Source organism: Ascochyta rabiei, chromosome 3, assembly GCF_004011695.2.
Source record: "Ascochyta rabiei chromosome 3, complete sequence".
Taxonomy (NCBI): Eukaryota; Fungi; Ascomycota; class Dothideomycetes; order Pleosporales; family Didymellaceae; genus Ascochyta; species Ascochyta rabiei.
In genome coordinates this window covers 115,965-185,416 of record NC_082407.1, presented here as the reverse complement: position 1 = coordinate 185,416, position 69,452 = coordinate 115,965, and the positions used below count along the sequence as shown (strand labels likewise).

The following is a 69,452-nucleotide window of genomic DNA, read 5'->3' as shown; positions in this document are numbered from 1 at the left end:
TACTTATAAGAGTAAAGGCTTTATATCTATATACTTTTAGATATGCCTTGTTTAGTTTCCTACTTTATATATTTAGGCTAGCTAGTTAAGCTATATAGGTAAAGAACATATTATAGGGCGTTTTCTAGTTATTTAATAACCTTAGTATTTAGTTGTGTAGGTATACTGCTGCCCTTATAATCTCTAGCTATATTTCCTATAGTAGGTTTACATCTAATCTTATAGTGCGTGCCTTATCTTTTATTACACCCCCTAAGTATTTAGCACCTCTGTTCTGTGCTTAGGTGTCTAGTGTAGAAGGCTTAAGCCTAATTAATTATGCAGCGCACTATCTTAATACTTCTAGTTTTATTATAGTAATTTTACTATTACACTTAATTACCTTAACCTAGATCTTGTATTATTTTAACAGGAATTGTGTAAGAGTGTCTAGGAAGTAGATTAATTATCTTTTCTAGTTAATTATCTTTAAAATAGAAGTCCTAGAGGAAGCTAGATTGCCTGTTAATAGTAAGCAATTAGCTCTTTTTCTTAGTAAAGCTTCCTTCTTTATATAAGTAGAAGTTAATTACTATACGTTCTCCTAGTCCTTTAGTACTTATTTGTAGTATTTAACTAATTTACCTCTTAGTCTTAGCTTGTCTGTAAGTATTACATTAGACTGTAGTAATACCCCTAACTCTTACCCCCTAAGATTATTAGATAAGGTGTTTAATAGTAGCAGCTCTAGAGTGCCCTATTTGCTTGTGCTATAGCAGAGTAGTAGTAGTCTTAGGTATTTAGCTTTGTGTTAATTATATTACAAATGCTGTCTATAGCTGTTCTCTAAGTACCTATTATCTATGTTGTTTATCTAAGGATATAATAGCTATGTTGTCTACTTATCTAAGCTAAGTTAGATCTCCTTTTGTGTGCTACTAGTGTTCCAGTATAAGTATCAAAGCATCTTGTTAGCAGGCACATTAGGAAGAATACTTATCATTATCGTTGTTAAGGGTTAAAGAGACGAGTAATACAGTAGTTAAATTCCATAAGTAAGGGTTACTAGTTGTTGTCGTAGGTGTCCTGCCTTAACAGTTCCTGTTAAGGTCTCTTATACCCCTCTGCTAGCCAGATTACGTACACTAGCTAAGCATCCTAGTTCTTACTAAGGAAGTTACTGTGTGCACCAGCATAAACCTCCCCCCCCTAAGAGCTTAGCCCTATTAAGCAAATAAACTAAGTTAAAACTAAACTCTAAACTAATCACTAACCCCCCTTATTACTCTGCTCGTTCCTTTCCCTTGCTGCCTCCCTGTTTCTGCAATCTTGTTAAGGCCCTAGTTTCCTAAGTAGGTTATTAACTAGAGTCTCCTAATAGCTTAGGGGTAGGAAAGTCTGGTACGTGTCTTAATAAACCCTAGTCTAAGGCACTGCCTAATTCGTATGTCATCTAGGTAGTAGCCTCTGTTGCCTTAACAGTTAGACTGTTAAATAACTTATTAAGAGCACCCCCCTGTGTATGCTGTCTGTTCTATAACTCCTATCCTTTCTTTTATTCTAGTACTACTCCTTTGTTAGTAAAGAAGGATTAATTAGGGATACCTAACTCTTTATTAGCTCTAAAGCAATGCTTCTTAGACATCTTTACCTACTGCTAATGCCTCTTTACTATAGCAACGTTGTTATCCCTGCTCTTCTAAAGAAACTTTATAAGCTCCTTGTTATTAAGACTAAAAATGCAGAGTATCTCTTGCTAGACTAGATAAGAGTTGTACTAAGCCTAGCAATAGATAGCTTTAGAAATCTAGGAAGAGAAAGTTAGTGCTATATCTGCTAGGAAAGCATAGGGAGCACTACTATACTTATTTAAATAACCTAACAGTAATAAGGGTTCTAGCATAAGCATCTAATAAGAACTGGCAATGTCCTTATAAAATCCCATCTCTAGAATCTTTATAGTTTCTCTGTCCTCTGTAACCAGCACGTACTAAGGGAGTATAGTTCTGCGCCTTATTATAGATAGTCTAGTAGACCTATATAGCAGTGCTAGGTAGAAGATCCTAACATCCCTATACTTACAAGGATACTTCTTCTACTTAGCACCTACTACGTCTTGTGCTAACTTAGGGTAGTTATCTATATCTACCTACCCCTTAATATAACTATTACGTTGTTTAATTCTATTATCTTTCCTCTAAGCTAAGTATTCTAGAACTAAATTGTAGAAGCCTTCTAGAGCAATAGTGTAGTTGTCTGTATCTTTATTGTTAAAGGATACTAAGCCCTATATTATGTCTATTCCTCTACCTAACTCTATAGTGTTGTAGAGGTTGCAATCTATATACTTAAAGAACGTCTAATCCCTAGGCTTAGGGTATTTAGTGTAGTATAGGTAGGAGATTAAGTTAGTTTATTAACAGAGTACTGCATAGTAAAGCTAGTACTGCAGATTGCCCCTTACTAGCTGTTAGATAACAGAGTAGTATATAATCTTACACTACTCTAGGTTAATTTTGCTATACTTTATATAAGTATAATAGTTATATATGTTAAAGTATTTGTCTACTATTTTCTAGAGTTCTAGATTGTTTTAAAATATAGAGGCAAACACAGAGACTACAATAGTGCCCTTCTGGTTTAGACTGTCTGCCTTAGCTTAAAAATGTTAAGATAGGTGCTTAGAGATAAAGTTACTCTAGTTAAGGTTAAGTACTGTGGGAACTAGGCAGAATTAATAGGACTGTAGACTATCTATCGTGTTTAGTGCACAGAGCTGTTCTTAAAACAGGATCCTAGTTTTTAGGTTACTTTTCTACTTTCTCTAGCTAGTCTTATTCTTGTGCATTAGTATAAGCAGGTTAGATATTATAGTAGTGTTAAGAGTATAGAGTAGTAAGCTAAGTTTACTAGCAGTGTACTAGGAATAGGGAAAGTAAACTTATAACAGGTTAACTGTATAGTAGGTAATTGTTCTTCTACTAGCACCTTCCTCCTTTTAAGTTTCTCCTCCCTTACAGCACTCTTAGACCTATGCATCTAGGAGCTTTGCACGCTCTAGATCCTTAAGGAGCTTCTAACTAATCTTTCTACAGAGGAGAATAAAGGCAGATTAGCTATTAGTGCATTTGCACTTAGCGCTATCCTAGATATTATTTATTATGTCTTTACTAATCTCTACGTCTTCCTGTATAGACTGAACGTCTAATATTAATAGGTAGTTAACTTTAGGGCTTATAACGTCTTAAAATAATCTAAATTCTAATAGCCTAATTAACAATTGTTCCCTAGTCTAATAGTCCTCTAGCACTAAAGTGACGGAGCTAAATTGCGTTCCCCTAGACTGTTAGTGCTCTTAAATTGCATCTATTGTGCGGCGCTGCTTTCCTGTTTTATTAACACCTAACTTAAAGGCTATCTAGTTAAGGTTATTAGGTGTTGCAGACGACAGGTCCCTTTAGTGTTCTTGTTTAATGCTTTTAATAACATCCTTAGGGAATTTGTTACCTGTTAGGAATAGCTTTGTATTAGTCTATGGCCTTGTTAGAGTAAGGGATAATCCTCCTAGGGAAACACTTAATTAGCCTGCGGTCCTTATACTTGTTGCTGGCTTAGTAAGTAACTATAACCTAGATAGTAATGCTAAAGAGGCTAGTGTCTAAACTCTGTTAAGAATATACTCTAGCGCCGCTTATATTAGTATAAGGAAGTTCTTAGAGCTAAACCTTATAGCATTTAATACTGCCTACTCCTAAGTAATCCTTTCTTTTAGCAAGTAGGGTGTCCTAACACCTTTTAGGTTAAAGATTAGTACTAGTAGTTAGGTCTTCTACAGTGTAAGTGCTTACATCTACTATTAGTATATTTTTAAAGTTAGGTCCCTAGTTAGGAACACGTTCTACTCTGTTGCTTTTAGCTTTAGTACGCCTTTACCTAGTGCTTTTACTTTTACTATAAGTAGGTAGGTCTTGTTATTTAGGTGCGTAATAAAGTTTATTATTTCCTACTAGAGTATAGTAAGGGCTTAGTAGACTGTATTCTAGTTACTTAAGTTATAGAACTTGTCCCTCCTCTTTTATAGTATAGATAGGCGTTAGTAAATTACTAAGTTAATAAACTTAGTAAGGTTGTTAGCGTCTACTTAGTAGATATAGTATGTAATTAAGTTAAGTATTATATGCTCTATAGTAGACTGTAGGCAGTATAGTGTTCCTACGTTTACTAGAATGTTTTTACTATTCTTATTTTTACAGATGTACTTTATAGCTTATGCTATTTCTGTTATCTTCCTCTAGTTGTAGTCTGTTGCTAATTAGATTGCTAGGTATTAACTATTAAAGTTGCTTATGCCTCTATATTATGCAGCTAGGTTTAGGGTTTACTAGATAATGTCTAATATTAAGTGTTTTATAGCTGCTAATTTGTTAAACTTAGTAACTGCTGCACTTATCTAGAAGTTAAGCCTTTCCCTTTGCGCCTATAGCTCTCCTTAAGTAATCTCTATTATAAACTAGCTAACTGTAGACCCCTCTATGTATAGCATTAGGATATTAGCAACCTTAGTAATGTTCTTACTCTTAATAGCCTTTAAGACTAATAACTACCGCACTACCCCTTCTTCTAGTTCTAGCTCTTTCTGTGCAATTGCCCTTTGCTATAACATTAAGAACTTTATATGTAGTTAAGTAGATATAAAGAAGTTATAAGCTAATGTTGTAAGGGAGAGAGTTAGAAGTAACAGGGTGGCTCTGCTTTAAGAGTGTCCTAGGCAGCTGTAGGCCTGCTTTTCTTCTGCACTTTTACTTGCTGTTTATGTTTTTTACTTACTATTTATAGTTTTACTTACTTACTTTTACTTGCTATAATTATTAATTGTTTATAAACAGTTGTTTTAGTTATAAGCTGTTAGCTTGCACCTTTCTCTGTACTTAGTAAGTGCCTAGGCTAAGTTATTTTTACTAGCGTTAAGTTTTAGCTAATTAGGAGTTAACTAGTAAGACCTGGCAACTGCTAATTAGCTTGTGGCTTTGGCAGTTAGGATGTTACCCCCCTATCTTCAGTAGTCCGTCCTATAGACTGCACTGCTATTCCTTATTATTAGAGTCTAAATTAGACAAGTTATTATATATTTTGTATTACAGTCTTTTGTACTATATAAGAGGTTAAGAGTAGATTTTAATACTTAGTAAATTGCGACTAGCAGGTGTTCTTTCCTTACCTGCTGGAATAGGGGTGCGCAAATTCTTAGCAGCCTTATTTTGTCTGCTCTGTAGAAACATATCCTTATAGTTTTAATTCTAGGTATCTTCTCTCTATACCTTTATAAGTCCCCTCTCTTCTAACTAAATATCCTCTAGTAAACGCTTATAGAACTTCTTTATTCTCTACCCTAGTACTGTATGTAGCATGCTGGTTCTGTTAAGGTCTTTAAGTAAATAGGTGCCTCTGTCTAGCTACGTTCTATTAAGTAACACTTAGTATAGCCTAAGCTACTTCTTTCTTAACTTCTTATCCCTAGACATGTTAATTTGTCCCACTAAGTCCTATAGTAGAACCAGGTCTCTAGGGTTAATCTGCTTATGCTAAACTTTGTTGTTATTGTCCTAATATTCCTTTTTTAACGCTCTTAGTTAATTAGTTATGCTAACTGCATCTTTTAGGAACTAATCCTAGAGATCCAACTGCATAGCCCTAATTGCGAGTAGTTAAGCCCTGTTCTTAACCTTCTAGAATAGTAGTGTTTGCTATGTTAGTAGTAACAGTTTAATTAGAAGAACTAGGTTCTAGCTAGTAATAAGTTAATATGCTAAGTATCCTATAGATTGTATAGAGATCCTGTTAGCTAAGAGCACTATTAGGAGGTTGTCTACCTATAACCCCTTAAGCTTTACAAGTGCGTTAATAATAGGTTTATATCTACCCTCTACTTTTCCTATTACTTAAGGGTTATATGTGGATGCCTGTACCCTCTTAATCCTGTAGATTAAAGTAAGCCTCTTAACTACTTTAGTAAAGTCTAGTCTGCTGTTAACTATAAGTCTTCTTGTAGTACTCTACCTATAGACAATGTCTTTGTATAGGAACTTTGCTACTGTTAATAACTTATTATTATAAAGCGCCCTTGCCTCTATCTACCTACTTAAGTATTCTCTAGCTGTAACCAGGTACTAGAAGCCTCTGCTTATTAGCATGTGCACAACGTTAATAGTAACTAATTCCTACAGTGTATAGGAGTAGGTACTAGTTAGCATATCCTTTATAATCTTAGTTACTCTAAGTTAGCACTCCTTACACGTAGAGATTTTCCTCTTAACACTCCTATACATGTTAAGCTAGTAGTACTGTTAAGAGACTATAGAGAATACTGCGTTTATGCCTCTATAACTAATAGTTTAGTAGATATCCTATATAACTGCTGTTTAGATATCTACATTATTAACTACACGCCTAATAGCAATATTCCTTAATATTTTTTAGAATAAGTAGCTGTCCCTCTTAAAGAAGTTTATAGCTTTCTTCTTCTAAGCCCTATACTCTTTCCTGCTTAACCTAACTAGGGTCTTTAGGGAGTGTAGAAAAACAGCAATATCCTCTAATTCCTAGGAGTATTCCTTTCTTAGAATCTAGGTAGTCCTTGTGTTAACCTGGTTACCTAACTCTACGTTTGCTATTAGGTTTTTAATAAACTCTTTAACGTTAGATTTAGGTTTGTCTAGGTTCTCCTATCTCTCTAGCTTTAGGTATCTTAATAGTGCGTCTACAACTATATTTATCTTTCCTAGTACATAGCGTATTTTAAAGTTCTAGAGTAGAATTGCAGCAAGCATTCTGTTTAGAACTAAGCCTAGAAGGTCTAATAACAACCTGTTTAGCTAGGTAATTAATATTTAAGTATTAGTCTTAATAATAAAGTGTATACTATATAGCTACATCCTAAACTTCTTAAGTACCTAAATAACTGCCTTGCATTTAAGCTTTGTTAAGTGCTACCTACTTTCTGCGTTAGACTAGACAGTGCTTTTAAATCTGCATAGGTGTTATTTTCTGTCTAGGCCTATTTGTTTAAGGCATGCTCCTGCGCCTTTATTACTTGCATTAACTAAGAGAAATACTAAACTAGGATTTTTATAAGATATTGTTATAAGCGTAGGTGCGTTAATAATATGCTCCTTTAGGAGTAACATTAAGCTCTATTCTGCGTTGCCCTATTACTATACTGCGTTATTCTTTAATAACTAGAATAGTAGCTTTGCTTTTAAGGCGAACAAGGGTATCTAGATGTAGTAGTAAACTATAATTCCTATAAACATCTAGACCTCCTTTAGGTTCTAACACTCTAGCTAATTTGCAGTTTTGTTAACTTTCTTTTGTGCTAGATATTGTCCTTCTGCTAAAACTTTATAGCTAACTACCCCTAATTAATCGTGTCCCTAGTAGCATTTAAGTCCTAACACTATACCTCTAGCTCTTTCTATGTCTATAAGGACCCTGTCTAGTTGCTAGATGTGCTTAAGCATATATCGCCTAACACTAGGTAAAGCCTCCTTACTATTATAATCTGTCTTTTGACTACTGCTAGTAATATTATTAAGAAAAGGAATTGTATCTAGCTAGTAATCCTTAAGAATCTTTGTTATAATTCTTTAGAAGACAGCTACTAAGTTAGTAGCCCCTTAAACTAGGGTATATAATTATAAAAGGCTAATTAGTGTTATAACTGCTGTTATGTCTCTGCTGTCTTTGTGCAGTATTATCTAGTTATAACTAGAGAAGAAGTCTATAAGTAATATAATTTTACAGCTAGTAAACCTCTTAGAGAACTTGTCTATAGTTAGAGGGGTTCCTATATCTTAAATAGAGACCCTGTTTATATGTTAAGCGTTGTTAATAAACTAGAATCTACTGTCTTTCTTAGACACTAAATGCTATAGGTTTCTGTATTAGCTGTTGTTTGCTTAAGTATTCCTTATTCTAATCTTTTATTTAACATCTTAATGAGTTCTCCTTCTAGACTTCTTATAATAGGGAAGGTCTTAACTTACTAAGCTTTGTATAGGATTGTCCTAATCTAGTATAGAGGAGAAACCTCCTTCTAAATCTGCCTAGATTTAGAAAAAGTGAAAGCTATAGCTGCTTCTCTGTTTAGGATTATTTCCTTAAAGAGTGCTATCTCTACTAGGAATAGAGTATTGCCAAACTTCTAATCTTTTATTCTCTAGGGAGTGACCCTTTTTCCTCTTAGGAATAGGGTATATTGCCTTTTAAATAAGTAATTAAAAGGCCTAATATTATATAGCCTTAAACTAAGTATTAGCTGCTGTTGTTTATATGCAACTCTTTTCTAGTCTTCCTAACTAAGTTCTATAGGTTTATTAGGTTATAGATTATTAATAGGTTAAACTTTTACCCTTACTTATTTATAGAGTGTGTTAACTTCTTAGTTTTTAAGTATTTTATGCTAACCTCTTGTCCTTAATAATTATAAGTTTATTTAGGATAGTAAGATAAGGAAGTCCTTATCTGCATGTACCTGCCTAGGGTCCCCTCCCTTAGAGATCTATTAGAGGCTGCTAGCATTGTTCTATGTAAAGATAAAACTACTTAGGCCTTTTAAGATTCCTAAATCTATAGTTGTACGTAGGAAGTAGTAGTTTACTTCTACTAAGTAACAGAACTTTAGTGTTATTAGGTCTTTACTAGTATTAGAACATCCCAGCCTAATTAAGGAGTTCCCCTAACTTTTCCCTTATCCTAGTTATGCTTAACTAGGGTAGATTAATAAGGAGATAGGTCTAATACAATAAAGGTAGCGTTCCTTCTACTGTTATTAGATATAATATAGCACGTAGTTCTTCTAAAAACGTTGTACTGTATAGCTAGTCTTACTAACAAGCACTATAGTGTTCTAAGGATAACTAATCTTGTTAGGTTCCTTATAAGTCTGAAGTGCGTTAAGGTTGTAACTTCTTTAATCTAGACTAGGACATTCTACAACGTTCCAACAAATAGATCTATGCTACTATTAGCCATAATAACGGCCTGCTCTTTTCCTATTAGGTATGTTATTTCTTTGTACACTATTCCTAGCGCTTAAGAAGCACTAAACCTTATTAAATTTATCTAAGCTTCTGTGTTAATTAAGCAGCTAACTATATATAACCTAACGTAAGCCTAGTATGTTAGTAAATCTTAGTACACTAGCTTCTCTAACCTAGTAGTTTCTATAGTTTTTACTAGCTTATTTAGAGGATCTTTATTATCTTATGTATCGCTGTGTGCTTCTACCTAGTAGCTCCTGCAAGCATTCCTCTCTAATCTAACGTTAAAGCATTAAGCCCTACTGCTCTTAATTGCAGGGTAATTTTCGCTAAACTTAGCGCTAGTGCAGACCTTTATAATTTCTAGCTAATTAGTAGTTAACTAGTAAGACCTGTTAACTCCTGATTGGCTTAAACCCCTAGCCCCTAGGATTGCCACGTTGACGCTCCTGCTAACTATTAGGTTAGAGTCTAACTCCTTTATAAGCTTCTGGAACATTACTTAGATATAACCTTAGGAGACTAAGTCTCTAATAATAATATCTTGTACTTCTTAACAAAGAATTGCAGTTAGAATCCTGTTTTTAGATAGTTTAAGTAAGTCTGCTATTCTATTATCTAAGCTAGTTATTAAATACTTCCTCTTTTACTAATTTAATAGTAGAATAGTTTCTAATACCCTCTCTTATAATAGTAGTTTAATAATAGCATACAGCTAACTATAAGGCTAACTAGCAAAAGGTATTATTTACTTACTCTCTATTAGCAAAGGGCTTAACGCTAACAAGTCTTTAATATCTACTACTAACCTATCTCTAGCATTATTGTATACTTACTTAACTGTAGCTTATTAAAATATTAAAGGTCTTTCTTTCCTAACTGCAGCTCTCTAAGCTCTTTCTAGGACAGCATTAACTTAGCAGTTGCGTGCCTTATCTAACCTAGTTACTGCGTTTAAGGAGGAGCTATCTTTAACGTTATATGCCCCTTGTATAATATCCCTATTATTAATATAATTAAGACTATAAACTTTATAATAGTCCTTGTTAAGGATTTAGAAGTTCTAAAAAGATTGTAATAACTTATAGTCTAGCTTGTAATTATCTATTATAGTTAGTGCGCTAACACTCCTAATAATCTTTCCCTGTACGTCTAGGCCTGGCCTAGATCCATACATTACCCCTCTAGGCCTAGAGTCTACACCTTTAAATAGATCAGGCTTAACTGCAGAGGCTGGCTAGTCTAGGACATCCTGTAAAACTTTAAAGTACTCTTAAATCTTCTGTTTTAACTAATTAAGTTAATAAGTAGGTAGGACAGATCCTTAGATAGGTTTAATTTAATAGTAAGTAGGACTAAAGTAGTATCTGTGTTAACTATCTTAGTTAAGTTAAAAACTACACTACCCTATACAGGTAAGTGCTCTGTATAATTCACACTTATAGGCTTAGTAGTTTAGTTCTCTATATATGTTACAGGAGTTATTATACTCTCTTCCTTAGGAGTAGTTTACCCCTTATCTTAGATTAACGTTCCTAGGTGCGTTAGTACTGTAAGAGCTATTGTTCCTTTCCTAGGTAGCACTAGCTCTAGTTACTTAGGAAATAAAGTAAGCGTAATTAGTAGGAGACTAAAGGATCTCTCTTATCTAATTGTTAGAGTTTATAAGGGTGCTAACCTCTACTAGGGATAGCTTCTATCCGCCTATTGCCTAGATAAGCTCTTTAACGTCTTTATTAACACTAGGAGGTAGAGGTGTTTTGCTCTTACTACCCTAACTAGCTAGTTAATCCTTAGCCTAGGTAACAATAGACTTAGCGTTAATTAGCTCCTTAGTGCTGTTTATAAGGCGCTAGGTTTCCTTAGTATATTTATTATCCCTTCTAAGCACTAATTTCTTTAAGCCTTAGCGCTGCTTATACCCCCTTTTTATAAAATTATAGATGTTATTAAGTATAAATAAAGATTAATCCTTTATGTCTAGTCTGTTTTACATATTAAAGAGGATAAGGTCCTTATTAACCTTTAGCAGTCCTAAGAAGAAGTAGTATCCTTCCTTAGAGGTTAGAATTTAATTATTCTTCTAATATATATTACTGTATACTATAAAGTTAGTATAGTAGTGTAATAGTCTAGGGAAGGCTTAAGAGGTTTCTTTAATATAGGCTTTAAGGAACACTTAATTGCCTATGCGTTAAGCAGTGTCCTAGTCTTTCTAGTAATCCTTTATAGCAATCTAAAGCTTAACCTAATTGTCTAAAGCGTATAGTTTTAGGCGTTTAATAAACCTTCTACAGTAATTATAGCAGTAGTTAGGGAGGACCCTAACCTTCTGCTTGTTACTTAACCCTCTGTTTTCTGCTATACAGTTATAGTTATTAAGGAACTCTATAACCTCCTTTCTATTAAAGGATAGTTAGATAGACCTTCCCTTTATTAGAATAACAACCTAATAGCTGTTTCCTGTTAGGGAAGACAGTGTCTCTATAGAGTCTAAAGGGTTATCTATAGTAGTGTACATTAATCCTTAGTAGTCTATTATATTAAGAAGATAATAGTTTCTTATAATTAGAATAATCTTAATTGCTCTGTCTGTTGGAGCAGCTTAGTCCCTGTCTTTTATGTTCCTCTTGTCCTAAGTCTAGAGGAATAGGGCTGAGTAGAACTGTGCGGATGATGTATATAATAAGTATTAGAAATTAGACTAAGATAGTCCCTTAGCTAAGGCTTTTCTAGGTTAACTAGATGCCTGCCTTGTTTTAAACTTGTTTTTCTTGTTTTCTAAATAATAGGTCTGATAGTAACGTCCTAGTCCAGAATTAACAGGATAATTCCTAGGCCGTGCCCCAGCCTTCAGAGTGGCAGATATTCAGATAATAACGTCCTAGTCCAGAATTAACAGGATAATTCCTAGGCCGTGCCCCAGCCTTCAGAGTGGCAGATATTCAGATAATAACGTCCTAGTCCAGAGTTAACAGGATAATTCCTAGGCTGTACCCTAGCCTTTAGAGTAGCAGAATTTCAATGTTGCCTGCTATACTGTGCCCCCTAGTTAGGTTACTATTTTGTTCTAGTATAAGTATTAAAGTATCTTATTAGCAGGCATATTAGGAAGAATACTTATTATTATTATTGTTAAGGGTTAAAGAGATAAGTAATACAGTAGTTAAATTCTATAAGTAAGTGTTACCAGTTGTTGTTGTAGGTGTCCTGCCTTAATAGTTCCTGTTAAGGTCTCTTATACCCCTCTGCCAGCCAGATTACGTACACTAGCTAAGCATCCTGGTTCTTACTAAGGAAGTCACCGTGTGCACCGGCACACTAGATGCCCTATCAACGTAGTTATTAGAAAGAGACAAGGTTGTAAAGTATGTCTAGGTACTATGCTACATTATATAGTATAAGAGTAGTTAGTTAGCTTATATTTAATAGATAGAGATAGACAGTGCTATATCCCTATATCTATACCTAGGAGTTTCCTACCTATAGGTAGTTATTTAATACAGGTAGAGTAAGGTCTTATATCTAGCCCTTGTTATCTATAATATAGATTGTTAATGCTAAGTTAAAGAGAAAGGAGTTCCTAAGAGGGTAGCTTAGTAGCTCTATATTATATAATTCTTTAACTAGACTTATATTAATTATTAATATCTTCTATCCCTATAGTTATTCTGGAGGTGCCTCTAGTATTTAGGATGTCTTAATAGCTAGTGTCTTAGTGTAAGCTTGTTTTGCAGATCTAACCTAATCTTAAAGGTTAGTATTTTGTTCTATTGTAAATTATACTATCTTAGCAATTCTATTATATAGAGTAAACTATTCTAGTGCTTTACCTTTATAGATATAGTAGTAATCTTCTAGTCTATAGCGTTGTCTATAAGCAGGGCATTTTACTTCTCTAGCTACTGCTGTATCCCCTCTTAGGGACTGCTTAGATATAGTTATTTAACTAATATTCTGTTTTTAATAAGGTCTTCTCTAACTCCCCTATGTAGTAGGAGTAGATAATACGTGTTTAATAATATTAAAGGTATCCCTGTTAGTGTCTAGGGTAGATTTACTACTAGTAGTAAGAGTTAAGTTGTTCCCTGCAGTAAAGGCGCCCTTTTACTATCTCCCCTTAGAGTAGTACTTACTTATATACTCTTAAAAGCGTTTTATTATTTCTTTATAAGTTATATTTTATTCTTATCTACTATAGTCCTAGAATGTTATTACCTAGGTTAGCGCTATTTTTATTACTAAATCTAAGAAGTCTTAGACAGTGTCTTATATATTATATATTTTAGCAACACTCTCTATTTTAGTGTTAGTTACAGTATAATTATACTTAAGGGGCTAGGTATTCTAGCTCCTAGGTTGTCTTATTAGTTTAAGGGCTACTAGGTATTAGTAGCGTGCGCGTAATTGTTCTTCTTTAGCATTAATACTAACTATATGTTTAAGGCTAATAAGCTATATTTAAATTAATTTACCTAGTTAGCAGTAGTTCTTTATAAGGTAAGGTAATACTAAGCTTTAGATAAACATTACTACCTTGTCTAGGTTAGTTTGTTCCTTGTAGTAGTCTCTATCCTCTATCTTGTAGGATTTAAGGCAGCTCTTCTAATAGTTATTATCTTCCTTCTATGCCTTTAGGCTGTTAGCTAATAGTTTAGATAGGATTTCTAGAAGCTAAGGGTTTCCTTATTTATTATTACTAAGGGCTAGCCTCCTCTTATAGTTAGTAATGTCTAGGGTGTTAGGTACTTATAGCTTAGTCCTTAGAGAGATAGTCTAATTTAGGTCTATCTTCTCCTATACGTCTAGAGAGGCGCAGTAGGTCTATAGTTAATATAACTAAGATATATAGGTTATGTAATCTATAAGAATTATTATTAAATTATATATTATTAATAGCAATATATTAAAAGGGTATTTTAGTAGTGTTAGTAAGACTCCTAATTGTTAGATAATATGCTTAATGTGCAAAGATAATAATAAAGGTAATTAATTAATAATTATCTGTCTTAATGGCTCATTTTATGTGCGTGTGCCGCTAGCCCCTGAGTTAACCGAGGTTAACCCCAAAACCCCCAACTTGGTTCGGCAAGGTCAGTTATCTGACACTTCTACTTAGCTATAGAGAATATAGAAATGTAAGAAAAATAATGTAAGATAGCCTATAAGGACAAAGGCTTTTAATAAGACTACTACTACACATAACCTAAGGAATTCTAGCTACTCTAGCTTTTATTTTAGAGACAAGAGTAGGCACACGCAAGTAGTACCTACAACAAACAACAGACACCTAAAAACCTTAGTTAAACTTCTTAGAGTATAGGCTCTTACTACAGGACTTTAAACACGCATTTACTACCCCCTTTTACAAACACGCTCCTTAAATTACTAGAGTGGCTTAACTGCTCTTGTCTTATATAGTCTTAGACTTACACAGGACGTTAAACTTATTAATCAATCAATCAATCAATCAATCAATCAACAGCTTCTCCTGACGAGAAGCTCACAAGATGATGCAACGCATACGCCAAAAGATACGAGGTATCTGCAAGGACATGAACCTCTGTGTATCCAACCACCAACCCGAAGCCGGGTGAGAGCGGAACAGATCCAAATGCGCAACACAGAGCAAGAATCACAGGATCAACAATGGAAACCCAACCCATTTGTGCAAACTAACGATACCGATGAAGACGAAAACAAGTGTGTTGTGAGTCGACAAGCCCCCCTGCAGGACGCAATTTAATTACATATCTTGTTGTATCTGGCTCTCCTCACGTTTCTCGAAAGAGGCGTCCCATTACCAGATGGACAGTAGTGGAGGTATTCGTTGTACTAGAAGATTATGTATCGATGGTGAGATGCGTATGGTATCTATCGATGGCAAGAGTCTGGCTCAGGTGCATCGGCTGGACTTGAAGGAATTGATGAACGTATGTGACTGCAATTGAGATCGCTGGGCATGTCGTTGCTGGGGGCGTGATTGAAGGTGAGGCTGTCTACAGCCGTGGAGACGTACACAGCCCAGTCGCACAATCAAAGAGAGCGTAAACTTATAGGTGGAGTCTTTCAGGTCACTCAGCTCGATTAATTGAAGTGCTTGGCCATGGGTATAAACCCTACCGGCGACTCCAGCTCGCACGTCTACTACTTTCCTACACAGATGACGTAGACCTCGGCGCGCCGCTAAACGACAACTGATGTCTGCTGGACGTCGTGGGAGCCTGCATATGATGATAACTCTACTGCATTCCGCATCTCGCCCTGTGCAAGCGGCGTGAAGCAGAGACCGAGCTCGAGGTCAAGGAAGGCCATTCATGGTCCCATAGGTGATCGTGTCCGGACGCCCACAGCTCATCGGCGGGTTTATCGATGCGCTCATCGGACGCAAGAACGGCAAAGGAATTTTTGTGCGCTGTGCTACCCGCTGCTTTGCTGTTGTCTGGCGAGGGTAAAGGGCAGAGCAGGTGATAGGCTTCAGAGAGGCGCTGGTTGAACATGGTGTGCCGGCGAGTCTTGGTCGAGATCTCACCGTCCTGCCTGCGCTCATGCTGGGCGAACAATCTCGTGGCGTGGTGACGGCAGTCGAGAGCCAGCTTGAAGTCGGCGCGCACGTCTTCTGGCACCCGGCGACTTTGGCGATGTAGCTCGTTGACAGCTTGTTCGAACTCGAACAGGCATGTTTCTGGTGATTGTTCTGTTGTGTGCGGCACAGCTGGATGGCTACAACTGTCGAGCGCCCACCGTATGAAAGTGTCGGTTGCGGGCTTGTAGGCGGCTACAAGCCTGCGTACGTTGATGAGGAAGTCGTTCTCTTGGTTCATAATGAGTGAGTAAACAGTGGTCACCTTGTATGTTGTGCGAGTGCGCCTATGGTTGCGTAGGCTGGAGGTTATGAGGCTTCCCTGCTTTTGGACTTTCCTTCACTGCGACCAGCTTCCCTTCACCTAGGCCAGCGCGTCCTTCCACGGCCGTTGGGAGAACCGTAAAATTAGCATGCGTACTGCGAGCATTGAAATCATGTAGATTCGCGTGCAAATTTCATCCAGGATACGAATAACCAAATATCGTCATCAGGAACAAACTCAACTCTGTGTAGAAAATGGACAGCTCCACCATCATGTGTCGCCCACGTCAGGGCAGAGATGGAGAAAGCTTGGAAGCTGTTCACAGAAAGAAGAGGCATTGAGATTCACGATCATATATTTATACTACTGGATCGGATCCATCTCTCGAGATATAATTGTGAAATCAGGTGCCCTGAATAAGGTTTCGTGCCAATACAGCTTTATCGACAATGTCGGTCTTGGCGACGAAGATACAGGATGCCAATTCTGGGCGCGCGCTTCCGCCCCGCCGCGCACATCTCGCCGACCCACCACCTTAATATGTTCCCCGCACATGCACCTTTCCGCCACTTCCCTTTCTCTCTACTGATGCCGACTGCGACGATGTTGTTGGTGACAAGAATGACTTGATGACGGCCTCGAAAACTGAGACACGGAATTTCCTGCAACTTCACGACACTGAGGCAACACGGCCGACGAGCGATATCAGCTTCATTGTGTTAACAGCCCGTCTAGCTCCATAGGCTTTAGAAAAGGCAACGGTCTTGCCTTGCTGCTCCTAGCTCGCCCTATCGCTACCCGCGGGATAGCGTTGTCGACTCGCAACGACCTGACGACTTCACCGAGGACTTCTTCCTTCTAAGAGGCTGTGGGTCCTAGGTTCTGGCACAGCGGTGAAATAGAAGCCACGTCCTACTGTACCAGGTAACAGCTAATACTCCAGCTGTTACAGAAGACCACGAAACTTTTTTTTTACTAGGTACTGTCAGAGAGTTATGCCCTTGTATCTCATCAGAGGCTTGGCTGTGCAGTGAAACTGCCTTGTGGGATATGCGCACTTTTACATCTCTTTCCTTAATCACGGGGGATCACCTAATACCCACAGTCCACCCGTTTCGCAACCCAACAAACGACTCGAGATCTTTCCGAAAGAATTGCGCTAGCCGTAACCAAGGCCCGGGTGAGTTCTTTCAGATTCAGCTTCCCCATCAGTTTATAACGAGTCTCAGTACATTCAGGGTGCAGTTTGAGCTAATACATCGAGATGTATTTAGCGATATACCTCCAGAACCTTTTATTCCACCGCGACGAGATATGAAAGAACTCAATCCTCGATCGTGGGAATCGCTGGATGATATTGGCGCCCATAGTTCTGTCATTGATTTCATTTGCGATCTTAGTCTAGACGTTGGAAGGCCAGGTCCTAGAAGTGTCGACACAGTCCCGCCTGAATTTACTTAATTGAATAATCGCCACTCAGTGCATGGAGATGATCGCGCTGAAAAATCTCTACCTCCTCCTCCTCCGGCACACTCATCACATAATCTCTCAGTCGCCGATCCAGATCCATATCCACCCCATCAGACTGTCTTCCTTTTCTTGCAACTCATCAAGGTTCTGTACTGGAATATCTAGCTCTGAAAGTTAATTTTAATAATCCCCTATGATCGTCCGCAAAGCGGTTTTCAGATCTTCCTGCAGTATCGTTGAGAAGACTGTAGGCTTAGCCCTCGCTGCAGCCTGTCGTTGTTGTGTTGCAGGCAGTAGCTTATCAATGCGATCTAGCTCGGAGCGATAGGTTCAGTACTGATGCTTGCGCGTTGTGCGCCTACGCTTTAGTAGCTTGAGGAGGTTGAATTCATCTATCTCTTCCAAGTCATAGTTCGTTCGGCCTCTATGCATGAATAATGCTGTCTCATGTGTTGCCTTTATCGTTGATTAGACATCTTTTTTTAGAGATGGACGATACCTACGTTCTAGGGCAGGGGTTTTAGCAAAAGTATTTGAAGTGTTGAATGCAGAGGCTTGCGGCTCTGCAACTTCGGCTGCACGTGAACCGCTGCTCGACGACGGACGCGAGCTTTGAGTGGGCGCTGCCATTAAGTCGTCCTGCGCTATGCCTAAATTTTGGTTCGAAGTTGGTGTCTCGGTTGAATCACTTATGTTGTTAAAAATAGGAGTTTGTCCGCTCTGCGTGGTAGTGTGCCTCTTGGACGGACAGACACGAGCTTTGGACAACAAAACGATACGATAGGTATACTCCAATTGTGTTAGTTCTTTCTCAAAATGCCATGTGCCTGGCCGACGATGTAACAAAGGAAAAAAGCTGGACACCTCAGACAAACAAACACGAGTCTTTGCGCACAGTGCTAGATCGTGCAGGACTACGTCCGAACCTCTCTGATGGATAGCTCTGGAAAAAAAAAATTACAAGAATTTCAAGCATTCCTAAGGGAAGAATATGCACTATACTAGGCTTGGTGCTCTAGTATATCGAATCTTAGTAGTTTATCAACGCAGCTTGGACAGACAAGACCACCATGCTGCTGCGTGAAAGAGCCTAGTCAAATATGTAAAAATCCCCGAATGCCGAAAGTCAAGACATATTCAGCATTCAGACCGCTGACTGGAGCTAGGATACACTGCGTGGATATCCGAAACTAAGCCTGCTCTCAGTTCACAGCTCTGCAGACTCTCATCTCACCCTCAATCCGATCTCATACGATTTACCCTCCACAAAGCACAGCAAAATCACCGCACCAGCCAGCGAGCGCATCAAAAACAATGTTCGTTTAACCTCACTCATAGGCAAAAAACATACAACAGCGGGTATTCGCTAGTGGTCACCCACCTAACTACTAATCCGCCGGTACGTTGCTTAAATAGGGCTGAGCGAACGGGAAGCCTTGTTTTCAACGTCCTATGGTCGTATGTGGAGGTTTGGCAGAAATGTATCATTTATAATCAAAAGTTGAATATTTGAAAATCGCACACAGCTGTGCGCACTTTGTGTTCTCAGCAGGAACCAGGGCTCGCGATAAGACAACAAGCAGCGCGATGCTGGAACCACGAGCCCTCTGTTACCGTGTACCACAAGTGCACCCTCCCGCCACCAACCGCAGCAGGAGAGGTCGACAAAAACAAGCCCAAGCGAAGAATCCCAGCACGGTGAAAAGAAAGCGCAGAGCACGGGGGTCGTCTCTCTATCATGGACGACCGAGGTAGAAAAACGACTTTCTTTGCCCCCCTGTGACCAGCACCCGGGGACGCGAAGACCACTTGATGCTAAGAGGAAGGCCTTGATATCCACAGGAGTCAGGATCTCAGTTGGGTGCCGTGTCGGCGCAAGCTGAAGCCTGGACTCCGGACACGACCAGCGAGGCAGATAGTCTCTCCCCGTCTCCCTGATCAGCAGGCAATTTGGGACAGAAAGACCACGTAGCGCTAGAAGAGGCTGGGATTCGCAGAACAATAAAATCCCGATTGGTGCTAGCCTGGACATTGTGCGTGGGGTTACTACGAGGTTGGGTAGAGCGTTGCCTTACGGCCTGGGTGATGACGCGTTGCGGCTGGCTTTAGGAATATGGGAGGTAACTAGTGTATCAAGACCATGTTCGGGGTCATGAGAGCATTGAAGCAGCGCCGTGTAACAATCAAGATCAAATGTAGGTGTGCAGGCTGTGCTATCCAAGGTCGTGACTTCATCATTCAACACGTCAACAGTACGCAACACACCGCAGGCGCTCACGACAAACTCAAGACGCTCCAACGCCTCCCCACCCCTCGATACCCACCTTTCCCGGCTCTCCGAGCCCAACTGCCTCTCGCCCACTTTACGCGCCGCCAGTCCGGGGTCCTCTGTGTACTCCCACACGGACACTTTTCCCACGTCAACAGTCTCCGCAATCTTACCGTTTCTAGCATGTCCAGCTTGTCAATCACAGCCTGGTATGACTCATCGGACAGGTGTTCAGCCAGGTCTCTCGCCTCACACCTCGCGTCCTCGACTGCAGATGTGAGGAGACGCTGCACGTCGTCCACGGTGTCCTCCTTCAGCTGGGCCACGTCTAATTTGTAATCCTCAACGATTTCCGAAAACTCCAGCTCCGCATGGTCCCGCAGTTGTCCGCTCTCTTCGAGCGCGTCTTGATACAGGCCTTGGAGCTGAGGCTGGATCTGGGGTTGGAGCTGTGCAATGAGCTGGGTGAGGAAGGACTGGCCCAGGGGCGTCAGCTTCGGCGGTTGGGACGTCTGAGGGCCGCTCGAGGACAACGCAGGATCCGAGGTAACGAACAAGGTTGGGAGAAGTGCGGGGAGAAGTGCTTCAAGGGCGTCTGGAAGATGGCGCTTGACTACATGGCTGATGGCTTGAAATTGGAAATCAGTCTCTTCACATTCTGTCGCAGTTCTGACCTTGTCAGCCACCGGGGACGAGGCGCACTCGGTGGGCGAAGGGGGAGCTTCACGGAGGACGCGTTTGCGGGGCGGCGACGAGAGTGTTGAATCTGTGGTGGCGAGTGCATTAGATGCGGAACGTGGAGGGTAGGGATGAGGGACCCACCTTGATTGGGCCGTTTCGTGACTGCGTCGTGATAAGCAGGAGGGGCAGGAGGGGCAGGAGGGGCAGGAGGGGCAGCAGCGGCAGCAGCGGCGTCCACAGGGCTGACGACAGTCCAGTCGGCAGGCCGCAGCCCTTGTTGACGGTAGTAGTCGCCGAGAGGATAGCCGGTGGTAAACAGCCTGGCCTGCCCCTGGACGAGTTGCTCGAAAGGCGCTCGCAGGTCCTTGTGCAGCCAGCCGTAGTCCAGCGTGATGTGCACCGCCGTTGCCCTGGCGAGTTGCGCGAGCCGGCTGAAGGATTCTTCGAAGCCGGGCTTGGGCGCGATGGTCTCCAGAGCTGGACACCACAGTGTGCAGGGGTTCTGGAGGCACAGGAAGAGCGTCATCATCTCAGGGTCTGCGTCTCGCGCAATGCGGTCGCGGCTCGCTTGTGGCAGCGAGCCGGTAGCAGCGCCGAAGGCCGTCGTGCTCAGGTTGTCAGCGTCGTACTGCGCAGCAAATGTGTGCATGTCGTCGGCGCCATCAACAGCTACGGCGACTCTGAGCGCGATCGACGCCTGCTTGCGGCCGCGGTGGTACCTGAAGGTCAGTTCACAAGGGCAGAGCGACGAGGGCTCTGCCGCTGGACACGCAACTACAGGAAAGACCCTCCTGCCGTCCTTGGGTTTGGTCATGGTGGTCAGCTCTGCGATACCCAGCTGGCCTCACTCACCGCTCATGTCCCCTTGCGGCGAGTCGCGGCAAGGTCACCCGCCCACCCAGGCTTTGTCACAAGCAGCCTTGACTCTGTCGTAGCAGCAAACCGCTCGCATGCACCGCTGCCCCCGCCGTGTCGCGGCCAGTGCAGGCCTGAGAACCACCCCGATGACGGCAGAAAACCGGCGCCTGTGCCAGAGCAGAGTCGCCGTGCCCACTGCGCGCCAAAGGCCTTGTGAAGTTCGCAAGGATGATGGACTGAGTCAAACGACCGGCCGCTGACACGGGAGGCGCAAGCGGTGACGCAGAGCGACGCTGTTCGACGTGGAAGTGTTGATGATGTCGGTCGTAGAGGGTCGAACTATCGTAGGAATGGTGTTGCAGGGAAGGTGTGGAGGTGAAGGTGTTGTGGAGGTGTTGTGGAGGTGGACATGTCGTTGTGAACGTCGCGGGGGGTGGCTGGTGCCCGAGAGCGCGCGACCGCGCAATCACGTGAACTTGGCACGCCAACAGAGCACAGACCACCCTGCATCACTCGACACGTAAAGCTGACCATCTCATAGCCGTGAGCCAGTCCTGAAGGCACTCGACTTTGCAATCATCTACGCCACTAGCTCTGTATTAAAACTGTAGCACAAAGCGTGTAATCTAGATTGCTAAAGGCGTTGTTTGGGTGTGCTAAGCGCTATGTTCGGCCGCTGGCTCTGACAACAATGCGCCGATCAACTCAAGATCTACTCGCTTATGTCATCCACGTCTGCTTATGTAACCAGAGGCACAACACTCCAGTTTTCTAGTGGATATGCAACGGCTCCAAATGCAGTCTGTAGCTGGCGTGGAAATAAACGCTGACCATTCGATCACATGTATTAGTGTATCAACTCTGACATTTGAGTTGGTGGCTACCGGTAGAACACGTCGTAGCGGCGGCCCTTCCCGTACACTTGCGGTATGGCACGGCACGGCACGGCACAGCCCCTACATTTCCCTGCCCGACAGTTGAGTAAGCAGACCTTTCAGTTGTTCGTGAGACTCCGCCACTAGAAAGTAGCATTCTCTCCAAAACATGAGCAACAGAAAATCTCAGATAGGCTGCGGAACGTAACCAGCGTTTATGGTCTAGCGCGTGAGGCTCTGTAGGCTAAAGACGAGATGACGTTTTGACATGTTGAACCGCCAAAGCAGAACACCAGCAATATCGCGCAGCATTCCGTTATGCCACCGATCCTGACGGGACCAATCGTGGTTGTTGATCTGAGATGTAGGCGTTACGTTTATATTGCGCTCATTAGCCGTGCATCAAATAAAAAGACATAGATACAGGTCCTGGTACGACGTCAGAGCCCAAGTTACTAGGGGGTCAAGAGTCGTTGTTTCTGAATCAAAAGAAAATTCGGTGAGTGTTTCTTTGTCGTATCCGTACCACTGGAAACTAAAAGCTTAGATCCGCATCACACACAGAATTGGGTCGCGTTTTCGCCCCCAGTTAGAGAAGCAGTGCAATGATTGTCATACTTTCTCACCCAGCGCAGTGTCTCCAAATTACCTCCTTCGGACTGCAAGAACGTGTCTTAAGGGCGGAGAGAAGCACATCTTCCAATGTCAGCAGCCATACCAAGATCTGACTACACCACAGCCGCTTCTCAAAGTCCTTATAAGCCGTCTGTCCCTACAGGCGTGAGCTGAAACAGACGCAGCAATGATGCGTTGCTCCTAGGAGCGGAAATTGAATTTACACTCACCCCTGACCCGTTGTCACGGGAGGATGTCCATCCTACCATGCATCAACCCATCTACCCATAGGCAGAATGTTTAATACCTAGACAGAACGTATAATCCTGGATTACATAGACAGCATCATAATGCATCCAGACAGTGCATGGTGGATCATACTTCTTCGCGTGCTCCACTGTTAGCTTTCAGTAATTCTCATTCAATCTCGCAAAGCTGCTGTTATGAGAGAAGAGTCTAGCTACATGGGGCCAAACAAACAAGCCAATTAGGAGCGTTTAACTGAGACTCACAACACCCTGTACGCAGAACTTCGAGCTTCCAGTTAAACTGGAGTTCTACCTTTCCAGAAGGTGTAGTCTCTGTTGCAATCTTTCTTGAACATTAACTACGTAACACAGCTCAGAATCCTCTCTCATCGTCCATGCGCTTACACTGGGTCCGGAAACACACCTGCAATCCTACGCTGCAAGTACCTGAGACCATGCGCAGGGCGTGTAGAAATGATTCCACAACAATAGGCAGGTTTCAGCGCTCTTGCTTAGGGCCATCAGTACGACGTCTTACATCAGTCAATGCCCAAATTCTTGATTTCATCCCGCAATTTGCTCCAAAAACTCACCGGTTGCCACCACCATCAGCAATCCAATCTATTCAACGACGCTTGCCATGAATTGTACAGGATACCCGCTGAGACGCAACAGTAAGCTTCTTTTAACCTCCATCAAACTCCCACTGATACTTTCAGCGCCACCCTCTCTGCTAACCGTTTATCAACCCTCCAGCAGCCACCACGCCGCCACCACCAAACCCCCAAGCAAGACCTGCCGCGCCGTTATCATCGCCTTCAGTAGACCAACCTCCTCCAACTGGACAACCTACAAACACCCCTCGACCTTCCCTGCTTAACCTGACGCGCCCACGCGCTGCATCACTCTCAAGACTATTACAGAGCAGTATGAACCTTTACACGCCGTTCCATTGAAACGCAACTACACAGCCATGGCGATGTTGTAAGTGACCATCAATATCTGCGGCCTGTAAGTGAAAAGCCAGGTCTAAGGTAGTTCTTAAGCTGATATAGGGATGGTGTAGTGCAAAGGGATTCGCCTCGCATCTGTAGATGCTCTGTGTGTCAAGCTGTTGATGTTGACAAGGAAGTCGGCGCTTGGGAATTATTGCAAGCTGTTAAGTTGCGGGTAAAGGGCGTGAGGGCTTTCATAGTCGTTGGTTTCTCTGGCAGTGCGCAGGTTTCAGAGCTGCTAGACTCCTGCGCTGGAAGGCGCTGTGGAACGATATTTTTGCGAAAAGACTACTAATTTGTATTTCTGCTGAGCGGGACTTTAAGGATCTGTTCCTTGAAGACCGCATTGGCCGCCTCCGGATCAGTGGAGCGGCTGGCTGTTAGGTTTCCAATTAAGTTGATTGCAAGGTTAGAGCCTTGCAAGGGGGTTTCGAGCTGTGTAATAGCTATATTGAAGCTTCATGTCTGAAAATGGAATGCCATTACCTCATTGTGTTCAGTTTGTGTTTTAAGACCTTAAATCATGCCTACCTAACAAAGATATGTAGTGGATTACACACAACAAAGCAAAATTTCGACATAGGGCCCTGCACACCGAAAAAACATCAGAATCTATCTTAACCCAGCGAGGATATTCTATCCTAAGCTTCCCAGAGCCTCTAGGCGTCTGGTTGCTGCACGCTGCCTAGTTATCTAACCTAATCTATTGCAAAAAAAATTGGATTTACAGAGCACAGACCTCCCCTATAATAACAATCTTATTTTATCTTATCTTCTAAGATCTTACCTTAATAAACATAATAACTAATAAAACATCCTATCCCTACTAGATAGCAATAAGCCTTTCCTTAGCTTTCTGCTTTGAACCCCTTCTTTCTACTCCTAGAGGTCTACTAGTTAGGCTAGTAAGAATAGAACAAAGGCAAGAATAGTAAAGCTAAGACTGCCTTTTCCTTGTTTTTTAGCTCTAAAAAGCGGATAGAGACTAGGTACCTCTTTCTGTGCAAAAACAAGCTCTCTTCTAGTTATTGTTTAGTTATTTTAATTAAAAAAAAGAGAAGGAAACCTCTACCTAGGACCAGGACCTAGGACTATAGAACTAGAACTACTACCTAATAGAGATTACTCTCCAAACACAGGGACAATAGAAATAAGCCCTCCTAGCTCCCTAACCCCTCTAGAAGAGATGTACTAGCCTACACTAATCCCTAGACCTCTGTCTATACCCTTAATATTAACACTACACCTGAAATCTACTCTAGGAATACACTAACCTAGTATATTTAACAGAACTATAACGTTACCTCTACCCTCTGCTCCCTCTAAACAACTAGCTAGTAGACCTGCTACTCTAACAGCACCTAGGCTTCCCCCTTTCTAATTTAATATAGCTACTAGACCTATAAACTAAGCTTCTATTACTAAAATAGTAAAAGAAGCTTTATCTATTACTAGGACAATAGTTATCTAGGCTTCTTCCCTAGCTACCTTAAACAAGGAACAATTAAACCTCTTAGACCTTCTAGAAATCTTTTAAGACTATACAGAAAACAACAGGATAAACAAATAAGGCCTCTCTATCCTAGCTTCTTAAGTACCTAACCTTAAAATAGTGTCTAAATTAATTAAAATAAGAGCAAAACTCCTTTAGAAACCTACCTTAGCTACTAAGACTTCTACTATTTAACCTTCTACTTAGCCTACTTTATACGCATCTGCAGCTTTAGCTAACCTTCCTAAGAACATAGACTAGCAAACAGTTATAAAGAAGAAGCAACCTACTATTATAAAGAACTCTCTAAGTACACGCTAACTAGTTCTTATACTAGAGTAAGAACTACCCTCTTTTACCCCCCTAAAGATGTATAATACTCTTAATAAGGCCTTTATAGATAAAGGAGTAAGCCTCTCTATAATTGCTTCTGCTAGCCTAAGTAGAAGGAACAATATTGTTCTTACTATAACGCCCTCCTTTACAGTAAAATACCTACTTAAAAACTAAGTAATCTAGCAATTAGTTACTACCTATAAAGAAGCCTTCCTAATAGAACTATAGTATAAAGTAATCCTACATAACATCTCTACGTCTCTAGAAATAAACTAGGACCTAGAGGTGCTTAAGTTAGAAATAACTACCTTTAATAAAGGCCTAATAATAGTAGGAAACCTATTCTAGCTAACAAGCTATAAAAGGAGATAAAAGCAATAACTAGGATCTGTCTATATAGCGTTTGTAATAGAAAAAGAAGTATAACAAGCTATACAGAATAGACTATACCTACTAGGAGCTAGTATAAGAGTAGAGAGGTTTGTTACTACACCTTCTACTATATAATGCTAAAAATGTCAGTAATTTAGACATATAAAGAACAGGTGCCTTAATAGCACTATATGTAAGATATGCGCAGACAAACACCCTATAACACTTGTTAAATAAAAGGTATTAGAGAAATGGGTTAGGCGATATACCTGCTAAGAAACCGTGCAGGGGCCCCCACCAGAACCTAGATAAGACAAAAATCACCCTTACATAGAACAATAACAGATTATTAATACATTATTATTAACTTATTACTATTACTATCTAATCTAACAATTAAGAGTCTTATTGCTGCTACAATAAGCGCTAATAACAAGTAAAATAGCAACTAGCTAAAGCTAGAGGGACGCGACGGTTATTCTTACTAACTTAAGCAACTAGGTCTCCTAGTACTGCTAACTTAAGACTAAGTGCTAGTTGTAAGATATATAGCTGCTAGTAGACTCTAAAGGGGTGCAACTCTAACGCATACAACTAGAGGCGCTACTACCTCTAGAAATTACGTAATGTAAACTAGTAATAAGCATAAGTAACACCTTAACTACGTTATTATAGACTATCTAAGCAGGTTAAAGTAGAACGCGTAGAACAACACACAAAGTAATAGACACGTTAACAACTACGCTCTAAACACCTACAATCCTAATATAGGTATTAGACCTCTTAGAAAAGGGACAAGAGGTATATAAAGAAGATTGCAAAGACTATAAGCTTTACCTTAAGTTATACAAGATACACAAGAAATACTATTAGGATAAGAAAAGTAAAATATTAAGAATAGTTAAGTATATTCTTACAACAGTAACACTATATCTGCAGCTAAGCTGCTGCGCAGAAAACAGAATGCTGCGCAAATAGATAACTACCCTCTAAGACACTGTTAGAGTAGATGTAGACAAAGAACAGGCGTAAGTATAAGAAAGATACTACGCTGCACTTAGACTAATACAAATAACTACAAATTAGGAGACATAGCTAAGTAAATATAATTAGGCAGTAACTTAAGCTAAAACCCTTAAGGTAGCTAAGGTTATGCAAACACAAGCTGTTATTAATAATTTTCTAGGCTCTGTATCTAAGATAGCATTAACCTAGACTGCAGCGTTCTAAGGGCTAGAATACAATAAGAAAGCTATAAATAGGAAAAAATAATAAAACTCTTCTATAATTATATAAGCCTTTAACATCTACTAAGAGGGAAGCCTAAGAGCGCCTTTACAGTAGAAGAGGCATTATACGCAGTAAGTGGTAAATCTAACTTAAACCTATAAAGGAACGCCTTTAGTAGAGAACTAAGAGCGCTATCTAACAACAATTATTAAGGCTGGGGAAACCCTAGGTAAAGCAAAAGAAAGATAGATAGCTAAAGTGCTAGAACTAAGCAGTTCCTAGAGAGGAATACGGTAAGAGCTAAAGATATATATCCTGCCTGTAAACAGCGTTATAATATATCTAACTACTACTACGTAAATACAGCTAAGGCACCTAGGTAGTGTAAGCTAAATAGAGGTGTTGTAAAACTAGTATAGTATAAGTTTAAATATAACAGTAACTTATAAAAGAGAATATAGGCAATATCTTAAGGGACTAAGTAACTGCAAATAACAACAGCGTCTTAATTAATCACTCTACAAATTAAGACGTCTTAAACACTAGACAAGATTATTAAGTAACTAGATAGCTAAAAAATTGCTTAGGTTAATAAAGGTAGTATAAAAGCAGCATATAGCGCAAGCAATTAAGGATATCTATTAGAGGAGGCATTTCTCCTAGATTCTAGCTTAACTATGCATATCTGCAATAACCTCTTAAGACTTAGAGACATACGCTAGCTAGCAATAGGAGATTATATCTAGACTAGGAACTCTAAGGTCTAGACATAAGGATATAGTACTGTTAATATATTAGCAGAGGGATCTTAAGGTAAACAAGTACTACGCTTAGACAATGTTGCGTAGTGCCTAGATTTCCTCTGCAACCTAGTATTATTTAGGTTACTCTAAAGACAAGGAATATAGTAGGATAACTAAGAAGATCTAACAATGCTACGTTAAGGAAACAGCAACATTATAGCTATCCTAACAGAAAGCTTTAGACAGTAGGTTATTAAATAACTAAATATAGCTACAGTAGCACTCTATATGCGTATAAATCGCAATAGAAGATTACTATAGAAAGTAACAGCTATAATATAGCATAAGAGGCTTAGACATTTAGAACTATCTGTAATTAAGTACCTTATACATTAATCTAAGGGGGTAAAGATTAAAGGTATTACAACAGTACAATGTAACGCATATAGATAATTAAAATTAAAGCATTAAATATAAAGAACCCTATAATTAAAAAACAAAGGCCTAGGCTAATAAATAGCTATAGACTTCTATAAATATAAAGTAGGAAGCTTTAATAAGGAAAAGAGTTAAATACTTATTACCTGCTAACACTCTTGGTACGTGTAGGACTTCTACTTTAAGGACAACAGGCCTGCAAGATCTATTATCTGTCTACTTAGGATCTTTATCTAGTTCTTAAAGAAACAGTTTAACATTATAGTTAAGGTAATTAAGACAGATAACAAAATTGTTATAGTTAAACAAGAGGTTAAGAGATAGTGCACGTCCCTCTTAATAAGACTTAAGCCTTCTGCTCTAGACACACAAGCTTAAAATAAAGGAGCTAAACACTTAGGGGGTGTAATAAAAGAGAAGGTATGCGTAATTTAACTAGACGCAAATCTACTATAGGAACTCTAGCTAGAAATTACTAGAACAGCAGTATACCTATACAATTAGACGCTAAATTATTAAAATAAGTAGAGATTACTGTACAAAATATTCTTTACGCGCGTAGCCACTATAAATAGCATAGTTACTAGACCTTAAAAACTAAACTAGGCTTACTTAAGAGCATACAGATGCAAAGCATTTGCTATAACTAATAATACTTATTAAAGAAAATTAAGGCTATAAAGACTAGACCTAAAGGTATAGATTAGATACTTAGTAGGATACAAGTCTACCAACATATACCAAATCTAGGTCCTATTAATAGCTAAAGTAATTAGCACCTGTATTGTAGTGTTTAATAAAGAAACAATATTTAACAGCAAAACAGAGGATATTATAGATAACCTTATGCACAACACGTTAGAGGATATTGCGACTTAGATTAGTACAGTTAAACTCCTAGCTATATAGAGCTATATATCTAAAACTAAAACGTTCTATAAGGATAAGACAATGCAGGAGAATACTCTGCGTGCTAAACAACCCTAATATTACTAAGGCAGGAAGATTATAGAGGCATACCTAACGCCTCTACTAACTCCTCTGCTGGCAGCATTCCTAACTAAATAGATAAGCTATAATAAGACAACAGACTAACTTAAACAAGACTAAGGAACGTCTGTAACAACGCTGTAGGCAGCTGCATTTATAGCAGGCACTAAGGCAGAACACCTTAGTTAATATAAAGGAAAACCTTTTAATAAAGCTTAATTAAAAAGGATTATAGCAAAGGGAATTAAGCTGTATTAGAACAAACTTCTGCTATTACCTACAGCATACTTAAAGCTAGAGGAGCACCCTCTCTATAAGATATTTAAATAAGCAGAAAACAAACGCCTGTAAAGCTATAAATAAATAGAGTTATAGACTAAAGTTCTAGCAGCTCTAGTTTAGAAGTCTAGATAATAAATACTTAACTGTATATAGGTCTATACATACAAGTTTAACAAACACTACTACCTTAATAAGTGTAAAGTAAGGCTTGTAGTTAGAGGAGACTAATAACATAATATCACGTTATAAGACACGTATATAGTAACACTTACAGGCTAATTACTTAGAATACTAATAGTAATTGCTATAAAATATAATCTTAAACTAAAATAATAGGACGTTATAAATGCGTTTGTCTATATAGCTATTAACTGCAAAATATACATAAGGATACTAAGAGGATACTAGAAGATAGGCACCTTACTAAAGGTATAGAAAGCCTTATACAGACTCTATATCTCCCCTCTACTATAGTAGAAGGAATTTACAGTAATATTAGCTAGAATTAGATTTAAACAAGTACTATAAGAGCTATGCTATATATTTAAGAATAGAATAATTATCTTCTTCTATATAGACAACATTATAATTGCGTACTACCTAAAGCACAAATAAGAGGCAGATAATGCTATTAAACAGATACAGGAGCAATACCTGTGCACTAGAGGAGACAACCTTTAATAGTTCCTTAGTGTAGAAGTCTAACGTAATAGATAGTAATAGACAATTTAATTGTTACAAGCCGCATACGTTAATAAGATTAGTTAATTAGCAACTATACAGGACGTGAGGCATAATACGCTAATATCTAGAATTAAACTTAAGCCTAGGAACAGTCTAGCTAAACTACTAGAGATTAATTAATATCAGCAAAAGATTAGATCCCTGTTGTTTGTAGCAGTAACTACTTAACCTAATATAGCGTTTGCTACGTCGCAACTTGCACGCTTTCTAGTTAACCTAAGTAATAAATACTAAGACGCTGCTAACTAAGTGCTCCTGTACCTACAGAAGATAAGGAATCTGTTACTTAACTTTAGATAGGGTAAAGAACTTAAAGTTGCAAGCAACGCATTATTTGCTGACAACACTATAGACTAGAAGAGTTCCTAAGGATACGCTATTAAGCTATTTAGAGGACTTATTACCTAGAGAGCGAATAAACAAGATACTGTTACAACGTCAACCACTAAGGCTAAGCTCCTAGCACTGTCTTAAGTAGCTAAGGAAGTAATATTCACCTCTTAACTATTAAAAGAGCTTTAGGTAACCCTAAGCAATCTAATAATAACAATTAAATGTAACAATATACAGACAATACATCTAGTTACTATAGATATTACTAAGATATAAACTAAACTTTAGCATATTAATATACACAACTACTAGTTACAATAAGAAGTTAACTGTAAAATAATTAAAGTAGAATACATTCTATCTAATAACATAATTGTAGATAGATTTACAAAGTCGTTGCTAATTAGCAAATAGGCCAGCTTTCTTAATTAGTTAGGACTTGTTAAGGGCTAGAAGGGTACATTAAGGGATATCCTGCTTAAGAAGATGTAAGAGCAACTAGAGGACCTTACGTTAAAGAGTTAATTAGCTAGTTTGCGCAGCTTGCAATAGGATTCTAAGCTAAGGGGGTGTGTTAAATAAAAGGTATTAGAGAAATAGGTTAGGCAATATACCTGCTAAGAAACTGTGCAGGGGCCCCTACTAGAACCTAGATAAGACGAAAATCACCCTTACATAGAACAACAACAGATCATTAATACATTATTATTAACTCATTACTATTACCATCCAATCTGACAACACTAAATAAGTGTAACATGTGTAGTACTACTAGTAAAGCTTGTGTATATACTATACCTAAGTGTATAAACTATAAAGAAGCATATATAGTAGATAATATTTAATATGTAGCCTATAAGGCTATAATAAACACACAAACATATCTAGAATACTAGACAACCTAAGGATCCTATAAGTAAATCTAAATAAGAGTGTATAAGCTATAGAGAGCCCCTTATAACTTACAGTAGAACTTACTATAGACCTTATCCTAGTACAAGAACTATAGCTTACCCCTACTTAATAATAACCTTTAGACTACTTAGACACATGCTCTATAAACCACCCCTCCTTTACACAAATCCTACCTCTACTATAGGACTATAGCATAAGGCTACGCGTTCTAGCCTATGTCCTACGTTTAACACTAGTACAAATTACCCTAACAGCTGATTTAAACCCTAACCTAGACTTTCTAGCTATTATAGTCTAGTAGGCTAGGTTAAACCTTATAATCTATAATATATATAACTAAACAAACGTATAAGAAACAATAACAGTAGAAAGAAAGCTTCTAAATAGCTAAACTCTGCCTAACTTAATCCTACTAGGGGACTTTAACACCTACTACCCTTAGTAGGACCCTACTATAACTACTATAACACTAAAAGCTAGTAGTTTTATTGCCTAGATAGAAGAGTAAAACCTAGAGCTACTAAATAACCCTAGTACAGGTACCTTCTATAGGCTAAACATAAGTAGAGAAAGTGTTCTAGACCTTACCTTTGCTACACATAGGCTTATAAACTAGATAGAAGACTAGTAAACCCTAGCAGGTATAGGCTTAGACTACCTAGGCATCCTGTTTACAATTACTACGTCTAGAACACAGCTCCTAAACAACCCTACTCCCTAGTTTAACACTAAGAAGGCAGATTAGGTCCTATTTTAGAAGGAGCTAGCAAAGGAATTAGGAAAAAGCCCTGCCCTAAATACTATAAGCCCTAGACACTCTACTAGCACCTCTCTACTCCTTATCTAAGGAGAGGGCAGAGAGCTAGAAAAGCAGCTTAAAGCATTAGGGAAGGAGCTTACTACAGCAATAACAAACGCAGCTAAGACTGCAATCCTATAAAGCTCTACTAGTGCAAGAAGCAAGCCTTAGTAGAACCGAGACCTAAAACTACTAAGGACAAACATGCTTAACAAACAACGCCTTCTATAGAGAGAACTAGCTACTAGCCCTACAACTACATACATATGGAAAAAGGACTACCTAATTACTAGAAATAACTACCTATAAACAGTAAAAGTAGTAAAACGCAACTACTAGAATTAATTCATAGAAAAAGAGGATATAAAATTAATCTTTAAGGCATTGTCCTATACTAGGACTGTAGGTAACTAAAGCATACCTGCTATACAAGGCCCTAGGGGAATAGAGAACTCCTTTTAAGGCAAGTGCTCAGCACTAAGAGACACCCTCTTCTCTAGTCTACCTTCCTCTTAGCCTATAGAGTGGAGGACCTACTAAGAAGGTAGCTAGGAATAGCCACCCCTTACTAAAGAAGAGCTAGAACACGCCTGCTCCTCACAAATCTAAAGTAGCTCCCTAGGACCAGATGCAATAAACTAGGAAATTATTACTACAGCATATAAAGCAGAAATAGACATATTCTTCTATATGTTTTCTACACTATTTAACTATAGATACTACCCTTAAATCTAAAAAAGAGCAACAGGAGTTATCCTTAAAAAGCTAAACAAACTAGACTATGCAGCCCCTAAAGCCTACAGGGTAATTGCTCTCCTTAGCTGCCTAGGCAAAGTTGCAGAAAGACTAGTTGCTAAACAGCTTAGCATACTAGCAGAAACAACTACCCTACTACACCCTTTATAACTAGGTAGAAAAGTACAAAAATTAGCTATAGACGCCTCTATACTGCTGCTAAACTAAGTGTAAGAATAAAGGAAACTAAAGTATAAAACAACTATAGTGTTCCTAGAAATTAAAGGAGCCTTTAACCACGTCTTACTAGGCTAACTACTTACTATCCTACAACAACTAAAGCTACCTTACAGCCTAATAGCCTAGATCTAATCCTTCCTCTCTAGACGCTAACTATAACTATCCTTTAATAGAGAAATAGAAGAATTTAGTAATATAAACGCTAGAATCCTATAAAGAAGCCCTGTCTTACTTATTCTATTCCTAATATATATTAGACCTCTATTCTAGTTAATTATAAACTACTTACTATCCTACCTAGACAACCTAGCTATTACAGTATTGTCTACTAGCCTAAAGAAAAACATCTACCTACTAGAAAGAGATATAGCCAGCCTATTTGTAAAAGGATCTAGCTGTGTAATACAGTTTAATACGCTAAAAACTAAACTTATCTACTTTACTTTAAGCTAAAAAGCAGAAAACTACACTTTTACCCTGCTAGACAGTTCTACTATAACACTAAAAAAGACTGTTAAATAGCTAGGAATCTACTTTAACAACAGGCTCTCCTTTAAGACGCATGCTGCTACAAGGATTAGCTAAGTAAGAAACACCTTCTATAGAATATGTAGACTAGCAAACAGCAGTAAAGGCCTTACACCTACTACTATCTAACAAATATACCTAGCCTGTGTTACTAGCATAGCAGACTATAGATACTAGGTCTTCTAGAAGTAACAAGCTAGGATAGCAAAACAACTACAAGGACTACAGAACCTAGCACTTAGGAAAATCTTAGGCACCTTCTAAACCTTACCTATAATTCCCTAAGAGGTAGAGGCAGCACTAGCCCCTCCTATAATAAGGCTAAACACTGTAATAAGAAAGTACGCCTTTAGAGCTAGGAAGCTCCTAAAGAACTACCCTATCTACACTGCTACAACACAGCTAAAATACACCCTACAAAACACAGACCTAAACTCTAGCATAGAGTAAGGAGAGGTTAACTATACTAGGCTAAGAATAGGACCTCTTATACAGCTTATGTAAATTACATAGTCTATAGAAAAAGCTATGCCTAGTATAAGAGAAGAGAAACTAAAAAACTTCTACTTCTGCCCCTAGAACAAGGCTATTGCATACTAAACAGAAATCTTAAAACTACTAAAAGAAGAAGAAGTAAAAGCATACAAAACATAGATGCTATAGAAAGTAGGAAGTAATTTACTAGCTATCTACACAGACGCTTCCTCTGTAGAGGGAGGCCTAGGGATAGGAGTAGGAATTACAGTCCTAGACTACAACTAAGAGCCTAAGGAAATCTACAATATAAACTATAATATTAGTAAAGGCTAAATTGTATACAACAGAGAACTAGAAGAAATAATAAGAGGCTTTAAAATTGTAGCTATTATAGCTACTATAGGACAGGACGTCTAAGTCTTTATAGATAACTAGGCAGCTATCCTATAACTAAAAACTCCTTTAAATAAGCCTAGACAGGCTTAGCAAATACGCTATATAAAGGCAGCTAAAACTATTAAAGATAAAGGAGCTATAATAAGCCTAGACAGGCTTAGTAAATACGCTATATAAAGGCAGCTAAAACTATTAAAGATAAAGGAGCCATAATAAGCCTTAAATAGACCCCTAGCTACTAAGACATTACAGGGAACAAGAAAGCAGACCTTCTAGCAAAAGAAGTAATGAAAAAGAGGCCTACCTCTAATACTATAAGCATTACTATAACTAGAATCTAAGTAAAAGCTATTATAACAGACAAATAGGTTTACAAACTAGTTACCTATAAAGCTAAAGTAATCCTAAGGAAAACAGACACCTATATAGTAAAATACTAGCTAGAACTAATAAATAGGATAAAACTACCTAAAAATACTAAATAAGAGGTGGCAAGTGCCTACTACTAACTAAAACTAGGATATAGATATAACAAAGTATACCTCTATAATATGTAAAAGGTAGATAGTAATAGATGTATCTGCAGCTACACATAAATAACTTAACACCTCCTACTTAGCTATAAAGAATACAAATAAGTAAGAAAAATAATACAGGACAGCCTATAAGGACAATAACTCTTAATATAACTACTACTACACATAACCTAGGGATTTCTAGCTACTCTAGCTTTTATTTTAGACACTAGAATAGGCACCTGTAAGTGGTACCTACAATAAACAACAGACACCTAAAAAATGCTGTTAACCCCCTAGAGCATAGGCTCTTACTACAGGACTCTGAACCTATATTTACTACCTTTTTACAATCACGCTCCTTAAATTACTAGAGCAGCTTTACTGCTCTCGTCTTATATAGTCTTAGACTCACACAGGACGTTAAACTTATAAATCAAATTAAATCAAATCAATCAGATATGTAGTGGATTGATTTGTTTCTACTTTGTGCTCGACAGACCGTGGCCCTAGTGAGACATTGTTGATCAACAAGAAAAACAATTCCTCTGATTTCTTCGGCGGCGTTGGTGGTCAGCCGCCTCGCGTGGCACGGCATGATCTTGATTGTTCAGATGGCTGGAGGAGGTGAGGTCCCTTACGCCGAGTACCAAACTTCCTTGTGCGCTCCTCGTGCCCAACACAATATGTCTTATTTAGCTACTTCATCAGGGTTGCCTATTTAGGGAACTTTCAGAGCCGCATTGCTTTTCTCGTGTTTGACTGATCCTAGCATCGACATTGCAAACTCGCGATGTGGGGTGATGCAGCTCGCGACCGCGAATGCACAGCAGAGCAGCCTTTCAACAACAGCCTGTTGATGATAATGGCTGCGCTTAGCCCTCATGAAGGAATCATAGCCCTGCGCAATGAAACACGGAGCCTTCCTTGTTTTGCTTGTTCTCCCAAAAGGACCTTTATAGTCATGCACCAATGTATCCCCCATGTTTAACGTGCCTAATAACTACTCGGCCTGTACCTGTGGGACCGTCTACCAATGTGTGTATTAGTAGACACAATATGATTAAGTGCGTACTTGTATCTACCATCCGCCAAGCACGTAGTATCCCATTTTGGACTCGCCTCAGGTCTCATTCCTGGACCAACCTCAAGAACCAAGAAGTATTAATTGCAATAACTCTTTAACCGTTAAATTGCCTGTGCATAAACTTAGTAAGGCGTAGCCCAACGTTCTTGGAGTTGTTCAAAGCTGCAATTGCCTATTAAGCTGTTGATCAAACCGTTGTGTGTGCAACCACAGCCGGAGATGCTCAGATACACGTCGCTTGACGTGGTTAAGGAATGAAATAGAGCGAAAGAAAACTTCAGGTGCCTGCCATGAAAATGATGTGGCAAGCGCTTGCGGGCATTGTTAGCGCGCACTCATGTGCCCCAAGACGTCAGTCAAATTCAATCGTCCGTCAACCTCGCTATTCGAAGATACCTTCTATATTCTTGTACTAGATGGGCATGAGCTATACTGCAGAAGACACTGCATTTTTTGGACCCAAGTGGTCACACACGCTGACACCCGCGCAGCTGAGGGCGAGATTACGGACCATATCCGACTGAGGAAGTATTGATGCTTACCTTTACACCTGCGCGCTTTAAGTATAGACGCCACTTTGCAAACTGATATTGAAGAGGTACAAGATCTTAGTTTTGAGCGCTGAGCGGCTGTGAATAATTTCTGAAGTCTATCATGGTGACCTGTTCGTCTCGTCTCCACTGACCTGAACACGGTCAAGCTCAGCGACAAAGTCACCACAAGGTTATATCGAGCGCCTATTCTAAACGTGATCACGCTTTGAACGGACGACGGTCTCGTTCGAATGCAACTCGCCAGAGTCAAAGGTGGTCATCATTGAGGACAAACGCACATTGTTGACAAATTATCCCAACCGAGCTGATCTTCCGCTACATTCTCTTTTCCATCTCCTGAGATGATTACTTTGACCAAGCGCTGATAGCGCAGGATGGGAAGTATGACGGCTCAGTTGCAAGGTTCTGTAGGGCAAAGTCAACTGAAGGAGTTTAATGCCGCGTCTTGGATTCGATGACTGGTCATGCAGCACGATGGACGTGGTATGTTAACAAAGATTGAGTTACCTTGATTCAAAATCGCCACGAAAGCTTCGCCTCACGGTTTGTGCCCGCTGTGATCTTGGTACCCCCATGAAGCCGGGGCTTTAACGTAGCCATCAAACCGTCAGAAGTTACGCACTAGATCGTCTGGTCCCCCACTTCAAACCAGCCCAAACTGTAAATTGTTAACACACACAGCTGTTGTATCTCACTTGTCAAATTATTTCGATAAGTACCATGTTGGTCGACAAGGTCTGCGCGGTACAGTGATTGGAAGCCAGGCTAGTTCATTTTTGGGGGCTTCTCTATACCCGAACATTGATCAAGAACAGTGAAAACAAACTAGAAATCCATGAACACTACTTGTGACTGAAACTGCCCTACTACCACCTGCAATTATACTTCAACCCGTCTGCATACGCAAGCAACATGCACGCTGGAAAACGCTTCCAACCAAAGTCTCCAACGTCTTGGATCAAAGACCGCTCGCTCGTCAAGGATCTACATTCCCAAGAGACAAATTGGTCAAGAATTGTCTCTAGTCCGCAACGCGGCAATCCAAAAACCAACACCACGTACTACGACACCGACGAATCCATAGCGGTGCTTCTCAAACAGCGCAAGTCCGCACCAGTCAAGTTCCAACCACATGTGCAAAACTCGCTCGGCATTATTGTCTCTTCGAAAGAGTATGAGGAGCAGCAGTTCGATCAAGTACTTGATCAAGTACACTCTTGGGTCAATACCAAGAGTCTACCTGAATGCTTGTGCAACTACATAACCCGTTCGAAATGTCCAAGGCGTGAGGTGGTAGGAAATAGCTCCAAGTGCAGCCCGATCAGTTGTAACTGCAACGCTTGATTCTCAGTTTGGTTCTCTCATGCTGAAAAGAACAATGTCACGCTTTCTCACAATTCATCTTTGATCCGTAGACATCTTTAGGACATCAAATGTTTTTTTAATTTCAATGTAAAGCAGCTGTACCTCTTTGAAACACCAGTCTACACCGCGTAAACAGTCAAACAGCTCCAAACACCTCGCTTTAAAACAGGTGTCCAATAAGCAAAAATAAAAGCTACTCAGATGTTGATTGCGTGGCTTTCAAGATAAAAAAACAGCCTGGAGGTAGTCGCTCATATCAGTATGCCATCAGCTGTGCATGAAATGATGGTCTGATACACTAAAAATCCGAACACGTCGTTGATCAGGCGTTGAGAGACTGGACTGAAATGTCAAAATCCCGAGAAAACCAAGACAGACTGGAGGTACTCACGACTAGGTTTTTCAGGCTTTGAGGTTGAAGGTTTCGGCTGGCTCCGACGAAGGTGAGACATCCGATTCGGTGTCGCTGGCTTCCGATGTCGGCAATGAAATCGAATCGCCAGTGCAGACGGTGTGGTAGTCAGAAACAGGCGGATCCTGGTCATCTTCGAGAGCCCTTTTGGCTGCTTTGATCGACTCTTTTTCGTCCGCGTCATCTGCATCGTCTTCCAACTCCGCAGTGACGCCCTTCTCGAAGAGCTCTACCAGTTCTTGCGAAGAGATAGATATGGGTATGTCGCATTCGGGCAGACAGAAGTCAGACAGGCGCAAGTCAAGATTTCTGCCCCGACCAGGGCGTCGGTTCTTGTTCATGAATTTCTTGCATTTGATGTCGATAACAAGCTTTCCGCTTGCACGGTCTGCTCGGTACACTACGCAAGTACCCTCAGTAGGCAAAGGACAATCCTGCCTTTTGCGAGCCTCAGGCTCCTGATAGGGTAGAGATATCAAGATGACCGTCTTGATACAATCCTTGTCAATTCTTGTTTGCAGGTACAATATCGCGTTTGCATGCATAGAGGCTTTGTCCTCAGAGTAGCCAACCTCGAGAACTAATAGAGGTGTTTTTCGCCTGTTAAAGGTAAAGGAGGCGTCGGGGATGAAACGCAAGGGCTCAAGAGCGGGACCGTTGTCTGTGGACCGAACTGCCAAAAGATTGACTGTCCGTGTCGATTCGACAAGTTCAACGCGCTGAGCAAGTCTAGAAACCTCGCCCGTGTTAGACGCGGCATCTCGGACTGCTTCTAACTGCGCGAGGAGCTTCTTGCGAACACCAACGACGACAGTTTTATGTACTTCCGTCGGCATTAGAATAATAAGTGTCTCCAATGTCCACTTGGTGCAAACACTGGACCGAACAAAGGCGCAGAGAGGAGGGTCGCACTCGAGAGTGTTTTGGAGTTCGGTGTACTCTTTGGGGGTAAGCTCTACAAGAAACTTGGAAGCCCGGGACGTCTTCCTGTACAAGGCCTGGTAGTGGTTGAGTGCAGCCTGTGAGTTGTAAGACAGGCGCTGGACGGCGGGATTGGAAGCTTCAGGGCGTTGGTTTTGAGCTGAAGGCACAGTAACGCGCTCAGACCTGATGGGAAGCACACGCTCTCGGTGCCTGCTCGGAGATTTTGGTGGAGAAGGGTCGCTGTTGGAAGAAAGCTGAGAAGCAGGAGAGTTGTCGGATCGCTGAGAGGGCGGCGAGGAGTCAGCCTCTGCGGGTTGGGTTGAGTACGAATGCATTGTAACGATGTTAGAGCGCAAGACAATGCATAATGTTATTCGTGGGCTAGATGAGTCTAGCAGAGAAGTTTTCGAGTGAAACGATGTTTGGAGGCTCCAGCGCTGGTGCAAGGCTTCCGCGCTGCGTAGAGATTGATGGCGAGTGAAAGACGCGCGACCTCAGTGCAAGGGTGGTGGTTGCTGGGCGGGGAAGTAGTTGCAGTGGAAAAAGCTCAAGGCTTTGATTTCGATGGTTTCTCGTGGCAATGTCGCGGGTGGAGAAGTGGACGGCCGTGTGAAAGGTGGATGGCAAACAGGCTGGACGTTGACTGATCGACGCTAGCACTAGCGCGCCTTATACCAGCATCCTAATCATGGCAGCACAGTGTCTCACGACAAATTTGTGCTGTAAAATTTGCCTTGGATCGATTCACCGAGAGTGTTGTAATGGCGAAGCACTTCATTACATCACACGCAGGGCCACCTTGCTGTTCAAGTCTACCGAGGAGCCATCACCATAACATATCTTGCTGTCCAGTAGAGCTTAAAGTCACAGCAGCTTTCTTCGTCTGTGCGTAAGAACGAATAGACTACACAGAGCTATTTCAACTTGCATTACCTGCGGCTACCGGTTAAAGGTTGCTCTGTTCATCCATTGGAGTGTTGTTCACTCTTACATGAAAGAGCTCATCTATGCGTATGTCGTTGGCCAGGGCCAGGGCCTGTCGGCAATGAGGGATCATCTACGCAACCTCTTTGACTCTCGCTCTACAAACAGGTCTAGAGCATCAGGTCTATCGTACAAAGCCTCCTGAAGCTTACCTTAGATTCTGCTTACGTCGGCAGCGTCGTCCATGCAGCACTATCCCAGCCGTTAGTGCATGCGTCGACGACACCTTTACAAAGTTCCACAACAGCGTTTCCACAAAATCAGACGAAGAAGCTGCACCAAAGTGCCTCGAAGGCTCCACAGCCGTCCGGGACGAGCGCTACAAAATTTCGCCTAGATAAGACATTCAAACCCTGTACCATAAAGTATAGAAACCAGAAGCAAACAAAGCAGTTGTGGGATATATAAAGTGGTACCATGTCCGTGCGCGTGATGCACGGATTCGCGTGATGCACGCCAGCACCAAATCACACCAAAACAGGGTGAGGCTATTAAGCCACCCACAACAGCTATTATCACAAGAAACTAAGGTGTAGTAGTAATTAATTGCTTGCGAAAAAGATGTACTATTTGAATTTTGCTGGTAGTCTGACGTTGTGGCCACGTGTTGTGGTTTTGGGTGGAGGAGATAGGGGCCGCGCCGCAGGACTACCATCACCAACATCACTATTTTAACCACGTTTTTAACGCTTTTTTAGCTAGGTTGCTTGTAAAGCTTTTCTTTTCCTCTTTTAGGACAGTTGTGTAGCTTTTACAGTATTGCGCTCTTATTGTTGACGTTGCTTTTCAGCCTGCCGTTCGGCTTTTTGGATCGCTGCCTCAGCCTTCTCCTTCTCTCGCACCTCCTTGGCCACCTCTCTCGCCACACGCTTCTCCTCCTTCTCCTTCTCCTTAACAAGCTTCTTGGCGGCTGCTACTTCCTTATTAGTCGCTTTTCTAAGCCTCTCCTCTCTCTCCTCTTGTTGTTTTATCCTTTTACAGAAGCGTGCTTCTCTTACTTTTAAAGGAGACTAAAACACAGCACTACTATAGTATTCCTCCTGTTGTTGTAGATCTAAGGTTTTGTTCTTCTTCTTGTGCTTCTTCTGCGTCTTTAACGTCTTTTTGAGGCTATCTACCTCATGTTGGAGGAGTAAGGCTTTGACTGAGATGTGGTGGATTGATTGTCCCATCTTTTTGGCGTCACTGCTGCCCTAATCTTTGGTAACACGCCGCAACAACAACTCTATTTTAAGCTAATCTTTGTTACTATAAACAGAGGATAAGCTCTTATCTGAATCTAAGGTCTCTGGTGTTTTAACAAAGCGGTAGAGGATAACGTTAGGTTTAAGTAGTTCTATACCTGTTGCCTTAAAGGACTTAAGTATTAGCTTTTCTATAAAGCTACTTACCTACGCCTGCCAGAATAGTTAAAAGAAGTCTACTCTTGTAATTAATAACTTGTTTTAAGACTTATAGATCTACATTGTGAGTGCTTTTAAGTATGCTGTTAATAAAGGTTTAAACAGCACTACATTAAGTGGTTAAAGCGTCTAAGTTAAGTAAGGAGGTAACACAGCTAGGAGTATCCTGTTGTTGTTACAATAGTTAATAAAATCTATCGTAACGTGTGATCTATGGCTATCTAAGATTAATAGCCGCTATTAGCTTTGTGCCTTGTCCTTGGTGTAGCAATTAAACACCTGTTTAAGCCAGGCAAGGCCTATATCCCTATTTAACCACCCTAAGGCAGATAATGTAACTATTACAGAGTGTACCCCTAGTTTAATTTCGGCTACCTAGCCTGATTTAATAGTGTTTTTAGAGGACTTGTAGATAAGGCCTGGTAGCACTACTAATCTATTAGCACATACACATGCTATAAGCGTCTACTAATCCTAATTACTATCTTAGATAGATAATTTAACCTCTCCCTTTATCTACATACGCTTACTAAAGACGTGTTTTGTTCTACCTGTAACCCTAATTATAAAGCCCTTCTTATCTATATTGTATGTGTAGCGACTCTTAATAGAGTATTTAGAGATTTTATACTGCAGTAGTTTAAAATAGAGCTTGTATTTATTGTAGGAATCTGCGTTGTAACGTTGGCGATCTATCCTAGTTAAGTAACGCGAGATAAGATAGATGGAGTACTTGTTAATAAAGCGCGTAACCTAGCTCTTAGAGACTAGATTTTAGGCTATTAGTAACGCAAAATTCTAGATTATCTCTTGTGTAGGTAGTAAGTAACAGGCAGTAAGCAATTCTATGTACTTTATAAGCTCTATCTCCTGTTATAGCGTTAACTGTTGCTAGTTAATATTCTTGTTAATAGGAGCTGCGCAAATAGCTTAGTGCCTTTGCAACAATGTAGATCTTATAATACTGTGTTTTTTTGCAACTGCTGTATACGTGAATTGTTCGCCTGGCTTTAGAGCATCTATCTCTGCAAGGGCAGCCTCTATTGACATTGTGGCGTTGAGTTGTGGTATTGAGGAGATTGGTGTATTTTGGTGATCGCGTGCATCACGCGAATCCGTGCATCACGCGCACGGACATGGTACAGCGCTCAAGCTAAAAGGAGAAGGAAAGCGGGGTGTACGGTGCCCCACGCTACAGGGGTCGAGCAACTACCCCAGACCCTAACTGGGTGGCCTTGTCCAAGGCCACCCATCAATCAGGCTTGCATTGTTCTCGGCATAAGCAGGATGACGACAGAATGGTTGGATCGGACACTGCTGGGGTTCCACTACAGCCGTTTCCAGCACGCAGGGGAGGCGTTGTTCCGAATACCCGGGGTCGCGCAGGAGCTCGGATGGGTGGTGTGAAATAAGCTATTTGCAGATTACCAGATGCAGGTTGCGCTTGGCGTGCTGCACCTTTCTATGGCATGCAGTTGTTTGCAGCTTGTACTTGTACTTACGAGCTACCTAGGAGTCCCAACTTCCTGCGTATCCAACACGCAATTGCACAGTGCAACAGCGTTTCCTTTCTTGCTCGTTGGTTTCTGCATAAGCATATTTGCAAACTGCCTCTCTTCCCATTCGCGATGCAGCTATCTCGAACCAGCGCATTTCCTCGCTTTTATCTCAATCTTCTTAACTGCCACAAAGGTGCAAAATCAACTTCCTTGAGCCTAGCTGTCTAGCACAAGTTCATAACCTCAGCTCTCGTCCATCGTTCCTGCTACCATGTTCGCCCTCGTCTCTGCTGTGACCTTCCTGCTGCTTTCAACTCAAGACTTTTTTTTCTCTGCGTCACTTCGGCAAGCCACAATGCAAAACATCACTACCAGACGGCAGCGCACGTACTGCTCACGTGATCGAATGTTTGAGCGGCATTGCAGGGGCTTGGGGGTCCTGATCTATGAACACCCACCACCAGAGATGACCGACGCACGCGGATATACTAGTTCCCAACTCTTTGCATTGCAGAAGAAGTCTGCATGATAACGTGATTACAGCAGGCACATAAGAAAAGGTTCTTCAAGCCAGCAGCGTGGAGATTTTCGAACATTCGGTACTCATTTATCAGCTACGTAGCAAAATACCAGAACCAATCAGATGCTTTCCAAACGCACCGCGAGAACTGCATTGAGAATTTGGCGTTGCTGAATCTTTCTGTCGTGACTTAGAACCCCATCAGAGATTGCGTCGCAGGTGTAAAACTTGACGCTAGTGACGAAAATACCACTTCAAGCTGCGATGGAGGTATCTCGAGTGTAAAAGTGCTAGTTGGTGGACTAAAGCGTGTTAGACATAATGAAATGATCAAGGAGATATTGGCTGCTGACCTGAACACGCTCAGAGTATGACGGAATGCGCATGAGCAGCACACAATAGCTGTATGACCAGTTGAGCTCGGCTTGATTACCATACTGGGGATGTTAATGATTGCGGATCAATGTGCATTGCTGGTACTTACGGCAAGGAACGTATACTGCATGTTCGCGTTGTCTGTAACTGGTTTGTTCAGCCACTTCACATGAAGCTTGTCTTGCGGAAAGTACTCGAAAATCGTCTCAGCATCGCAGTCCTCATAACCACCCTCGTTGCTTCCAATGGGCTCGGTCAGTCTTTTGCCGATACGATCGTATTCCATAAAGTCGTCGAAATCCTCTGCCCAATGACCGTAGTCCAGTGCCGGACGCAGCTGAACTCGGATGCCAAGCGACTGGAAGACCTCGTAAGTCACCATGTCTGACCCCTTCAGGACAGCTGGCAGTGCACGAATACCTTCGTTTGTAGCATAGGCATAGGCATGGCTGCAGTACTTTGCGAGGAAACCTCCTACTTTGTGTTAGCAACGCGTCCTATACACACGATAAAGAACATACCACTTGGGAAGAAGAGCGGGTTCGTAAGAGTAGCCTTGACTTCGCTATGAGCAGGAAGTTGGGTGACATCGAGTGAAAGACTCTCCCCAGCCATCTCACCAAGACCTCAGCGGAGGAAAAGGTTATAGGTCAGGGTGACTCGGTAGCCAGAGGTGACCTGGGACACCTCATGTTCGCAATCGCTGTAGAATGCCGCCCACTGGATGTTGGAGCTGTCCTGGGACCAGTCGAAGGCAGTCGAGTGACCTTGATGGCGGACGACCAGCTGGCCACCCTCATGAGCGCAGGGTAAGCAAACGACCAGCGATCCAAAGTGAAGTTCGGACCGTGGAGTGTCGAGGTGGGGCTTGAACATTCCAGACGGTCCTTCGTAGATCTGTGGATGGTCAGCGCCGTCATACAAACAGCTTGATGAGAATAGTCTCACATTCAGCTTGTACAGCTCCGCCCGAATGCCTTGCGACTTCTTGTGAGGTAGCGGAAGCAGAGTCTAACCTATGGTATCGATGATGCCGGCTGTGTAAGGGCAAAAGTTGGTTGAGAATGCAGAAGGGTCAAGCTTAGGCGCCTTTCTGTATGATTCATCAACCACATCCTGGCCTTTAAACCCGAAGCTGGCAGGCTGTGAAGTCTCGAGCAAGTCCTGGATAATGGCCTTGACGCTTGTAGTGTTTTCAGAAGGTGGCAGGGTCAGCTTCTTGGTAAGCTCCACACCGTCCCAGCGAATGGTCACTGGGGTTGTGATGCCCTCCTCCCCAGCCTTGGTGCGCTCCTTCACGAGAACCGAACTTCCGCAAGCGTAGGCGGATTGAACGAGCAGAGGCGCCAGGTTCTTGATGATAATATCGCCATCAGTGGCCTCATAAAAGGACGCACTAGTGGGAGTGGAGGATGAGTTGGAGGGTTCCAACATGTTGGAGATGTTCGTTGTTGAGGTTAAGAGTGAGAGGAGAGAGGGTCGGAAGTGGAAGATTGTTTAGATGATCAAGAAGATTGTCACGTTTTCGCGTTGGTGCGACGTAATCAGGCTGCTCGCAGGGCTTCTTAGGCAGCAATGTCACTCTCTAGAAAGCAATAGACTTGATTGGTTATCTTATAAGCAGCCCCACAACGATCCCAGTACGCAGTGAAGTGAAGTCGTCAGTGAGGGAACCGTTGAGCTAGATTCATCAAAATTCTCATTTCAAAAAAAAACAGCAGCACTGTCATTTCGAAACTACGCTGTACCAGCCTACATCTGGCCTTGATACTCTGAGGAGGTCCTGCTAGAAATTAACGTCTGCACTCATTCTACTCTCGTAGGCCCAGAAAATCGGCGGATAAGTACTTTGCCCTTGTACACAATCATCATAATTTTGCGTGTGCTCCAAGGAACGGCAATGAGTTTGCAGCCAAAAGCTGGTAAACCGACGGTTCATGTCGTCGCTTTTGGTGAGGGGTCGAACTGCGAGGACTTTTAGATGCAGACCTCCCTCAGATCTATGCGCCAGCTTGAGAGAGATGGAACTGCTAAACATTGCGCTTGCCCAGGCAGACGGTTATTACATGCCATCTACAATATTATATATCCTAAGGCGTAATCGCGCATCCTATACAGCGAACAAAGTCCCTAGCAACACTAATTCCTCACACCACAAGAGCGCGCTTATAGGATTTGTCCTGGCAATAGCGTTGTACCACTATGTTAGTTTACGCTCTGTGTCACGGACTTAGTGCGTAGTAGAGCTTCTCTGTTTGCTTTTAACGATATTGTCACTATAGGCCTTATCTTAGTAAGTAGTAACTATTGTTAAGCTTGTAATAGGATTTTGTGTGTATGTAGCGGCGATTAAATTGTTGAAGATGGTGATATTATTAACACGACACCATTAAATCCAAGAAAGATGTCTTGACTTAGCTTACTTGTTAACGGTACAGCGTATTCCAACTCCTATCCGCCTGCGCCAGCAACGAAGCTGAGCCATGACTACGTCACACGACGTACCACGAATCGCATGCAGCAAACTGCCTTTACAGTTCAGGCTGGTTGTGCAGTTCCATAACGCTATTGCTTGCGTTGACGGTGATACAACCTAGTCCTGTAGCCTAGACGTGCTGAGATTACTACTGCTTGCACAGTACAGTAAGCAAGGCACCCCTTTCCACACAATCTCCTCACCACGCTTGTTTGATTGCTGCTCTACCCCGCACCACGCTGGACGGACTGTTCAAAGCGCGACGCGGCGGTGGTGCGGGAACGCCTTGCTACACGTGTTGGAACGTGTATATGGCGTCAGCGCAGGGTGTGTGTGATTCATGTGAGCTGGGGAAACCAGCTGTCAAGGCCACGGCTCTGCCCACCGTGCCAAGCATGCCTCAAAAAGGTAACAATGCTCACTTTGATAGTGAGACTGTGGCCAGAACAGTACTTATTGCCATCACAGGTCAGAGGTGGACGCGCCACATGCCTGAGGCTGAGAGTCTGAGGCTAAGAGCCTAACGCCAGCTAGCTTGATAGTAATAAGGAGTGTTCCTGCGCGCGATCCATGCACAGTTGTGATGACATGTCTATGCTTACGTAAAGCGCGCTAGTAGAGCGATATCTAAGGCCTGCGCGTGTATGCCCTTTCACTACCTTCGCTTTATCTCGTCGCCTTATTACTTGCTGGAGTGTGAGCAGTTCGAGCAGGCGTTCGCATAGAGAGTTCTCTGCTGCGGCCTTGTAGCTCGCGCTATGGGAAGACGATGGGGGCGAGATGGACGGCTCGACGGTGTTTGAGGGGTGAGAAACCGCTCTGGTGGTGCAATGCGAAACAATGAAGGCTCTTGGCAGGTATTCTCCTAATGCCTTTGTGTTTTTGATGGCGGGCAGAGGGGTTAGCAAGGCTGGGTTGGGATGGAAACTGTGGCTGTGGCTATGGTGATGGGTGACGGGTGGTAGCTAACGGGCTGACATGATTGGAGTGACGCGCGCTATTAATGTGTAGTTTATATCGATGCCATCTTTTCCTTGCAATTGCGTGTGGCTACCGATTAGGCCTCTACTGCATCGGCCTTGCAGCTGTCGTCTCGCGTAGCATACCTCTCACGGCCAGCTCTAATTTCACTTATAGAACGAGAGCAAGAAACTTTTTCTAATAAGCACCACTCTAGTGAGTTTCAACCTCTAGAGCGGCTTTGGGTGACAGAAACTACTCTTGCAGAAGTAAAAAGCTTTTGGGACGCACTTTTCGAACGGCGCGCACTGCTAACTATGATATCGCACGCCTGTGCGCATATGTGTAACAACTACACAAGCTAAACCAAATCGCAGCGACAATGCATCCATGATCGTTTAAGGAATTAAGAGTGCGCCCTGCACGTAATATTCAGTTTGGTTAGGTTTCTCTACAAACACTCAGGTACAGCGCGGCGATGTGCAACGTCAATAGGAGGTGACCTACGCCGCTGCAAAATATTAGATCTTGCACAGCTCTTCTACACTTGCACATGTCTAGGTAGATCTGCATTTAGGGCTCATATGCAAGCTCTTGTCTTTGCACCTCAACCGCTCCATATACTAGCATTTGGCCTTCCCTTCTTTCTTTATTTCCTATCACCAGACGCACGAATTATTTCATATATTTACCTACCTACAATTACTACATAAAGAGAAGTTTTGCTAATGCTCTAGGTACACCAAGAAAATTACCCATCGCGTTGAAAACAGCCTGCCCTGATGGTGTCTGTCATCCTGTGCATGGCGTAAGTGAGCTGGAATGTAGTATTATCCTTGTTCAGTCAGCATCTCCCCATGCGCTGCAACGTCGCAGACAACGACTATCGAGACACTGAATCAGTCAGTTCAGCCGGCATCCACCCATTCCACGGCCCCTCCCTCACGGTAGAGTTACTTTCCGCTTGAAAAACTATCAATATGTTCCCGCGTGTCCTTCTCCCCCCTTATCTCTTCCTCCTTGTCCTTCCTCCTCTATAGATTCTACTCTCCCTGCACCCTATGCATTCAGATCTTGCACACTAGTGCAGGAATCTTCCCCAACCGTGCTTGAAGCCGCCAATAGTGGCAGCTGTCGCAGATCTTCTCGCCTAGGGTGCGTCAGAGCGGTTCGCGTTGGCGATTTAGAACTGAGATACGGCAGCAGCTTATAATGAGTTTGTTGAGCTGTAGAACGATCGTAACGCAAATGGCACAGACTGCGCCTATCAATTAAGATACGCTAGTTTGCTCATTTGTATCCTTTATTGTGAGGGAGCGGCCAGAAACCATCTTTGGATAAAAGGGAGGCAGCTGTTTCGTTGGCAGAGGGCGCTTTGGTTATGGACTCGCTGTCTGTGCTCCCATTGAACGCGTTTCGAGAGGGCTTAATCGAGTGTTCTGGAGCTGTGTTATATGCGTGCACTACTTGGATGTATCGCTCTGTTAGGAGGTCCTGCAGGAGGCTTAGCAGCGGCTCCTAGTCTCTTTTTAGTCTAGACAAAACGGGCAATCTTATAGGCGTAGTATGTATGTTCATTTTTGTTCAAATTTGTGAGCCGTAATTGTCTGGAGGACTGGCAGGGTGAAGGTAGTCAGAGCTGTCTGAGGCTTCGGGTCAAAGAATGCACGTGGAGGGTGCCATAACACTCGCTGCGACAACAAGGTTGTCTTAGTTTGCACGTGTTGAGCCGAGGTGGGGTGAGGCGTAGGTTGCAAAGCATCCCTTGATGTTGTGAAGTACGCTAAACCTGGTACCTATGGAGGGTGAACTAGACCGCGTCCGCATATATACTTAGAGAGAGGTTGATTTACATACAGTAGCAGATGATTAGTTCGAACTACGGTTCTAGTCTTAAAGCAAGAGACACGTACTCGCACAAAGCTGGCAAACAGTCGTTTGCCATGCTGCTTGCGAGGCTAGCGCTTCCACTGCGTGTCGAGCTCGCGTTCATAAACTCACGGCGAAGGTTGTAAGGAGATTGGAATTGTAATTAAGCTCTTTAACTAAATGAACATCCAGTTCTGCCATCTCATTCCTTCAGGTAGGCGATCCACTACCGTTCCCACTCGCCGCCCCTAATCTACCCAGTGCCACCAACTACTCGTCATGCTGATACTTGCACAAACACCCCTCTTTCACCAAAGTTAAGAACGCTAACAGCGAGGAGAATCAGCGCTGCAGATCCACTTCCCCATCTTCATCTCCCACTAACCTTACTTGCATTGCTCGAAAGACCCTCCACTTCTCTTCTACCTCGTCATCTGCAATTGCCTTCTGTTAGTTTATACAAATGAGCTGCAGCAACAATGTCATGCAGCTACAACACCGCTCGCCCGGAGCTGTGAAGACACAGAAAACGGACCAAATCAGTACTGCAGCTCGACCAGGCAAACAAGACCAGCTGGTTAGTAACGTAGATAGCACTGCAGTATATAGTAAATTACTATCCTTCTTACATCATATCATGTCCAGGTATAAACTTCCAAAGTCCGAGAACGCCTCCCTTTCCTCGTTCATCTAGCACTTCCTTCAACGCTTACAGTGCTTTCCGTCACACGGATTGCCTCTCCTCATTCACCTGCTAGCGTTGCAGTGGCAGATCTAACTCGGCTTCTATGCCGAAGGAGACACTTCCGTGCGCATCTTGTTGCTCTATTTCACAGAACTCCGCCTTCCGTGCTTGGTGCCTGGACTCTTCGCTAGCCCCGTACACAGCCTAGCAGCTCCTGTGCTACAATCTTGCTGCCGCTTCACCCTCAAGAATGCCAGTAACATGCAGCTTTACGGAAGCTTAGACGGTATGCCAAGAACTGAGTTGCGCGATGGAGCATCCGCTACCAAATGACGTTATTTCTACGTGAACATGGTGCAGGACGGTTTTGAGCAGGCGTTCAACCACTCGTCGCTCGTTCGAATGATCGACAGTTGGAAAAAATGGCGTGTTCATGTCTTAGATTGGCTGAGGCTGCGGAAGCGGAACGATGACCGTGAGGCTCCAATGGTTTATTTTTAAGATCTAAGACGATGCAGTCTTGTATTTGACCGGTCAAAGAAGTTTTTCTGCGAGGGACTCGCCAGTGTGGTCTAGCTACGTTACTGTGTTGTGAAGTTCTTTTATTACTTCCATGATTGTATAGAGACCTCTTTTTACCAGGGTTTCTTTTTTATAGAAACTCAAAAAAGGTACTTCATGAATGATGCTGGCTAAGAACAAAGTCCAATGTGTACGCTCAAGATATCTTCGGTGGATATCAGCCATAAGCGAATGCGAGGGTAGGTAGCTGCGGAGGTTTACAGATTGCTGTGAGGAGCTACGCCCTTGCGTCATGTCGACGCTGCAGTCAGCAAGTAGAGCGCAAGGCCCAAGCGTGTGCGAGGTCTCTGTATGTAGAGAATTAGCATGCATATCAAGGCTTTTCGCATATCAGCGCATTGAGCAGATAGGATCCACGCGTCTTCGGGTTTCGGTAGATTTGTTGCGCTTGAACACCCTCTGCTGTGTGTGGCAGTGATATCCAACACTCGTCTCTGTTTACTTTAAAATGGCAGCCCCTGGACAAACACTCGTTCAACATCCAGATCCGCGGTTTCATGAATGTGACGCTTCGAGACCGGGTCGTCCTTCTGCACCAGTTGTACAGGTGGGGCTGAGACGTTGCACAAAGAGTTACTGCTGCCCTTGCGCCAGCGGGATTTCATCTTGTCTCTCGGCTTCCAAAGCCGGCCAAACAAAACTTGCATGGCACGTATCGAAACTCCTGTAGTCGCCTGCAGGCCAGAGAAGGACGAGTCTGATGAGCAGGGCACAGAGCCAAGCCCTAATTTTGGTCTGGTGGGCCAATTCAGATGTTTGATGACGAATAAGGCAGAAACAGTTGTTGAAGTCCGAGAATGTATCTTGGTAAACCGTGAAAATAGGCGATGGGGTGGCGCTGATGTTTTAATACTGTACGAAGGTCCGATTACCCCTCACAAGTAGAGTACCAGTTCAGAGGAAGGCCCTCTTGGGTTCAAAGCTCATGATGGGTTAGAAGAAATGCTGGCAACAGGGCATGTGACTGGAGCGCCTTGGTCACTGCGCCATGTTTCTGGTTGTTGCAAACTTTGCGGGCGATCTGTAAGGGGTTAATGAACCCTTTCAGATAAGAATAGGGGTCTAGGCCTTTCGGAACATGCTGGAGAAATTTCACTGCCTACAGCCATCCCTTGCCTTGTTTTCTCTATGAAAACGAGGCCTGCGCGGCGAGCGGACCGTTAGATCAAGCGTCATTGGCTGAAGGCTAGTAATGCATCGCTTACAACCTATTTTGCTTTTGAAGTGGACAGTTCTCATGCTTCTTAGGTGCGCTGGTTTGTTTGCTTGATCCTGCTATTTCCTAGCATCGTATATGCTACTGAGGTTTATGGACATGAATAGCATCAACCGTTCGTCTAAAAAAGTCTTAGAAAACCTGAATTCTTCGACTTCTAGCAAAAAAAGACCCTACCTAGTCCAAAGCCAACAAAGCGACGACATCACCCTCGAACTTCACCTTGCCCTGCTTGGCCAAACTCGCAAACGCAGCCCTGATCTCTTTCTCACTGAACAAGAAATTCTTATTCATCCACTCGTTCAGCACCTTGGTGCACCTCTCCACGAGCTCCACGCCATCCTGAAATAGCGTCTTCTGTATCTTGACCGCGCTGTGTAATTTCATCTCGAAGACCCTGAACCTCTGTTCACTTATCTTGCCGTGCGGAGGGCGGCCGGAAGACACCTCCGCTTTGCGGCACTCCTGAAGTAACCTCTGAGCCGAAGAGACATGCACGCTCTGTCTTGGTGGCGTTGGTGTCAGCGCTGGCGCGTCTGGACCTGGGTCGCAGTCGAGGTGGTACACGAGCCCGTGACGGATGGCTAGCGCGTGCTTTGCGGAGAGAGCGAGGAGACGGTGTTTGCCTTCTTCTTCGCTGAAGCGGTGGATTCGGAAAGTGAGGGCTGCGTTGACGTTGCGGGTTGCGGCGCGCAGGGAGAGGCCGCCGGCCCACCACTGCGTATGGAAGCCGCGCAGGAAGGCGGCTTCGCGGGTCGCTGTTGTTTCTAGACGCTCAGACAGAGGACGAGTCGGCGACTTGGGAAAGAGGCGTTCTGCAAGAGGGAGGTCCTGGTCCGGGGCGGCGGAGGGGGGGACATCTGGGTATGCGACGGAGGGCTCGTCTTCAGTCAAGTCAATGACTTTGGTGGCTGGAGTGAGGCGTGCGATGCGATCAATGTGAGACTGCTGTTGCGCATATTGGGTACGCACACCCAGTGTTGTTTTTGAATGGCGAAGGGTACGAGCAATCTGACCGCCAGTATGGGGCGTTGATAGAGCGAAATTCTACGCTTTGGTCAATTAAAGAGTCGGAGCACGCCGTAGAGGACTTAAATCACCTCTTTTCCCATTCTAGACTCCCTGGCGGCCGTTGGAGAAGCATTGTACTCATCCTCGGAGTCAGCAGCCATAGTGCCATCACTCTCATCATCAGTGCTGTCAGCGTCAGTGCCGCTGTAGATCTCAAATCCTTCAGGACGGTCTGCATCAGCCATGGCGGCCTCCTCCGGCACCTCCAGACTCTGAACTACAGGAAGCTCCTCAAATGGCGCATCTGGATCTTTCGAGTTCTTTTCCGTGCCCCCATCAGGGTGTGGAACACGATCGTTGTTTCCAGTGGACTGGGCCTTCCTCACAGTGAGAATTTCTTTTTTTACCTCCTGGAGCCTCATTTTCGTAAACACTCGGTCTGCACTTGAAACATTCCTCAGACCGAGAAAGTTGGTTGCAAACGGGTTGGGCCGAGAGGACGACTTCGCTCCGCTGCTAGCTGACTTGAATGCTGTCGTCAGGTTGGTCTTCTTACCGTACACCGAGCCTTTAGTAGCTGGTGTCGCCGGAGTTTGGTTGGCTGGACGCTCAACTGCTCCAACGTTCTGAAAATCGTCGTGTAGATTGCAGTCGTTAGCTAAGCTGGGTCGTGCGCTTGCCAGGACTGTAGATTCGTGAGAAGACGCGGTATTGTGACGGCTAAAGACCTGCGACATCAAGACTACGCCTTTATTATCGTCTGTGAGGGATGCTCTCGCAGCGGTGCGGTTGATGAGCGGTTCGTCATCCGAGGTATCAGACTCGTAGTGGTTAGAGGGAGCGTCAGTCGTGCAGTTAGTTTTTTGGCGCTTAGAGCTCAGGGCAGAAAGCTTAGATGGAGTTTCGTTTTCGCTTGAGTCAATGACTACCGGGCTAGAAGAGGCAACGTGAGATCTGGGGCGCTTGTTGAAGGACGAGCAAGGCTGTTGTGGGGCCTCCGAAATGCCTTTTACGGGGCGAGAGCTCAGATTAGGAGTCTAGCTTTCGTCAGTTGGTTAATTCACAATGGATTGAAAATAGTGGTTACATTTGAAGCCATTTTGTTGTTGCTGAAGAGCAGTGTCTGTGTGGTTGACGGTAAGGTCTTGCAGAGTTAAGGAGCTACAAGGAGCGAGCTAAATTGCCCAACGAGATTATGTACCGAGATGGAACAGTCAGCGGAATGCGAAGAAGGGCCATTAGACCAATGACCATCTATTCAAGATGTGGGAGGCTCTAATTTGAGGTGAAAGGAGCCTGGTGGCTCGGGCATTATCAAGGTCGTTCCATGTGAAATCCGCAAACGACTTCATGGCATAGGGCGGGCGAGCGCTGTGAGCTGTCGTTTGGTGTTCATAGCAAACAATATTCTATTGTTGCCTGGAACCTTCCTGAGGATTTGTGCCGGCGATTTTCGACACCAGCATTCTTTGACTTGATCTAAGACGCAAGTAAATTCTTCTTTGCGAAATATTGTATACTAGATATCTTTGGACCATGTTACTCAATTTCACAGTTGGAGCATGATATTGACTTTGTCGAAGCTCAAGACGCTGCCTGGCGACATGAAAGGATGTTTCGCAGTGTCCATTCTTGTGGTGAAAGGGGATTTGCAGACTGCACGGATGGATGACTAAAATCAAGAAGCACACACGGTGCGCAGTCGTTGTCTATGGAGGCGATGAGAATCTCGGAACTCGTATCAGTGATACAAAGCTGGTGCGATATCGAGAAGGCACTTCTGAGGCGTTGTTGGCTTTAAAAACTTCAGTGAAACCAGACGGACGCACCGCCCTCCGAACGGCTGCGAAATTCGAGACCACAGGAGCTCGATGCAAAAAGGGTGGCTGTTACCTAAGAATTGGAAAGGATTGGCTCTGGGAAGGAACTGAAGAATAGGTGGAGACAGCGATTGCGCTTTCGAGGTGAGGTGAAGGAGCGACTAGTGGCACTAGCCGTCACGAGAAGGCAGCCCGCACGGCTGTACACCAATCTCACAACGTCTCCCATATCTTATTTGCACACACCAACTTCAAAGAAGCCATCGCACATCTACAGCCAAACCACAGCTACAGCTATGGCGACCCCCAACGTCGTTGCCGCCCAAGGCCACCCTCTGAGGACTGGCTCCAACTCACCTCTGCGGCTTGACGTCCAGCACAACTGCAACTTCACTAAAAAGCTCCACGCGGCTCTGCGCGACCTTAGTCAGAGAATGACTGCGCAGCGCCAGACTGACGATGTCGACGCGGATAACTCGCCCTCCGGTCGCACGCCGCCAGAAGAGCGCAACAAGGGCCACAACGATGGAAAGGTTGACATTGGTGACTTTGAGCGCATGAACCTTGCAACGACAGCAGCTCCCGCTACGATGCACACGCAGGACAGCTCTTCCAGGGCAGTCATGACCACGACATCTGTGCCACCTCCTACACCCACCACCCAGTCGCTGCTAGAGCAAGCTCCGTGCGAGACAGCCCTGAGGAAAGCAAGCAGTGTTACGAAGACCGAGTCGATTGCTGCAATCTCCAAAGCTCAGATGGACACAAAGCATTGATGCCCTTACCGAGCGCATGCAACACGGCTTCCTGAAGGGGAGCACGCTGGAAGTGATAGAGCCATGACGAAGGCAGAGGTCGAAGGAAGGACTGGGAAGACCAAACAGGGGGTTCAAGGTTGCTTGCACGACCGGTACAGGATATAGAGATGGACGTCTGGTGAAAGCACGATTGGGCGAAAGGTAACGGACAGAGTAGTGGACACTTGAAGTTTTGCAGCAAACTTGCCTCAGTCTGGTCCTCCAGAAACTTCATGCAGAAATGAAATCTCATTAATTAATCCTGTTATGACCGTGAAGATGTGGACTAGCTATCTTTCCACAATCACACTGCATCCCTCGTAAGCATCACCTTCCCATCCCCCGTGAACATGATCAGCCTCTGCCTCTGCAGCTCCCTGGCCGCCGCACAGCTCTCCTCCATCCCAAACCGCTCTTCTTCCCCCAGCCTCTTGTTGATCTTCTGCACACAAGGCCTAATCTACCCCTAATGATCCTACATAGCGCGGGCAAACAGCTTCTGGTGCGCGGCCAGGTCGGCGAGAATTCTCTAGAAGGTTTTGAGGCGGGGTAGCGTGATGCGCTCTTGCAGGGATTGTACCGTGTCCGTGCGCGCAACAACCAGAGTCGCGCAACAACCGAATCATTACAACTACACCATACTTTAACGTGTTGTAACTTAACAACTATAGCAGCTATTAACAAAGCGCTTACAGCAATTAATGCGCTAAAACTAGGCAAAAAACTTGTGTATTAGTATTTTACTACTAGGTTTAGCGTTAACTACGTAACTCTAGCTTAGAGACACAAGCACGTTTAGGACTCCTAGGAGACTAAGGATATTAACTAGCAACGTTTAATGCTATAACAGGAGATAGGGCTTATAAAGTATATAGAGTTGCTTAGTACTTGTTACTTACTACCTACTAGAGAGATAATCTAGAATTTTGCGTTACTAGTGGCTTAAAATCCAGTTAGTGAGAGCTAGGTTACCTGCTTTATTAACAAGTACTCTATCTATCTTATCTTGTGTTACTCTACTAGGATAGATTAACTATATTATAATACTAATTCCTATAATAAATATATGCTTTACTTTAATCTACTATAGCACAAAATCTCTAAATACTCTATTAAGGGTTACTACACATATAATATAGATAAGAAGGGCTTTATAATTAGTATTATAGGCAGAATAAAACATATGTTTAGTAAGCGTATATAGATAAAGGGAGAGATTAAAGCATCTATCTAGGATAGTAACTAAGCTTAGCAGACGCTTATAGCGTGTGTGTGTAGTAATAGAATAGTACTACTACTAGGCATTATCTATAAGTTAGCTAACGCTAGTATTAAATTAGACTAGGTAGCTAAAATTAAGCTAGGAAAACACTCTGTAATAGTTACATTATCTCTCTTAGGGTAGACAAATAGGGATATAGGCCTTGCCTAGCTTAAGCAGGTGTTTAATTGCTATACTAAGGAGAAAGCATAAAGAAAGTAGAGGCTTTTAATACTAGATAGCCACACATCCTACGTAATAATAGACTTTATTAAGTACTATAATAACTATAAGATCCTCCTAGCTGTTCTTTCCCCTTACTTAACCTAAACGCTCTAGCTGCTTAATATAGTGCTATTTAAGCCTCTATTAATAGTATACTTAAAAGTAGTTATAACATACATCTATAAGGCTTAAAACAACGCACCTATTACTAGAGTAGACTTCTTCTACCTATTCTAGCTAGCGTAGATGTGTAGCTTTACTAAAAAGCTAATACTTAAGTCCTTTAAGGTAACAGGTATCTATCTACTTAATTCTAACATTATCCTCTACTGCTTTATTAAAACACTAGAGAGCTTAGATTTAGATAGGTCCTTATTGTCTATTTATAGCAATAAGGATTAGCTTAAAATAGAGACATTATTACAGCGTGTAGTTAAAAACTAGAGTAAGAGTAACGTTAAAAAGATAAGATAATTAATCTACTATATCTTAGTTAAAACCTTACTTCTCTAGTATAAGATAGATAGCCTTAAAAAGACTCTAAAGACATAGAAGAAGCATAAAAAGAAGAGTAAAACCTTAGACTTATAGTAATAGCAGGAGTACTATAGTAGTGCAGTGTTCTAGTTACCTAGAAAGGTTAATAAAGCACGCTTCTGTAAGCAAGTTAGACAATATAAGGAGAAGGAGGAGAGGCTTAGAAAAGCTACTAGTAAGGAAGTAGCAGCTACTAAGAAGCTAGTTAAGGAGAAGAAGAAGGAGGAGAGGTGTGTAGTATAAGAGGCAGCTAAGGTAGTACGTAAGAAGAAGAAGGCTAATACAGCAAATTAGAAGGCTAAACAGAAGGCTAAAAAGCAGCATTAATAATAAGAGCTTAATGCTGTAAAAGCTATATAATTACCTTAAAAGGGTAAAAAGAAAGCTTTATAAGTAACCTAGCTAAAAAAGCGTTAAAAACGTAGTCCTAGGGATAATATTAGTGGTTGTAGTCCCCTATTACTGTCTCTAGCTCCCCTACTTAAAACCACATCACGTAGCCGCAATATTAAGTTACTAGCTAAATTTAAATAGTACATCTTTTTTATAAGTAATTAATTAGTACTACACTATAAAATTATAAAATAATAGCTGTTGTAGGTGGCTCTATAGCCTTATCTAATTTTGAGCGTTAAGGTGGTTTTCGGTTGTTGCGCGACTCCGGTCGTTGCGCGCACGGACACGGTAAGAAGACAGGGCAGCGCAGGAACAGATGCCGACGCTGCTCGTATTCGGCTATGTTGGATGCGGGTCTTTTCCATTGCTCTTTGCAGCGCGGATTTGTGCCCTTGAACAAGGTTTTTGGACGTGGAAGAGCGACAGAGAGAGTCGAGACTGGTCTGCGCAGTGGTGTTGTGCGACGCGCGGGGGTGCTGTGGCGGACTGGCGTTATCTGGTGGAAGGGACTGCCTCGGTGGAATGGGGTAGGCGTTTGGCTCCTGGCTAGCTTGCCTCGAGATCCTGGGGTACCGGAAGCTGTGACTGGGGCTGGCTAGAGAGAGGCCTTCTTTCTGGTTTCCGTACCCTTCCGCAAGGCCCTGGTCCTCTCAACAGCTTAAGACTCACTAGGCGCCGGTACCGCATCACCGCTAATCTTAGGTGCTGCAGCTCTTGATGGAAGTGAAACGGATACGGACACAAGTGGAAGCTCACAGGTGCTACTTCGGGGCACGCAGTATGTTGTGGTAATGACGTACTCTTTAAACTGCTCTGATGAGGCAGACAGCTTTAGAGGTGTCGATGTGATAGTAAGGGCCGAGGTTATCTCATCACCCAATCTCTTTCCAGTGCCATTAGCAGACTTTGATGAGACACTAGAGGAGCGACTGAGATCAGGTGTCATCAAGCTTGGAGAGGGCACGGCAGATGCCCGACCGTGCATTACTTGACCAGATGGAGGCTTGCCTTTAATCTGCACTGGTAGGGTGCGCTTACCTGCTTTGCAAGGAAGTAGAGACTGCTCAGCGGCCATCTCTGCGCCTGACGCTAACGGACCCGCACTTTCGATGTCTCTGAGGTACGCAGGCGTTGGTTGAAAAGGGCTGGTGACACTGCCGTCTGACTCGAGCTGTGGTTTGAGATGGCGCATAGACAGACCTGTGCCTCTTAGCAAGGCTGCGCAGTGGCCAGCTCATAAATCGCAATCTGCGATTGCAGCTGTGGCCTCTGTCCTTTGTGTAAGGGTTTGCTTCTTAAGTGCTTACGTCTCGTTGATGGTAACACATCACCTCCTGCAACCAAGGTCGGCATTCCGAATGCAGGATTCTCAGTCGATGTCTGTCTTGGTAGATTCTAGCTCTCTCCTCTTGCAGGCAACGCTACTGCAGGCGATGTAGACGATGTTGCTCCGACGCCCAGTGTGCTATCACCCGAAGACAGAACAGACTGCTGTTGTGTAGAGGGCACTAAGTCGGGTTTTGAAGCAACTCGCGGTAGACAAAAGGCATAACATCTGCAGTTCTTCAGCGATATCCGTGTCAAGGTACGATGGGTGCTAGTGGCATGGCTGATGACGATTCGCAACATCACAACCATCACAGATGGAAACTGCTGTTCTTGATCCCTCTAGGTGCATATCAGGGTGATCGCTGAATATAGCAGATCCGGAGCTTCTTGTCATGATATAAGCAATGAGTATCTATATCACTAAACTATAATACGCCTCGCTTGAAGTGGAAGAATAACAGACCTAAGAAGATCACTTGTGATTCTGTATGAAGCAAGTCGCAAAGGAGCTTTGAAGCCCATTTAATCGAAGGGGAGTATCAATTTAACAAAGGCAGAAACTCTGAATCCAATCGTAATGACGCTCGAATCCAATGCCGTGCTCAGGCCAGCTCGTCTAGTGAATCGTCATCGTAGAGGTATTCGCTGCGGCGCCTTTTAGATGAAAATCCTCAGTAGCAAGCTCAGCGGGGGCTTGCAAGCTTGAGATTGGGGCACACGGCGGCGGCAGTAGAAGCGCTTGTTGTACGAAATCGCAAGTGTCAAGGTTAACTTCAAGGTCGACTCGTCTGCGTTTTCCCTGCATAGCAAGAGAGGGAGTTGAAGGCATGGTGGGTGACATCTTGGTGAGAGACGCAGGTGAGAGAAGTGCACCGTCAGCTCTGTCGTCGTACCGTACCGGACCTAAGAATGCGCTAGCGTGAAGGCTAAAGGCAGTAACGTTGTCCGCACTCAAGAGACACCATCACTATTCCATCGACATTCCTGATGGTATACTGTGGTGAGCCTGCAGCGCCTCCTGGTATTTCCCTGAACGCTGACCATGAGGCACCTTCGTCCTCGTTCCCTCTTTTCAGATGACCAACTTGTGGCTGTGGCTCGGTTGTAAGAGGTGTTACCTACTCAGACCAGACTGCGTGCTGGAGGTTTTTGTACTATAGCGCTGATCCTTGCACCAGAACGTCGATGTAGGACAGAGGCTCTTGAAGTGTGGCTGTTGGACCGCTGGCAAAGTTTCTTCATGCCTGATACAAGGTCGAAATCTGCTGCAGTTCACAAAGGAGGCTGCCATTGCATTGACGCTCGAAAGGCAGGTGTGCCATAATTTGGTCGGCGTCTAGTACGTCATTCCAAAACAAATCAGGTTGGAATTGTAATTTCCAAGAGTATCATTGTAGCAACCACACGAAATCGCGCCTTGGTGGGGCAAAGACATGTCAGGCGTGCGTGGATAGACGTCGAAAGAGACTTTGGTACAACGCCACGATTCAGCACAGACCATCGCGTTCTGGAGCCAGCGTGCTGCTTCCAGACTCGACCCGTTCCTCTCGACGGCGCCAACACAAACGCCAACGAAACCTCCAACAATGGCCACATATAGCACCACTGTCAGTACAACTTTAGCGCCTTCTTATGCACTTGTAACGTGGCATGTGCTTCTCGCGCATGTGGTTCACCCACGTGACCCATTGCTGCCCTGCACACTGCCCTTTTGATCACATTCTGCGCCTCATTGATCTGCGCCCCACCGGCGCAGGCTATATGGTTCTAAGGCACGGCATAAGGTCACTCGAGCAATTGGGAAGAACGCCAAAACATTGCAATCGATCAGAAAACATGGCAGAACAACGTAGGCATAGGCGCTGGCTTTCACTGTGTGCGGTTGACTGGGGCTATCCCAGTTGCTACGACTTCTTTGACCTGTGCAGCTCATGCTGTAGGTCAAAGAAGTCATGTCAGTGGGCTTGGCGCTGCGTCCCTACCAGCCGCTACTGTACAGAAGCCATGAGCCTTTACTGTGAAAAGGGCATGCTGGGAGGCGGACGCGACTTAATCTACAGGCTTTAACGGTGCTGAAAATGGGTCACTATGAAGCAGCGACACAAACTATTTCGTTTGTCCAGCCTCCTCATTTTGCAGTGAAGTGAAGACGAACATGGGCAAGCTTTCCATTCCCAATTTCAACTCCGGGACTCTCCACTTTCTCCCGGTCACCCCAGTATGTCAGCCCTGCCATCGCCAAAGACAGCTGCCATGGAGGCCGCTCTACTCTCCTCTCTCGCGCTGATGAGAACGCCAACTAAGAGCGCCTCTACGCCGCGTCCAAAATCATCTACAACAACCACCACCCCAGTCCCAGCCAGCCTACCAAGTACCCCGGAGCCACAAACACCGCGCAAACCCAGAAGACCCACCACACCGTTAGCGCCACGAAAGCGCGCTCGTCCTTCCACCGATCCCCTCTTAACACCCTACACCCCAAAGCGCACGCGCACAACCCTCCCTACATCACCATCAACGCCCTCCAAACTCCCGCGCACCCGCAGAAAGAAAGCCCTCGCCTTTGACCGCGAGGTCTGCATCTCCATGGCTGTGCTCAGGGCGCAGAAAGACGATCCCAGTGCGCTGCTGAGGCCTCCGCCGCGCAGGAGCGATGGGCTAAGAAGGCTGGTCAGGATGCGAATTCAGTGGGAGCTGGAGAAGGTCAGGGGTGGCGGGGAGAGAATTGTGGAGTCTGTTATTGGGCCAGTGAGGGGAAGGAAGGTGGGGAAGCAGGGGTAGAGGAGATGGAGGGAGGTGCGGAGGTGTGTTATGCAGTGGGACTGATTCAAGCCGTGCTGAGGTGCTGTTGGAAAGAGTGGTGATGGTTGTCGTCGTACCTTCATTGTACTTCACCAAAGGTCTTTCAGCTTCTTCACACTCACATCTTGGCGCTTTGTTCCATGAAGGGACAGCTACGAGGTTTCATCATCATCAACAGCAGGGCACCGGTATTGCAGGGTTTTGTCAGCTTGGCAAAATGACTGATGACTTTGCGCGTCCGAATGCTCCGTCTTTTTAAATAGACATACACCGTGACAGGTCCAATCTTAAGTGGCTCACATTTCACTTGGCGTCCCCATAATGGCATACGCCTCATTAATCTCGTGGTGCACTACAAGTATGTGTGGTTAGTGCTGTAGTTGGCTTTTTTTCTTGCAAATACCCCTGCAGAAGCTTTTAGACATCCAGTCTTCCCTTTCCCTGCTACATAATGTGTTGTAGTCCTGCCCCGCCCCTTTCGACGCACGTCCCACTGACAAGATCAATTTACATACTCACTAGGGATCAATCTACAAGAGCACCTGTACGTTGCTAGAAGCTTTGCGCGCCCAGAAAATCTCTGTCTTGCACCCTGTACTTACCCACAGAGTGCACGCACTCATGACTTGAAATAACGCACCACATCGTAACGTCCATCCACTCAACATTACCTGCCTCCACCTGCAAACACTCCGAATATTGTGCTGGACGTTACGCGTGTGGAACTGCCGATGCCAAATATGCACTCGTCAAGGTAGCGCAACGTTAAATCAAGACACAGTACCCCAACCTCTCACTGGCTACAGACAAAAAGCAGCGACACAAAGGCAAAGCAAAGAGTTTTGCAAGCACCCTCAAGACCAACGCTCTACCCCTACCAGAACGAAAGCGCCTGTAGGTGTATTCTAGAAGAGCGGTGCTGCAGCTCAAAGCGTCGTCTCACTGCGAGACAAACTTACGCGCTATAGTATGGTTTTTTAGTAACAAAAAAGCGCAGGTTTGTTGCACTACAAGAGCGCGGGTAGCGTGTGACTGTTTTCAGAGGTAGTCGTTAATGCAGGAACGAAGATGGAAGTAGCCAAGGATTAGATTGTTGAGGTTAAGACTCAACTCCGGACCTTTCCAGCATTGAAGGCGAGTGCGAGGAATTGATATCATGAAAAAGAGCTCAGGAAGCTTCAAGTGACAAAAAGGATCTTCAGAGGGGCTTGCGATAAGATGAAAGTTCGCGTCTAGATTTCTGGGATCAAAGAAACACTTTCCAGGATCCTCAGGGGTATACCGACAGAAATGAATTAGTTCGCACTTGGCTAGCGGCTCAATTTCAACACTTACATATTTGTGCTGTATCTACAGAACATCTTCCAAGGATCAGTATAAAATCGCTGTTACATTTAAGCAAACGCGGCGCAAAGTTACCAGCCTAGCAATAAGGGATGTTCGTTGTTGGCTTGGTCGTACTGTTACGATTTGAAGCTGTGAATTGGTGGAGGCTTACTAGGTTGTTCAGCAGCCGTTTCTATTGATACTCCTGCCCTGAAAACCGTAAGCTTGCCTTGAATAGAGCCCATCGGAATGGTGTTGATGTTTTATTGCAGATTCTCACGAAAGGGTTAATTGATTTCGCAGATGAGCAGAACTCTGGGATTGTCCGCGTAACTGTACTGATGGACTGTAGCAGAACTAAATCACAACCTCAAAAGCTGTAACTCAGCCGCTTGCCGCGACACCAGGTTGTTGAGCATTAGGCTTGTGTTCTACCGTATCTGCTAGTCTCTCCGAGTGACATACACCGTGTCACCTAAAGCACTTGTTGCACTGCTATTAAACTCCTCCTGGCTTAGAAACTCCTGTCGTGTGATTCTTAAAGTGGTCACGACTTAGTTAAAGAAGCTTAACACTTTATAGCAAGCGCGTAGGCGTATCATGCCAGGGATTGGCGGTAGAGCGGTGTACTCTTCAAGTTCTGCTAGAGCTTGTAGGACTTCTCCGTCTCTTTAGTTTGTTTGCCTTAATAGCATTCGTACGCTATTGCCCTGCGCCCATCTCATATAGAGCGTCATGCGGCCGTTAAACAAACAGAAGACGATGCTTTTGGCAGGCGAGACTGGCTCCTCTAGTGTCACGCGAAAGAAGTTCGGCATAGTCTGGTCATGTTTCCACTCGCTTCCTGGGAGGACATCAAACGGATAGTTCTCGATTCCCAATCCAAGCTTAAAAACAAGTGTTGCGGCAAGAGCACTGCTTGGGTCGGAATTAAGAGAGCTGCCGCACGATTTGCGTCTGAGCAACTCAACTGAAGATATAGACGGGTGTCTCTTAAGATCTTCAGCCCTAGCGTTTCTGTGCCACACACTTGAAATTAAGACGGTGCTTGTGCCGTCTTTAAAAGAATGTTGTACAAAACATTCTTCTCTGTTGTAAGCAGAGCCCCAGTTAACCTTCCGGAACATGATATGTGGCGCATCTCATATCGAGCAAGGAAGCAGTGCAAGCCAAGCTTCGTTCATGTTGGGAACCTTACTCAAGCGATTGTTAATGACCCAGTGGGTATGGTGTAGGCGGATAATTCAAATATTCCCCGCTGTTCTTCGACATATGTGTCGTAGGCAAGAGGGTTGTGCAACTTAATGCCACCACTGTTTTCGAAACAGTCCAAAGAGGGCGCAAAGAGATCTGAATCAACAGTCCCGCACGAGTGACTCTTCTCAACTTTGGACCAGTCGATGTCATCAACGATGAGGGAAGGCATCGGCCATTCGAACCAGGCGTTGACAAGGTCACTTGCAACTTTGGCATGGTCCTGTGTCTTCTCAGCTCCCGCGTTGCAGTGAACTCAAGGCCATGTATGCGTTCTCAGGTTCCAGGCGAATAATGACACATCGTTTGTGGTGCGCAAGATCTCTCTTTGAAGTTGCACAAAGGCCTTTTCACCTTCACCGTACTGCATGGTGATTCTGATGTTAAAGATTCCAAGCAGGCAATACACGGGATCCTTGGCCCTGGTCGCTTGACGATGTGCAGCCCATAACATTCGGGTTGCAACGCTCTTCAGAAGCATCTTGCTGGAGTCGCACAGGACCTCTGCATCAATTCCGATCTGAGAAGCAATTTCATTGGCCAGTTGATGTTTGAAGCCAAGAGTCTTCCATTGCTGGTCATAAAACTGCAGCCTGGATGGTGCGACCAGTTCCTGCAACGTCCATACCCAGCTCCACCACCGGCTGTTGAGAAAGGTGGAGTGCTGCTCGATATCCATGAGATAAGCATAGCACACTTCAGCCTTCTGGTACCATTGGAACATAGAATTGATTGGTTCTGACAGCTCAGAACTGTTCGTCTTGTCGATACAGCATGTGTCAACCTATGCCCACTTGTAGCCATCCTGAGCGGCCTGCTTGCATGTGTACTCGATCTTGCGGGCACCGCGAAGTGCTCTCCAGTGGTGACCGAATCGTAGCTGTTCAAAAGTGACCTCTTCGTCTTCCTGGAGCCAAGTGTGCGAGAGAATCACGTAGGGTGGAATGTCATCTCCGTAAAAGGGTTGCAGCTCGAAGGTGGAAACATTGAGCAAACGCATGCCAGAGCCTCTACACTTTGGTAGCAATGAAGTACGTAGTAGGAAGACGAGATGGTTATCTTGCGAGGTAGAAGGCTGAGATGCCAGCGCATGGGGCGGGGTATATGCATGTAAGCACGAATGCAATCAGGAGGCGCAGTGAAGTCACGTGATGACTGCGCACAGCATTCGGCCGACGACCCGTAGGTGCCTAAGGTTACAGCGCCGAGATTTTCGGACACCGAAGTTCGATCAAAGCCTGACAGCTCCCAGCGCCGAGAATACTTTCCCCAGCAGCACCATCGTCATCTTCAGGTGTGGCCGTGGCAAGCACACAACGATGGCATTGAGCTGCATGCACCCGCCTTGCCGTGTCGACTAACGCTCTTACCAACCTTCCGCGAGTGCGCAATTGCTTGCTTGTTGGTGCCAGTTCTGCAGCTGCTTTAGCGGTCGTAGCGAGATACGAGTAGATGGGCATGAGTCGAGGCCTTCAGTTGTGCGATGTATTGGCGCGCTTTGCCCGAGCGCTGTACTTAATGCTGGCTTTAGAAAGGACAATCGAAGGGTGTTGTGTTGCGTGTTATTGTGAGAGATGTGGTATAGTACGATGCAAGCAGGGGTGCTTCAAAGCATAGGTGCAGTTTCAAAGTGCATGCAAAGTTGTCAGACAACAAAACGATATTCACCTTCAGAGGTGCCGCTTACCCAGTGTAGTTGGTGTTAAGCCTATCTAGGTAGTTGATTAACCCAAAGCGGCCTCTAGCAAAACAAGTAGAGGGGTCATTATTGTTTGTTCACGCTGCTCTTCCCTCTGCACGCTCGCACTGGAGCTCAGAGAGAGCATCTGAGCTAGCAGCTTGGACGGGTACCAGCAGCCTGCCCTCCCCTTGGTCTGTATCCAGCACGAGCTCTCCAACTCCGCTCGTTATGGCCTTGGCCAATCCTATTGCCATACGCTCTGCAAGGCTCACCACCACGTGACGCCGCCGCCGATCCTCACGAGGCTAACCCAGCCCGCGTTAACAAAGATTGATCGCACGACCACAGCCGCAGCTGAGTTGGTACCTGTTTGTCATTTGCGCACGGGGAATTGCGACGTGGGGTTGAGTAGTGTGTCTGCGCCTTAGGGAGCGTTTGCACGGGCGCTGGCTCAACATATCCGCTGTTGCTACGAGGAAGATGAAGAAAAGAAGGAGGGTTGATGTAGTGCATGCGTGAAGACGGGACGGAAACTACCGTCTCCTACCCTGGCCGGCGCTTAGCTGCCTGCATACTGTCAGGCCCCAACGTGCAGGGCTGGGCGCTGCAGCTGAAGCCTAGATATGGAGTTGCTGCGAATAAATCTCCAGCCACTGTGCAGACTGGGAGGCCTTGACGGCAGGCGGTGCTTGCCTGTGGATTGCGAGGAGCTGCGCGGCTGACAGGCCCCCAATCTCATCTCGCTAAGCGCGCGCAAGGAAAAGGCGTGCAGGGATGGCCTGTCGATATCGAGTTCGCCCGCATCGACTGCGCTTGACCGCTGAGCTGTCGCAAGCTTCGAGTGGTGGAGACGATGCGCTTTTGCTTGCACTGCGCTTGGCAGTCTTGGCATTCCCCACTTTGCTCGGCACGCACTCCTCACCTCAAGACGGACACGACCCGCACGTGATCCCTTCCAACACCCACGGCAGCCAGCGCCGCTTACCCTGCAGCCCACCGCAGAGGCCGGCGAGTGGTGGAGGGGACGTCTCAAGCATCGACGTACAGCATCTGACGGTGCCATCTCTCGAACATGCTTGATGCGCCAGGGACGGCAACTGTACGACGCTAAGGCAGGCCGCCCAGACGCAGGAAAGGCTGCCTCACAGGGGTACGGGATATTAATCTTCGAGTTGGGGGCCATTTCACAGCCACAGATGTTCCGCTCTGCATGCAGTGCGACTAGCGCTGTAGAGCGACATGCACATCAACAGGCAGCATATAGCCACTCGGCCACCCAGCAGTCGCGCAGAAGCCTCTCTCGCACTCCTCGACGACCATGAAGTCCGCTACAGCTCTTCTGGCCCTCTGCGCTGTCCTTTGCGGCCGTGTTGCGCACGCGCAGGAGGGCTTCAGGATCCCGAGCCCTGATGTGAACGATCTGGATCCGTCGCTCACGATTGTGCAGGGCGAGGTCGTGCAATTGGCCTGGGCGGCGAACTGTAGGCATCGCAATCACGAATCACGTGACCACAGACAGACTGCTCACGTGCGTAGATACCTACCAACCCTCCGTCGATGGGAAGCCCGTCATGGGCTCCGATGGCCGGGCGTCGCTGTGGCTGACGTCCTGGGCGTGGAACGGGGCCCGATTCGGCAAACTCCTCACCCGTACGTCCTTGTCCATGGAGCTGCTACTCTGCGACTGACCACAAACAGCCAGCGTGATCTCGGAAGGTGACTCCTCGTGGGCGTACCAAGTCGACCTGACGGATGCCGAGATCGACCGCTGGAATGGAGGCTTCACGTACCGGCTGATGAAGCCCGTCACCTCGTCCAACGCCGCCTTCGAGGACTCAGACACGGCCATCGTCTCGCGTGCCTTCATCGTGCGCAAGAAATCCGACGTCGCCGCCTCGATTGCTTCCGTCTCAGCGTCGTACTCGAGAGCCCTGGCAGCGTCGACAGCAAGCGCCACGCAGTCCACGACAGCCGCCGACGCAGCCTCTTCCACAGCCACACGGACGGCCGGCTCTTCTGGCCCTCCTTCGCCCACCGCCTCTTCCCCCGCCGCCACAGCCACGGACAGCGAATCCAGCAGTACCGCGTCCGGCGACCCCACATCCACACCCACCGGCGGCCTATCCACCGGCGCCAAAGCCGGCATCGCGATTGGCGCCGTCGCCGCAGTAGCCATTGCCGCCCTAGCCGCCCTATCTCTCATCCGCCGCCGCCGCAAGGCCTCGCACGTTGCTGCTTACAACGACCAATCCGCCGCGGAGAAATTCACGCCGCAGCCACAACACTCCACCGTCTATCGACACGAGGCGCCTGACGCGGCTCCGGCGGCGCACGAGATGTCTGCACACCAGAGGGACCGGGCCTACGCCGAGTTGGACGGGTCGTCTGGGAAGCCGTAGGTGTGTAGATACCGACCACGTAGTCTACATCATAAATCATACACTGCACGCCTCTCTTCTTGTGCTCTCTCCCGCACAAGAAAACGGAACGTGTCGTCGGTAAGATCGTTTACCCTGTGTACTACTTTCTCGTCCTACAAGTCTGCGTGCAGATGTGCTGAGCTGGGTTGAGCCGAGCTCAGCTGGCTAGTAGAGCTGTAGTAACTTTCCCAGTGCTAAATATAGCGGTCAACACTCTACACCTCTTCTGCTGTTATTCACA

General features: G+C 43.9%; 10 protein-coding genes across 10 annotated transcripts, besides 45 other annotated features; 4 read left to right on the top strand and 6 right to left on the bottom strand.

Moving 5' to 3' along the window:
* Window positions 1-921: part of a mobile genetic element that runs on past the window's edge.
* Window positions 917-920: a direct repeat.
* Window positions 921-1,174: a long terminal repeat.
* Window positions 921-12,337: a mobile genetic element.
* Window positions 923-10,034: a mobile genetic element.
* Window positions 4,775-4,853: a tandem repeat.
* Window positions 5,099-5,136: a tandem repeat.
* Window positions 10,046-12,083: a dispersed repeat.
* Window positions 11,104-11,153: a tandem repeat.
* Window positions 12,074-12,337: a long terminal repeat.
* Window positions 12,085-12,338: a mobile genetic element.
* Window positions 12,338-12,341: a direct repeat.
* Window positions 12,338-13,853: a mobile genetic element.
* Window positions 13,854-14,116: a dispersed repeat.
* Window positions 13,888-13,926: a tandem repeat.
* Window positions 14,117-14,141: a mobile genetic element.
* Window positions 14,142-14,469: a mobile genetic element.
* Window positions 14,470-14,499: a tandem repeat.
* Window positions 14,500-15,259: 760 nt separating this feature from the next.
* EKO05_0001806 (uncharacterized protein) lies at window positions 15,260-15,841 on the bottom strand (the record flags this gene model as incomplete). Its single annotated transcript, XM_038946789.1, has 1 exon — window positions 15,260-15,841. One exon carries the CDS (start codon window positions 15,839-15,841, stop codon window positions 15,260-15,262), a length of 582 nt encoding a protein of 193 aa, XP_038795275.1.
* Window positions 15,842-16,915: 1,074 nt separating this feature from the next.
* Window positions 16,916-17,326, top strand: EKO05_0001805 (uncharacterized protein; the record flags this gene model as incomplete). Its single annotated transcript, XM_059635760.1, has 1 exon — window positions 16,916-17,326. One exon carries the CDS (start codon window positions 16,916-16,918, stop codon window positions 17,324-17,326), a length of 411 nt encoding a protein of 136 aa, XP_059491743.1.
* A 2,283-nt stretch (window positions 17,327-19,609) lies between these two features.
* EKO05_0001804 (uncharacterized protein) lies at window positions 19,610-21,099 on the bottom strand (the record flags this gene model as incomplete). The annotated part of the gene is made up of 2 exons (XM_059635759.1): window positions 19,610-20,370; window positions 20,427-21,099. 2 exons carry the CDS (start codon window positions 21,097-21,099, stop codon window positions 19,610-19,612), a joined length of 1,434 nt encoding a protein of 477 aa, XP_059491742.1.
* Window positions 20,025-20,056: a tandem repeat.
* Window positions 20,462-20,501: a tandem repeat.
* Window positions 21,100-21,512: 413 nt separating the features above from the next.
* Window positions 21,513-21,551: a tandem repeat.
* Window positions 21,552-22,068: 517 nt separating this feature from the next.
* Window positions 22,069-22,097: a tandem repeat.
* Window positions 22,098-24,431: 2,334 nt separating this feature from the next.
* Window positions 24,432-26,303: a mobile genetic element.
* Window positions 24,632-24,667: a tandem repeat.
* Window positions 24,949-24,984: a tandem repeat.
* Window positions 26,300-26,303: a direct repeat.
* Window positions 26,304-26,472: a long terminal repeat.
* Window positions 26,304-31,576: a mobile genetic element.
* Window positions 26,304-31,577: a mobile genetic element.
* Window positions 26,422-26,460: a tandem repeat.
* Window positions 30,047-30,094: a tandem repeat.
* Window positions 31,409-31,577: a long terminal repeat.
* Window positions 31,574-35,075: a mobile genetic element.
* Window positions 31,578-31,581: a direct repeat.
* Window positions 33,286-33,443: a mobile genetic element.
* Window positions 33,286-33,449: a mobile genetic element.
* Window positions 35,067-35,891: a mobile genetic element.
* Window positions 35,238-35,278: a tandem repeat.
* Window positions 35,875-35,902: a tandem repeat.
* Window positions 35,903-38,849: 2,947 nt separating this feature from the next.
* Window positions 38,850-40,118, bottom strand: EKO05_0001803 (uncharacterized protein; the record flags this gene model as incomplete). The annotated part of the gene is made up of 1 exon (XM_038946787.1): window positions 38,850-40,118. The coding sequence occupies one exon, from the start codon at window positions 40,116-40,118 to the stop codon at window positions 38,850-38,852; it is 1,269 nt and encodes a 422-aa protein (XP_038795272.1).
* A 1,063-nt stretch (window positions 40,119-41,181) lies between these two features.
* Window positions 41,182-43,312: a mobile genetic element.
* Window positions 42,312-42,406: a mobile genetic element.
* Window positions 43,313-44,479: 1,167 nt separating the features above from the next.
* EKO05_0001802 (uncharacterized protein) lies at window positions 44,480-45,179 on the bottom strand (the record flags this gene model as incomplete). Its single annotated transcript, XM_038942219.2, has 4 exons — window positions 44,480-44,491; window positions 44,543-44,626; window positions 44,674-45,038; window positions 45,086-45,179. The coding sequence occupies 4 exons, from the start codon at window positions 45,177-45,179 to the stop codon at window positions 44,480-44,482; spliced, it is 555 nt and encodes a 184-aa protein (XP_038795271.2).
* A 396-nt stretch (window positions 45,180-45,575) lies between these two features.
* EKO05_0001801 (uncharacterized protein) lies at window positions 45,576-45,998 on the bottom strand (the record flags this gene model as incomplete). The annotated part of the gene is made up of 1 exon (XM_059635758.1): window positions 45,576-45,998. The coding sequence occupies one exon, from the start codon at window positions 45,996-45,998 to the stop codon at window positions 45,576-45,578; it is 423 nt and encodes a 140-aa protein (XP_059491741.1).
* Window positions 45,999-47,406: 1,408 nt separating this feature from the next.
* Window positions 47,407-47,550: a dispersed repeat.
* A 7,900-nt stretch (window positions 47,551-55,450) lies between these two features.
* Window positions 55,451-55,480: a tandem repeat.
* Window positions 55,480-55,959, top strand: EKO05_0001800 (uncharacterized protein; the record flags this gene model as incomplete). Its single annotated transcript, XM_038946786.1, has 1 exon — window positions 55,480-55,959. The coding sequence occupies one exon, from the start codon at window positions 55,480-55,482 to the stop codon at window positions 55,957-55,959; it is 480 nt and encodes a 159-aa protein (XP_038795269.1).
* A 598-nt stretch (window positions 55,960-56,557) lies between these two features.
* Window positions 56,558-58,690: a mobile genetic element.
* A 3,258-nt stretch (window positions 58,691-61,948) lies between these two features.
* Window positions 61,949-62,509, top strand: EKO05_0001799 (uncharacterized protein; the record flags this gene model as incomplete). Its single annotated transcript, XM_038946785.2, has 1 exon — window positions 61,949-62,509. The coding sequence occupies one exon, from the start codon at window positions 61,949-61,951 to the stop codon at window positions 62,507-62,509; it is 561 nt and encodes a 186-aa protein (XP_038795268.2).
* Window positions 62,510-65,894: 3,385 nt separating this feature from the next.
* Window positions 65,895-66,110, bottom strand: EKO05_0001798 (uncharacterized protein; the record flags this gene model as incomplete). The annotated part of the gene is made up of 1 exon (XM_038942323.2): window positions 65,895-66,110. One exon carries the CDS (start codon window positions 66,108-66,110, stop codon window positions 65,895-65,897), a length of 216 nt encoding a protein of 71 aa, XP_038795267.2.
* A 1,999-nt stretch (window positions 66,111-68,109) lies between these two features.
* Window positions 68,110-69,190, top strand: EKO05_0001797 (uncharacterized protein; the record flags this gene model as incomplete). The annotated part of the gene is made up of 3 exons (XM_038942223.1): window positions 68,110-68,272; window positions 68,328-68,441; window positions 68,490-69,190. 3 exons carry the CDS (start codon window positions 68,110-68,112, stop codon window positions 69,188-69,190), a joined length of 978 nt encoding a protein of 325 aa, XP_038795266.1.
* A 150-nt stretch (window positions 69,191-69,340) lies between these two features.
* Window positions 69,341-69,388: a tandem repeat.
* Window positions 69,389-69,452: the final 64 nt, after the last annotated feature.